Source organism: Echiichthys vipera (genome assembly GCF_963691815.1).
Source record: "Echiichthys vipera genome assembly, chromosome: 12".
Lineage (NCBI taxonomy): Eukaryota > Metazoa > Chordata > Actinopteri > Perciformes > Trachinidae > Echiichthys > Echiichthys vipera.
In genome coordinates this window covers 13,066,066-13,138,154 of record NC_139837.1, presented here as the reverse complement: position 1 = coordinate 13,138,154, position 72,089 = coordinate 13,066,066, and the positions used below count along the sequence as shown (strand labels likewise).

Genomic DNA, 72,089 nt, shown 5'->3' with positions numbered 1-72,089 from the left:
AGCAGCAGGCTTGGCTCAACAGCTCTGTTTACAGCAACCTCCACAAAGGAAAATATCTATCGGTATTGCAGTCTTAGCCTTTAGTTTGTATTATTGCAGAAAATGAATTGTAAGCTACTCACTGATACTCAGGATATTGTATGAAAAGTACTGCACAAAAATTTGTATGATATCTTATCAACGGCAGACCGGAAATGGCTCAGCAATGATCCTCAAGAAAACCACCATTTTACATCAGTAACACTTAGGGGTACAAATCTTAAGTAATTCATGACTCATGATGATGAATCAATGCAGGATGTATCATGAAGTGTTGCTTACCATAAACAAGTCACTATGGCTTTATGTGATTGGTTCACACTTAATTCACAGTTGATATGCATCCAAATTAAATTATATAATTTCAAACCCATGCATTTGCTCAGCCTGTATGCTGCTTCTTCTCACCAGTCTTTGCTCCATTTCTTTATATAGAAATACTTGGTTGGCAGCAGCTTCCTTCTCAGTAAATTTCTCCAAAAAAGGTGGTTAAAATATTTTGTCTTTAGTATGTACATCATGAAGTGAAGTGCTGTATTTTTTAGCAAAAGCCCTTGATTACCAGCCGCGACAGTGATTCTGGCATTTTTTTCACCTTGTGAGTCTGTGTGTAAGTGTCATCATGGCACAAGGTGGTCCTGGAGACACACACTGTAGTGAGAAGTACCACAGAGGTGGTTTTGAGTCTTTTGCCAGGTGTTTATCTGTCTGTGTGTGGCCAGATTTAGTCACTGCGATAACTTTGCAATCATGCAAGATACAGTCACAAAACTTTACAGGCGTGTAGTTTAGATCAAAATGAAGGTCAAGTTTAAAAATGTGTGTGGTTTGAACAAGGGCAACGGAAGTAGGGGGTAAGAACCCTCCCCATCTACTTAACGCCCCTGACCCTACTTGGTGGAGGAAAGTTTCCAGCTGTTAATGTGTTTGCTAGGAATGTGGGAGGTCATCCCTATGTTCCCCAGTCACATAAGCCTATGATTTTGCAGATTTAATTCGACCTTTTGTGAAGGTTAGGGGTTACGGTAAGGGTAAGAGTTAGGGCGTACGGTTAGAGTCTACACAGGCCTTTTTGCCTTGGAATTTGCTGCTGATTGTGGGAAAAATAACAGACTGAGGAACATCGGTCACATACAAAGCGGGAACATAGAATCTTTTTTGGGAAAATCTGGGAACATACAAAGAGGGGAACATAGGATCCCAGGAACATAGGTACGCTCCCTGAATGTGGTTTGTTAGAAGTGAGGTTTCTTTTTATTTGTGCTTAGAGCAGTGGGTGGAAAATGTATTCTTTTATGTGAAAAATTGTTGAAATTTTATTATACCGGAGCAATTTTGTACAATTTTGCAAAAATAGCGCGAGTTACACTACTGTTCAAATGTTTTATGCTTCTGAGGTGAGGTTGTGGAAGACAGTTTCATATCACAGGTCATACACCATGGCAAGACTGAGCACAGCAACAAGACACAAGGTAGTTATACTGCATAAGCAAAGGCTCTCCAAACACAGATTTCAAAGCAGACTGGGGTTTCAAGATGTGCTGCTCAGACTTTTTTGAAGAAGAACAAAAAAACGGGCATAGTTGAGTATCTTCATTGCAGTGATCGGCCAAGTAAACTTAGCTTACTTAAGCTTATTCCCCTTCAAAATGGGAAGATGTCCAGCAGTGCCATCTGCTCAGAACTGGCGGAAACCAGTCGGACCCAGGTACACCCATCTACTGTCCTGAGGAGTCCGGCCAGAAGTGGTCTTCATGGAAGGGTTTTGGCCAAAAAGCAAAACCTCTGACGTGGAACAAGGCCAAGAGACTCAACTATATACGAAACCATAGAAACTGGGGAACAGAAAAATGGCAGCAGGGTCTTTGGACTGATGAGTGAAATATTTGACTGTGGTAGGAGGCAGTTTTTTGCCGAAGGGCTGGAGAGTTGTATAATAATGAGTGTCTGCAGGAAACAGTGAAGCATGGTGGAGGTTCCTTGCACGTTTGGGGCTGCATTTCTGCTAATGGAGTTGGAGATTTGGTCAGAATTAATGGTGTCCTCAATGCTGAAAAATATATGCAGATACTTATCCATCATGCAATACCATCAGGGAGGCATGTGATTGGTCCCAAATTTATTCTGCTGCAGGATGACCCCCAACATACAGCCAATATCATTAAGAACTATCTTCAGCGTAAAGAAGAACAAGAAGTCCTGGACGTGATGGTATGGCCCCCACAGAGCATTGTTCTCAACATCATCCAGTCGGTCTGGGATTACATGAAAAGACGGAAGGATTTGAGGAAGCCTACATCCTCAGAAGATCTGTTGTTAGTGCTCCTAGATGCTTGGAACAATCACAAACCGAGTTCCTTCAAAAATTGTGTGCAAGTGTACCTAGAAGAATTGATGCTGTATGGAAGGCAAAGGGTGGTCACACCAAAATATTGATTTGATTTATTATAATCAAACTATTTACACTTCAATTCTTGAAAGCATTCTTAGTTTACAGCATTTTTTCATGCCTGCCTTAAACATTTGAACGGTAGTGTATGTCAAACTTTTAAACTCTCACAAATAGTGCACAGACTGCGTGATGCTGTGTGTCAACTCCTCTGATCCTGCACAAGATCATAAGTTTCAGAAGGGACTACTTAAAATATATTTTTTGTTAATGAATAGGGAGCACTAACAATGTTCTGATTGCAAGCTCTTTTATCATCACCCCAGATTTAAACCAGATTCTCATTTGTCCTGTCTGTTTCTCTTTCTTCTCCTAACACACATTACACATTTATACACAGCCGGCTCCGACAGATAATCTCTGCATCAGCTCACTCTCGATAAAGGGCCTCTCAGGTGTCCTAGATTTGCACTGGACCTGTTCCACTTTCTAAGAGGTCATGAACACACAGTGAGGAGTGTAGTACTGTGGAGTGGTTTAAAAAACAGTGGTGGGAAGGTTGTTTCTGCAGTAGGAGGCTTTGATGTGTTGCTAAAGTTTGTTATAGGCTATGTTCAAACTATCATACAGCTGTATAATCTGTTTATAAAATCGGGGCTTTCATTAACAGAAAAATCATAATTTTTATGCTAAGAGGCAAATTTGTAACCTGACCAGCCAGATGACTTTCATTCTGCCTTGCTTCCGTTTTGACTCCGCCTAGCTCCACTCAACCATCTGGATTCGCTCCATAGGAAAGTGATTTCAGAGTCCGCAAAAAATGGTTAGGCCAATCGGGGTTTTATAGATGTGACGTAGCGGAGAAACGACTGTTGCGGCTCGCATCTAGGAAGCAGACGTCAACATCGAACGGCTCTAAAGGCATTTGTTGGTGGAAACGATGTCAGCTGTTCTGTTTGGCTTTACCTGCGTCACTCTCATCAGCGTCACAGATTGGTTTCGATGTGAGTGGTTGAAGTAGCACGTCAATAGAGATGACGGACAAGTGGTGTATCCAATCATATGCAAGGATTATTGATAAGACCCAACCTCCTGAAATCACTTTCCTGTGGAGCGATCCCAGATGTATGAGTGAAGCAAGGCGAAACGAAATGCATCTGGCGAGAGTCAGGTTAGCAAATTTGTCCCATTTTCAACAATCTGTTCTAGTTCTGTCGGCTTACAGAAGAGATGAGATCATCCTTCCCAGCCTCTCTAATGAGTCTTTAGGTTTGTACCCAGAGGTTTGAGCAGGCTGTTGTTGCTGTATCACTTGAGCTCACTCACACCCCCTGCGCACTTCATTTGCCAGCACAGGAATCAGTCACTATAAATCAAAAATTGAACTTGTGAAGCCCCTTCAGTGTCCTTCAGTGCTAGTTCCTGTGAGGATTAATTGGGTGGTATTTCAGGTTTGTCTATGCGTAAACAATTTATGTGTGTGTAGGTGGATTGTTGGAGGCTAGTGCATATGGTGCATACATGTGATATTGTACATGTGCATGCTTGTGCACACGCACAGCCCACACAACTTGAGGAAAAACATCTCCTCTCCATGCTCCCAGGCATCTTCCAACGACAGAGATAAGATAAACTTTTGAGCCCTTGAGAAATAATGGGATTTCCTATCTGAACTGCAGCATGTTGAAATTCATACATGCCAGCCATTCATGAAATGTTTTTCTATTATTCTGCATAGTATAGATTTGATTTTATTGGTAGGTCTATTATTATTTTGATTGTATTCACTTTAACCTTTAGGCCCTACTTGAACAGATATCACTACTGATATCATGCTGACTCTTCCAACGTTCATACTAATCTGTTTTATCGTTTAATTTTCCCATACATGATGCAGCCCATCGATTTATAATTCAGTATCTGCATGGTGCTAAGCAAACTGCGTTGTAAAAGTGTGTTTCTGTTGCTAATTCAAACAACGGCAACAACATCCTGGACCGTATAATGATGGAAATGACGCCCTGGTTTGTAGCTGATCTAATTACAAAATGCTTCACAACAGAATTCTTTGTAAAGCTGCAATAGTGCTGCTGCCATGACTCCTTCCATCCAGGCATTCTCATTAACCCCATCGTCAATCCCCAACCTCCCTATCAAGTGATGTAAACTTCCACCCCCCAACAAACACACACATACACACACATACAGAGTACATCGCTGCTCACCTACCGTTTAGTGCACGCTTGAGTAAACACCAGACATTTGCTGACAGCGGAGGTAGCGGTGGTTCTACCTCTTCTGAGCTAAATCAATTATCTCCAGAGGGGCCATGCGGTGTTTGCAGGCCTGCGGGGTTCAGAGGGTATTACTGCTTCACCCAGACCAACAATCAGGCAGCCGCACATGCGACTCGGCCCAACCCTGAAAGGAATGAATTGGATTTGTTGTGAATGGGTGTGTGATGCATAGAAGCCAACTGGGTAAGGCGTCACTATTGAATACGGCGCCAGTTCTGCTCATGGTCAGATACACATGAACAAACTTGTAATGACTTGTGCTTGTCTTTGTTTTTTTAACTCTAATTTCCATGTTTTCCTTGTTTTAAAGATGATAAATGCGTGCCTCCCTGTAGATCTTCAATTTCAAAGCCAGATGTAGAAGCTAATGTATTTCACACAAACTGTATACAGCCCAATTTAGGCAAGGCCTGTTCTTGATTGAAAATGTTTTCCCTCTCATCCATTCATTATGAACCTCATTACCTTATTGTGCTGTAAACCAGACCCTAAGGAGATAAGCCTTGTCCTTGACTTGTTTGATGTGTAAACAGATAAGCTACGCAGCCATCTATCAAACATGCTACTGTACGTGTGTGTGTGTGTGTGTGTGTGTGTGTGGTTTGTGGTGTGTGTGTGTGTGTGTGTGTGTGTGTGTGCGTGTGTGTGTGTGTGTGTGTGTGTGTGTGTGCGTGTGTGTGTGTGTGTGCGTGTGTGTGCGTGTGTGCGTGTGTGCGTGTGTGTGTGTGTGTGTGTGTGTGTGTGTGTGTGTGTGTGTGTGTGTGTGTGTGTGTGTGTGTGTGTGTGTGTGTGTGTGTGTGTGTGCGTGTGCACCAGAAACACATTATAGAGACAACTGAATGGATAAGTCAATGCTTTTCACGACAATCTTCTTACTGAGCTCACTGTGTGCAGCGTTCAACAATGACAAGACTATATGACCATTATTTGCTCTCTGACGTTTATCAATCTCTGCTCCGCTGGTGCAATGAAGCGTGACTGTCAGGTTGTCATGCTGTGTAATGCTTCAGCCATCAGTAGTCACAGCTAATGACTGGTGCACTGAGGGGATACTCATGCACTGTATGACAGTATACTAGCCATTGCACTATATTGATAAAGAGCTATTACTGTTCTGCAGCATTTTTGACATTTAATCAATAAAAGATCAACAAATTTGTGTAGATGTTCAGCATGTGTTGAGTGGTTACCTTCAGTTCTCTGTGCCCTCTTCTTTGCTGTTAAACGTGTCTTTGATGGAGGGTAGCCAGTCACGGTGCTCGTCAAAGCAGAGGCACAAATATATGTATATGTGTGGAATGTGAGGCAGCTTTAGATGATGATGGTTTTTACAAAGAGCTGCTAGAATGGCTGCAGACTCTTGTCAAGAGCATCAGAGTAACTGTTTCACACATGCCGCACACAACAGGAGATCCTTTGTCAGATGCGTTCTCACTTGCTGGAAATACTCCATTTGGTTTAGGACAAGACCTTGATTACACCGCTGTGATGGAGCCAGTTCTTAATATTGTCAAAAACAGTCAAGTCTTTTGCCATTCTTTGAATTTGTCGGAAGATTTCAGCGTTAGTTGTTACCGACAGAGGTTCCCGAATCACTTTGTCGACATTTTAAGTGCCGTATTTATGTAAATAACCCTATTCTTCACTGTCTGAGGTTTGTTGTCTTCCAGTTCGGGCGAGGAACATCATCTCCACGCCCACTTGCTCGCCATGAATACTCAAGCCAATGAGCATCTCCATTCACACACATTACTCCAAGATTACACAGTCTTTTTTTACAAGAGAGCTTTGAAGGTAAACTCCATTTGATTCAGACATTCACATTCTCACATACAGCTCCACCAGATATGTAGTTAATTTCAGGTTTTCAGTCAAAGGGTCTTGTTTTTTTTAAATGTCAGCTTTTGACATTTAAAAACAAGTCATATCCCTGACTGTAGTCTGTATTTTATATTACTGAGGACACTCCTATATTTGCCCTAAACATATTTTTTTCACAAGTAATTCAAATCATTGCTTTCATTCTATTTTTCATGTTTGACACAGGAGGTTTTCCTTCAATGACTCCAAAATCGTCACCTACTGTATGAGAGCAAACACAGCACATAAAGAACACAGGCTCCAAACTGAGTTTGGTTTCTAAAAATGTTCTTGCTCACCTGAGAGTATGTAAATGACTGTGCTAAACAGACAAAGCTCTCTATTTTATAAGCATATTTATTGTCACAGCCGAAGCACTATAATCACTCAAGAGCTCAGCTGCCAATCAACACATAGTTAATGGAGGTGATTTGCAGTGTTGTATCAGGAAGAAACATGAACTCGGAAATCAGTCTTGACACTCGTCATGTGCTGGCAGAGGGATGTGTTGACTGTGAAAAAGCAAACCTTTGCAATTACTGTGGCAAAAACCGTTGCTTGTTTTTCACAGCAGCCTTTTTTCGTAATAATCACATCATTTCATAGCTTGCTGATGTGAGAAATACTAAATAGTTCTCAGAAAATAATTAACAACTCTACAAATGATACTCCAATAATCAAATCCTGATCATTTCTTGCACTAAGCCATTTCTATTGTAATTGTTCAAAATCCCCGTCTTACAAACACCTAAATACATTTAAGTAAAGCTTTTACCATTCCTCACAAAGTTCAATAAGATTGTCAAGTCTCCGCAGTATTTCCTCTGTGGGTTGTGACAGTGACAAGTGGTTTCAGCAGTCATTCATGAGTCCATTAAATATGTCACTTAATTTATGCTTTTTACTATTTCCTCTGAATTATAAGTGGTCAGTTATTATGCTGCCGGTCTTAAATAATACATCAAAGCAAACCTAACATATAGCTTGAGCGCTGGAGGGTTGGAATGCCTGCTGTGGTGATTAACAGTCCTCAACCCTACTGGGATATAATACCACATTTCAATTCTTACCTCATTCATTGTACTTGATAGTAAGTCAGCTTGCCATTCTGCGATTATTTTTCTGTTACCTGGAGGCAACATGGTCAGTGTCTCTTTCATTTTCTGAGCACCAATAGCCGTAAACATGAGGCAAGTCGAGTTTATATGTCACAAGTACAAAAGTCTATCTGAGTATGAGAGAAGCAAGAGAAAAACACAAGCTTGTGTGTGATTTAGACAAAATAATATAATAAAGTTATCTTTTTTTAGGTCTCTTCTAAAAATGTTCCTATTATGAAGTGTGTTAAAGTGAATATATTTACAGTAAATCCTGCTGGAATCCGAGATGAAAAGTTGTGAAGCAGTGTTTTTTGGGTGTGACAGATTTTGAGTGACAGAAGAGAAAGAAAATTATGAACCAGGGTTTTTACAATTATATGGTCAGCATCTCAAACCAAGAGGCAACTTTAGGACTCTCCATACATTAATTTAAAGAGACACTTTCCCATTTCAATCCAGGTCCTTGTCATGGCAATGTGTTCAGAAGAACGCTGTTTGGCCTGTCTCTATTGCAGAAGTCCCCTTAGAACGGAGGATTGGAGATCTGCCGAAATCATTGAGAGGAAACTATAGAAGTTACTATAGAAGAAAATATAAATTTATAGCATAATAATCTGAAATAAATTATTTGTAATAATTGCTTTTATGTACATTGGATACCATTGTAAAACACCGCTGTTGTGATTAGTGTGACTAGCAAAGCAAGCTGCTTATATGTTTTACCTCTGGAGATTTCAATTACAACAAATGTAATAAATCAACACAGCGGCTGCAGGTCTGTGGGAGTCAAGTCCATGTATCAAGTCATAATGCTCCATTTAAAGGTCCAGGATGAGTTGACGGAGTGTTCATGTGCATTCATTGCCCCTTAGGTGTGGGATTTTTCATGTAGGAGGTTTGTTTGTGTATGCACTTGCTCAGTATGGGGCAGGGGTGTGATGGTAAAGTTGAAAAAAACTAATCTTTCCGTTTTTTCCCTCTCATTTGTCTCACCTAGGATGAACATGCTGCAGAGGAATCTTCATGACACAACATTAGCTGTATGGACCCCACACCTTAAAGAGGACACGTATTTAACACTGGGAACCTGAAAAAAGCTTTGCTGATCGCTGCATTTCAGCAGACTTCTATACAGCTGCGAAAGCTATATGACGATCGAACAATAATCCACAGGGTGACTAGATTTCTTCCTCGTCTGCGTCATGTAACTGTAACCTTCTGGCTTTGCCATATCATCAAAGACACAAGGCACAGCCGAGTTACAGCACAAACCTCAATTTAGAAGGCTTCACGTGGACTGGATAAGAGAGAGACAACAAGCAAACCATTCGTATCTGTCGTCATCATCTTCCTACATGCAGTTCCCCGCTTAGCTTTATTGAAAAGGAGAAGCCCATTAGAGCATTTGATAGATAGGAAGGTTTGGTCTGAAGGTGCTGGTGTCGGCTGGCTGCTGGTTGGAGATGAGATAAGAGTGTTGAAAGAAAGAAAAGTAGTGTCTGTGAATACAAATTAGGATTCGTCTCTCCTGCAGCTAAACCAGTGAGACAAAACAATATCCGACGCGAAATGGACAAATTAGCCGACTTCAATTACAGGAGCATTAGTTGTGGGTGGAATTAGACGTTTGCTGAAGGTTGATGCAATACAAGGTATATTGCAATGTCAAAATAAGGAGGATAAAAGACAAGCTTCTTCACGTTCTGCAACTAAAACCAACAGTGCCATGCCACTGTACAGCCTTCTTCAGTGTCATGCCTGAACTCATGTGATGAGGCTGGTTTAAACCTGCAAAAGACGGATTAAAAGGAGCAGAGGCGAGATGGAGCTGGATAATAGCTCACTGGACTACTTTACCAGCAACTTCACAGAGACTCCTGACACAGCAACATCTCCACCCTGGAGCGAGACCACGCTGCTCGCCCTCCAGATCTCCCTATCTGCACTGTTAGCTATCGTCACCCTGGCTACCGTGCTCTCAAACGCCTTTGTCATCGCCACCATCTTTCTAACCAGGAAGCTCCACACGCCTGCCAACTTCCTGATCGGCTCCCTCGCTGTCACAGACCTGCTGGTGTCTATTTTAGTCATGCCGATCAGCATTGTATACACTGTCAGCAAGACATGGTCGCTGGGGCAGATTGTTTGCGACATCTGGCTGTCGTCTGATATCACCTTCTGCACGGCCTCCATCTTGCACCTGTGTGTGATCGCGCTGGACCGCTACTGGGCTATCACAGACGCGTTGGAGTACTCGAAACGCCGCACCATGCGCCGGGCAGCAATCATGGTCGGCGTCGTGTGGGTGATCTCCATATCGATTTCCATGCCTCCACTTTTCTGGCGGCAGGCCAAAGCCCACGAGGAGCTGACAGAGTGCATGGTCAATACAGATCAGATCTCTTATACCCTATACTCCACCTTCGGCGCCTTCTACGTCCCCACAGTTCTTCTTATCATCCTCTACGGACGGATCTATGTTGCCGCCCGCTCCCGCATCTTTAAGACACCATCGTCCTCTGGAAAACGTTTCACCACAGCACAGCTCATCCAGACCTCTGCAGGTTCCTCTCTCTGTTCTCTTAACTCGGCCTCCAACCAGGAAGCACACCTACATTCAGCCAATGCTGGAGGAGGAGGGGGAGGATCGCCTCTGTTCATGAATAGTGTGAAAGTGAAGCTGGCAGACAGCGTGCTGGAGAGGAAACGTCTGTGTGCGGCCCGGGAGAGGAAAGCGACTAAGACACTGGGCATCATCCTGGGCGCTTTTATTGTCTGTTGGCTCCCGTTCTTTGTGGGCACACTCGTTATGGCCATATGTAAAGAGTGCTGGTTTGATCCAGTACTTTTTGATATATTTACCTGGCTGGGATACCTAAACTCCCTCATCAATCCTGTTATCTACACCGTATTCAACGATGAGTTCAAACAGGCTTTCCAAAAACTTATCAAATTCAGACGGTGCTGCTGAGAAAACTGATTAAAACTGTTGGAAAGCAGAGAGTGAAAAAGACAAAAAGAAAACAAGATAATAATGACAATGGAAGTACAGCACACTTAAATGTCCCATCTTGTAAACACATGCGAACTGTGATATGTTTTTTTATATATCAAACTGCTCCGTGCCATAATTCTTTAAATAGATACCTACAGCATATCCTTCATATAAACTTATGCATGCTAAAAAAAGACAAAATCTTGATCCCGAGAATTGTGGAACTCATTTTAAAAAGAAGAACTAGTATTGAAATAATTTCATGTCACAGGGACACTGGAGATTAAAAAAGATCAAAGATTGGTGTAACTGTATGGAGATATCAACTCAGAGACACTGGATTTAATCCAGCGCAAATGAAAAGCCATGAAATGTATGTTGTCTTGATCATTCTGTATGCTGCTGCTCCCTTATAATGTTCCTGTGGTACAGTAAAGTACTAAGAAAGACTGCAAAACTGTAGAGATTCAGTTATAAATACATACAATCATATTCGAAAGTGGTGTGTGTGTGTGTGTGTGTGTGTGTGTGTGTGTGTGTGTGTGTGTGTGTGTGTGTGTGTGTGTGTGTGTGTGTGAGTGTGTGTGTGTGTGTGTGTGTGTGTGTGTGTGTGTGTGGGTGTGGGTGTGGGTAGGTGTAGATACTGTAGTTACTGTAATATATTCCTGTTTGAGGAAGGGAGGATTGTCAAGTGTTTGACATTTATACATGCTATTCTCCAGCGAGGCTCGTCGTCGTTACGGAGACAGAAATGGAAACAGCGTTTTCACTCTGCCTCGGAATTTTAAGCAACAGCCAATGCCATAGCAACAAATAAACCCTTTCAAAAATGTTATGAAATGATGTGCTCGAACAAAAAGGACAAGGTAAGAGCAAACGACCGGAGTCCAGGCTACTGAGGGCAAATTGAGGAAAATGATTAGTAATTTGATGTGTTTTATGCCTTTTCTCAATGTAAACGCTTGTTTACACAGTTATGTGAAAGAGTGTCATTCACAGATGCCACGTACTTGAAGAAAAACTGATTCACTGGTGTTAAAAATGACCATGACAGAGAATTTTTTGACATTTTCATTCACTTCAGTATCTTCATGAAGCTGCTGCCTTTTGAGTTTACATGAGAGATGGAAGTCAAAGTTCATAGTAAAATGAATCTGATAATTTTATGAAGAAGACGTGAAAGATTTAATTAAAAACAAGTTGATTTGATAAACATAACCATCCCACTGTACATCAGACACGCTTTTTTTTTTTTTTCACTTGCACGTCTCATGCAACAGATACGCCCTAGTTCGAATCTGTTCAGCTATCTGCACCATCAGCCACGTCCCACAGCTTTAAACATGACCTGAAGTGTAATTTCTGTTTCCAACAGTACGCACATAAATGCATAGGTTGATGCCCAATAAAAAAGACTGAATAAATATATTTATTTACATTTTTACAACCTGGGTGAAGCAGAGCATGCTGTGTCTGGAGCCGGAGCCACAGAGCAGCAAACACACATGCTCCTGTTTAATCACACAGGCCCTTGCCCCAGCAGCTGAGAAGCAAATCACAGGAATATCTTGGGTATTAAGGAGCTGGAGTGTTTATTCATGAGTAACCTATACTATACATTTATTGTCAAATAGACAATTCCACCATCGTTGTCTAACCTGCTGCAGGACGCTTACAAATTTGCAGACCAGATGGAACTAGTATAGCTTCAGTGTTTGGGGTTTCAGGGTTTGACCACATCTATAAATCCTCAGTGTGTTCTCCTTTTTCGGAAAACATTCTGCAATTAAGTTTCCGTTGCTATTAGGTATATTTGAATCAACTCATAATAACCATCATGTGTTAGTCCTCTTTAAAATGTATATTCCACTCATGAGAGACATATTCTTAATACATTGAAAATCCCAGTAAATTATGATATTTATTTTCTCAGGAGTCACCTTGAATCCACTTTTGTGTATGCAGCAGTAATAGTAACAGAATAATTTAACACCTTAACATGAAGTTCTGTATTGAATTCCACATCTTCTCCAGCAGATTTTATTGCAAGAGGCATTCAAATTAAAATTACCTTTTTTCACAGCCATCATTCTAATTGTCAGACTAAACATGTGGGATGCAAATTCAAAGCAATTTCTTCAGTCGATGCCAAACAAGATGAGACACTATGTGTACTGTGTCTGATTTATGGCAGGTCACAGGCACCATGTTTCCCTGAGGATGACTATGGTAACATGAAAGCCGTGGTTAACTTTTTATGTGTGTCAGGCAATACCATCAAATTAAGTACTACAAACAAGATGTTGGGGAAAAAAAGTGTTGGTGAATGTATTTTAAGGCAGAAACTTGAATTATATTTGAGTTCTGCTTGACAGAAAAAGTAACACAAAGAGACCTCTTTGGCAGAGAGTGGGAAATATGTGATCTGAATAGCTACTACATTTGCTGTAGGTCCATTTAGTCATCCATAATCAAAGTATCCTATTTATCTTTCATTCTATCTTAATTGCACAATGAGTAGGACTAAACTTAACTAAACTAGTACAAAACCAATCCCTCTCACTCATCATTTATGACCCATAGAAGGATGTGGCGGTGTCTATATCTGCAGAGAGTCCAACTGCATTTTCCCTTTTCTTTTTTCATTTTGCTTTGTTCGGGACATTTCTGGGCATCAGCCTCTGTTGAAAATATAGCGACCAGGTGCCAGTTCGTAAGCTACAAAAAAGGCAGATGATGCCATAAAAAAGGCAAATATAGTGAGGCGAAATAACAAGTGGACAAAGCTAATTCCAAAACGAGAGTCCACAGGTGGACTTTAAATTGCTAGCTAGCTACAAAAACCTCCTTGAGATGGGGAGAACAGGCTAATGTTGACATTCGCAACAGGAATGTTGTGTTTACAATTAACCAATCCTCATTCTGCCTTTAATATTGAGACTTTAAAATGTAATCCTTCCTGTGGGCATCAAAGAGGCTGGTGGCGGACAAGTTATATAAACAGTCAATGACTTTGAAAGGAATTTGAGGATTCTTTGTTTAATATAGTAGGATACACAAATTATGAAACCACTGAAAAGACAGAAAATAATTTACATTTTTGGATAAGAAATGCAGTGGAGTTTTGTTGTCTTTGCAAGCGACTCAGTCCACAGACGCACATCAGACCAGAGTCAACCATCATCGCCTCTGGAACGACAACACAGAGTGGCCTAATGGACCTACACTTGTTCCTGCCATCAATTCTTCATATCTGTCTCTCAGAGTGCCTGCTGTTTATTTATATACACTATATACGCCTCTGTGATACCATGACTTCCAGTGCTCTCACTCTCTCTGTCCACTGGTCTGAAATGACTGTCTGGATGAACCAGTGGAGTGGACAGTCAGTACTGGATCCGACTAAATTCAGTCCACAGGAAATAGAAATAAAGACCGGTTAAGCCACTTAAAATAAATGCATTATTAATGTGCAATTTATTTGTTTACATTTCCAGAGAGCTGCGGTTGAACCACTGGCCCACTATACTGAAGAATATGATTCTCAGAAGATGTTTTGATGTCAAAAGTATTGGTTGATCCACCAGCACTTTGTTTCAGACTGAAATACAAACAATTACTGGATATATTGTTATTGAATTTTAACATTCACAGTACCTGGACGAAGTCATCAACTGACTTTGGAGTTTTGTCAAAATGTTAAACATTATACCTACCTAATCAGCATGATTTTTTTTTAAAGATTTTTTTTTTTTTTGGGGGGGGGGGGGGCTTTTGTATGTCTTTATTAAATAGTACAGTGGAAGTAGGAAATGAGGGGGGTTGCATGCAGCAAAGGGCCATTAGCAGTTGGACCGTGAAGCCTCTGTATATGGGATGCCGGCTGTACCAGATGAGCACCTAGGCACCCCAATCAGCATGTTAACACTGTCTCTGTGATCGTGTTATGCCAACATTAGAATTAGCTGGTGTTCCAAATCTTTACTACAAACTGTTTCTAAGCAGCAACTGTTTCTAAGCACGCCATGAGTTCACACTAAAAGAGACAAAATACAAAATACAGTTCATTTCTGAGGGAACATCAACTTATAATGTATATCCGTATATTGCAATTCTTTAGGAAAAACTGGCACAACCAGGCTACTAAGTAGTCTTGAAAAAAGGGGGACAAAATGCATTCATACCTTTTCTTTAACATACCAGCTACATCTTTAAATAAACAATTCTATTTTCATGCAAGCTACTGGCAAATGTATCCAAATTAATTAGTGTGAATATACCAAGCTCTGTGAAAAGAGGTCACATTACCCCTGCGGTGTAATAAAATGAATGCTCTCTCCAAATTGAATGGTGGGTCACATTTAACAGTGTTAATATAACCTAATTATTCAGGATACAGCTTAAGATACAACAGTTAGCCCACCAGCTATTGATTTATGCCTTTGGGAATCACTGAGGAGAACAAATGTGTCTTAACTAATTAGCATGTTGAGATAAATTGATACAAATTACAATAATGGAATATCTGCAAAAGTCACAAGAAAAGACACAAAATTGTAACAGCTGAATTAGCTCAGCAAAGCAATTAATTTCGAGTTTAAATCAGGCTACATTGGTCTCTCTCATCTGTGAACTATCAAACATTGTCGGAAATGCCAAAATGTTGTACGAAAGAGAGCCAAAATTAGTTCTGTCCCAGCAGATCAGCGTGGACAGGAGATGGCTTCTGATAACGTTAGGCTGTCTTGAGCAGTGAAAACAAAAGGTCAGGGGGCACTTAACCTCATGGGATGGGGATGGGGACTGTCACTTCTCGACTCATTACCCACTAAACAAAATGAGCACAGGCACCAACAGGCACCGTTAACCAAGTCAGTCAAGGGTAATGAGGTGCCACTTCAACATAACCATCACATTACTTATAACCAGTCAAAAATATAAGGCCCAACAGATATATCAACTCAATATGGGATGCTTGAAAAAAAGATCCCATGAGATTTTTTCTGTGCTGCTGTTTATGAATTAATTGTGCACCTCAGTCACACCTCATCATATTTAGTGTAGTCTACACTTAGACTTCTCTTTATTGATCCTTTGGGATGACTCCCTCAAGGAAATTGACTTTCCAGCAGCTTACATAAACATAAGGGAGGTATAAAAAAAATACAGTATAGGATAACCAATAAACTCTTAGCTAAATAAATGCAGAAAGTATCAAAAAACAATAAACAGTAAACAATAAACTCTTAGCTAAATAAATACAGAAAGTATCAAAAAACAATAAACAGTCAAAAATAAACTCTTAGTCAAATATATATGAGGTAGATGTAAGAAAAGAGGTCGAATAAAATTCACAGAAAGTTAAGTCAGATGACTTAAATGTAGAGGAAATGTATGAGATAAAATATGTATGACTGTATATGACAGAAATAAGCCGTAAGATTAAATTATTGCACTTAAGTGGTGGATAAAGTTATTGCACAAAAAAAGAAGATAAGTGTCCAGGTATGTATGAGTAGATTATTTATTGCACAGTGAGTGGCTCCCACTCCTTCCCTTCTGTCCTCTTTATTTCCTCCTACCCCCGAGTGAGGAGTTGTAGAGTTTGATGGCTTGAGGGACAAAGGAGTTCTTGAGCCTGTTGGTCCTACACTTGGGCAGGAGCAGCCTTCCACTGAACAGGCTCCTCTGGGCGCTGATGACAGTGTGCAGGGGGTGGCCGGCATTGTCCATAATGTCCAGCTGTTTGTCCAGTGTCCTCCTCTCTGCCACCGTCACCAGCGAGTCCAGTTTCATGCCGATCACAGAGCCGACCCGCCCAATCAGTTTCTCCAGTCTGGAGGTGCTTCTTGGATATGCCCCCCCCCCCTCGTGACCACAGACAGGTAAATCATCCACAGCAGTTTGCTGCAGTTGTTGAAGGAACGCAGTCTCCTCAGGAAGTACAACCTGCTGTGTGTCTTCCTGTACAGGTGGTGTGTGTTGTCCAGTCCAGTTTATTGTCCAGCCACAGCCCGAGGTATTTGTATACCAAAGCCTCCACCTTTGCTCCCTCTGGCAGGACTGGTCGCAGTCTTGGTCTGGATCTCCCAAAATCCATGACCAGCCCCTTCATCTTGGAGGTGTTGAGCTGTGGTTAGTGTGGCACCAGAGAGCAAAGTCCCCCACCGGACTCCGATACTCCTCCTCTCTATCACCCCTGATACATCCCACAATGGCTGTGTCATCGGCGTACTTCGGTATGTAACACAGCTCCGTTTGTAGCATACGTCCGAGGTGTACAGGGGGAAGAGAAGAGGGGCCAGCACTGTGCCCTGAGTGGCTCCAGTGCTGCTGACAACAGTGTCAGACTTGGTGCCCTTCAGCCTGACGTACTGTGTCCTTTCAGTGAGGTAGTCTCTAACCCAGTCCACCAGATAGGAGTCCACTCCCATCCTGTTCAGTTTGTCCTGAAGTATAGGGGGCTGGATGGTGTTAAAGGCACTGGAGAAGTCCAAGAAGAGAATCTTCACTGTGCTGCTTCCCTAATCCAGATGGGAGTTGACTCGATGCAGCATGTAGAGGATGGCATCCTCCACACCAACATCTGGCTGGTACGCAAACCGCAGGCGGTCCTGGGCGTGTTGTACCTGGGGTCTGAGGAGGCTGAGGAAGAGCCGCTTCAACATTTTCATCAGGTGTGAAGTGAGTGCCACTGGTCGGAAGTCATTCAGCTCGCTGGGCCTGTTCTTCTTGGGAACCGGAACGATGCAGGATGTCTTCCAGAGCGTAGGCACTCTCCCTAGACGCCCTAAATTTGCGTTCTACACTTGATGAAGAGCAATACAAAGTGTGTTTGGCACATACTCTCTAGTGCCACACAGGGGACACGGGAAGCTCTGTTCGAGTTGTGAAAGAAAGCCTGCAGGCCCGCACCCTTCACGCAACATCCCGTGGTCGCTCAAAGGCACCGCTGTGCCCGCCCGGGTCCAGTCGGATCTCCTAAGGCGCGGTTGGTGCCTCTAATTATAATTATTACCAGTATTATGCTCTCGTCAATGCTGGTCTACAGTAATCCTCGAACGGTTAGTTAGTATATGTTTTCATGTGACTTTGGTGTTTTAAAGAGTTCAGAACTAACAAAACTAACAAACTAACTAACAGGTCGAGGCAGCTGTAGACCAGCAACTCTCTGGAGTATGGTGACTTTGAGAACATAGAACGGCTTTAACCTTGTGTAAATTTTAACTGCTATTGGCAATACACTGACAATAGATAAGTACCTCATATAACCACACAAAAAAGAGTATGCCAAAGTGGCAGTGTGGCTAACACCTTTTTTTTTAAGTTGACACAAATGAGAACTTATACATTATAGAGGTTCTAATAACTTATATCCTTGCTTCAAATCACTGCATTGAAAAAATATTTGGCTGTCTTTAACCTGACTATTTCCTTACCAAAACCACAATATAAAAACAACAACACCCTGTGAGAGACACACCATCAAATGCTCTTTCTTACTTTCTCTAATCTGAGAAAAAAGAGTTGCAGCAGGCTAGAAAGAGAGGAAAGTATATAAATTATGCAATCGTTCTCAACATGAGAAGGAGTGCTGTCCACAACGGGTTCACATTTTGATTAACAAGCACACATATGCAATCTGACAAGACTCTCTCCACCTACACGTAGCCACTTAGACTGCACTCTGCCCATGCATGAAAAACGCATCCATATTCAGGGCGGTCTATATGCTTCCCATGTATACATCCACACACACTCATAAAAACACCTTTGCTAACTCAACATACATGATCGCAAACGTGGAAGATAAATGATTTAAGAGCCACATGAATGTTTTACAACTCATGTCTTGTGCAAGACAGTCGTCTCAAATCCTTGTCTGGATGTCCCTTAATGTGTGGTAATGCAAAGGTAGAACATGCCGCCTCCATTTAAAAACTGGAATTAAATGAATTATACAATACTGCAAAAGAAACAATCTTTCATCCAGAAACAGTGGAATATTTTACTCCACGGAGACAAAGCATGAGACTTACTGAAGGATAAATAAAAACCACCCTCGCAACATAAACTGAAGTAATCAATCTAGTTAATTAAATTCATCTCTCAATTTCACAGGGAAGCTCCGATTCTTGAATCATAGCCAAGATGCAAAATACCAAGATCAATGTCATCTCTGTATACTTGTACCTTTTTTGCAGTATTCAAAATACAAATTAATAAGTTATGCTGTTAGATTGTTTCAAATATTCCTTTGTTCTTTTCTCTATCCAGTGTGTACATACACACCCAACCGCTTTTCAACACAAGCTGAGAATTTATATTTCATGAATGGAGCCAGAGCAGCAGGGGTCCATAAAAACATTTGTTTAAAACATGCATGAGCGTCAGACCTCTGTCATATGGCACAGGTTAGGTCAGGTTATTTCAGCATCTACAACATGAAGGTGTAATTGAAAGTATACTGCAAGTTTACCAGAAACCTTTATGCTGATTTTGCAACTTAGGACCTGGGTGAAGCTTGGATTTTGACAGGATGGTGCGGGAAAGCACTGAGCATTTGCTGATTCCACAAGAAGCGACAGATTGGACCTAAGGTTAACCAAGCAGAAAGAGCTTGGTTGGCAGGCTGAAGGACTAAAAACATGATAAATAGCTATAGGGGCAGAATTCAGAAATTATTAAACCTCTCTAGTTATCTTGAAGCAATGCAAAACTCACTCTTATCAGTTTTCACTGTAAAATATTATTGGTGGTTTGGATGTCAGAAAAACATCCACTGAGAATCATAAAATCAACCAATAAACCGAGAAGCAGGACACCGGAGTCACATATTGTAATTATGATGTGTTGTTTAGATAGTTGTGTTACCCAATAAATTAATTGAATTGAGCCCTGTATTTGAAAATAGTTAGAGATTGATTAAAACACCTGCATTGTAGATGACACCTACCAACAATGTCCAACAACAACAGCTATGTTTTGTTACATTATGCTACGTCACGTCACGTCACATCGCTTCACGTCCAGTCCCATCACGTCGCCTCACATCTTGTAATGTAATATGTTAACTTATGTTGCAACTTACGTCAAGTTATGTTAAGCTACATAAAGTGACATTACATTACATTAAGCTACGCTAAGTTACATTACGCTAAGTTAGGTTACGCTAAGTTACGTTACGCTAAGTTACGTTATGCCAAGTTATGTTACGTTAAATTACGTTAAGCTAAGTTACGTTACACTACACTACGTTACGTCACATTACGTTACGTAAGTCTGATTCCCCAAAGTCTGTGGACAGATTGTCATATATAGAAAAGCTATTAAGTTATACAGTACAGTTTTTCTAGTAATCTTTAACACTTTCAACACACCTTCAAGGCAAAACACTTGAGGCTCATTTGAAATCAATTTGGACCTGCTTTTCTTTGAAATGGGCTCCATAAAAGCCCCAAATCTTCAAGTAACTGTTCAGCAAGCACTCCCTTAGAGAGCTTTTTGTCCCCCATTTGCCTCTTTCTCCTCCTTCAAATAGATCTGTGATGCAGCAGTTTAGCCTTGTCTCATGCACTTTTCACAGTCAGGGAGATGTCTCATGATGATGTTTATACATCTTGAAAGCAAGAGGACAAATAACATGAGAATGAAAGCAGATACATAAAATAAGCATAGGGGTTAGAAAATAAGGATTTATTCTTAAGAATTTAAGAAATCCACAGTCAATCAATCAACAATTCTTCAGTTGGAACAAAACATACTCATGAAGGTAGTAACAGACACTATCTTAATGTTTTTTCATCTCTTTAAATATTATGGTAGTAATTATTGCAAATGTTTTCCAGAACTCCAACACAACTGAATTTCTCAAAACTAAACCTGCATTCAAGTTGTACTGTATAATGTCAGCCTTGCAGTTTTACAATGCCATGATACAATTAGCCTTTAATATTCTCTTCTTTGAGCGAATGTGAGGAGCTCGACAGGAGAAGGTCAGGATATTAAAGGGGACTAAAGATCCCTGTAACATTTTGGTCACTGAGGCTTCAACAATAAGCAAACACATGGCAGGTAAAGCCTTTCAGAAAGGAACTATGGAAGAACACATTAACCTTATAAACTGCTTTTGTATATACCCGCCTGTTTACTCAGTGAGGGCAGGTGAGGGATTGGTTAGGAGAGAGTGTAATGTCAGTTATGTCAGCTTTAACAACAGAGAGAGATCCTGTACCTTTCTTACATGAATGCACACGTTTCCATGCACGGACATGGGAAGACAAGCTCCATGTTCAGGTCACAGATACAAACACGCACAAAGACAGACTGATGCACAAACATAAGAAAATGGCTGCCATAACAACTCCTGCTGCTCACAACAATATTTTTCAAAAGGCAAGGTTTTAAAGTGAGGGAAGAATAGGAGGGAGGAGGGAGGGGGAAGGAAAGACAGACAGACAGACAGACACACACACACACACACACACACATACAGACAGAGCTCAGAGGCTGACTGTTGCAGTCAGTGATCTTGTACAGAGCAGATGAACCACAGCTGAATCCCAATGGAATGAGACATGGTGATCATCTTTATGTAATGAAGAAATCCAAACACCCAAAGTTTGGCAATGAAAAAAAAAGAATGTTATGTGTGTGTATTTGTCTGTCCACAGCTAATCTTGCATACCACTGTACTCATCAGTCCAATGTTTTTGGACACATGTATGATTGTATGTTCAAGGACAGCTTGTGGTTGTGGGGATTTTTGATTTCTGAAAAACATGTTTTATTGACTCTTCTGTTTTATACCATCATTCACTGCTGAATCCTCATTTCTCTGAGACGTCTTGTTTCCAAAAGGACAACATATGTTAATGTTTGAAGATTTTTGTGATGGCATTTTCACTTTAACATTGACATTTTACATCTGGGGTTGTTGGAATTATACCTAAGACAATTGTGGTTTGTATTAATTCAATTAAACATTACATCATTTAAAACGCTTAAAAATGTCGGCCAGCCGCTGAAATGCATTTGTCAGTATCACTTATTATGACAATACATTGAGCAACTTCTTGTCAAAATGATGGGGCAATGTGCTTGGCAACAGGAAATAATGTGCACTGAATAACAGATATAACTAGTCTGTTGTAGTCCACATTTTGGTCTACACGGTACTGACTGCACTTTTTGGGTTATGTCTGTCTCCATAGTCTTTATAGATGCTGGCAATAATTGCCTTTTTTCCAACTTGCATTAAGTTTTAGGTATTTTGCCATCAGTGGTGGGCTGCAACTGCACAGCTGAGCGGACACACGACCAAAGTGATCCTCCTACGCTGCCCAGTGAAGGCACCAACAAACACTTCATAGCTGCAGCTCCTCCAGGAATAAAAAATGTCTAGTTTTTCAGACACTGCAGCAGTTTTGTCAATCGAAACTCACAACAACAGGGGTTTGTTTCTTTATAGCCTTTTTCATGACATTCTCATCCGAACTTGGCATTGCTCTGGGCTTAATGACACTCACATACAGTAAAATGTATGACACTCCTGTTCGCCACAATGGGTAACCCTGTTTGTCAAAGGCATGATGCTCCCGGTCATTGTTTTAAACACGGGGAACACGTTCACATTGTGAACTCAAATAAAACTACATGTTTACCTTAAGGCAACAAAACCACTTGTTTAGGGTTAGGAAAAGATCATTTGTGGGGTTAAAAGAAGTGCATTTGTAATGTAACTACAGCACAATTCACGAAGGTCCTGATTTTTTGACCCATCCATTTCTACACTGGCATAAACACACAAGTTACATTACAGACATGAGCAATGTAGCTATATGTAGCAATACATACAGTTATAAGTACTGTTATAAGTTAAGCAAGTTTTTTTTCTTCCTTCCCACCCTCCGCAGTCAATCTTTAGGACTGAAATATTCTGAACGATCCTGAAATTCTGGTGTTCCCTTCTGGCCCAGTTGTGCACACGCACTCACAAAAATACGCACGGGCAGCCATCCCTTAAGGGAAGCAGAAATCCTCCTAGAACTTTCTCTCTGTCTAACTTTGCCAGAAAAATAATTTCATCCCAATTTCCTATCTTTGTAAAGTGCTGCCATACAGCCATGGGGCCAGATAAAAAACGGTTAAGTCATTTCCAAATTTGCTGTCATGTCTGCAAAGTAACAGTGGGACTAATTAGTGTAAATGGAAAAAAATGGTTTTCAGTGCATTTTGAAATACCCTATTAATGACTAATTATGTGAATCCATACCTGGCAGGAATCATATTTTTACATTTGTGAATCTGTGCCTTGAGCTGAGAAACAGAGCCCCTCAAAAAATGCCATTGCCGTGATGAAAGGTTTTAAGCATGAATTAACATAACCCAAATTAGCAATCTACAATGCCCACACATACAGTCCAGGCAATTATGTAATTATTCATTCAAAAACGATTTACAGACAGATGATTGATGTGAAAATGCTTTAAAGTGTTATTCCCCTGTCGACGGTTTCTATTTTCTATCTTTAAAACTGCCAGTACACATCACCCTCTTTTCCATCACACTGAGGTCCTGATGTCATATTCAAATTTCTCCTTCTGAAGGGACATTTTGAACTTCATGTCTGGCGATGGAGCCTCTCCAGTAATGAAGCTGCATTTATTTTTCTCTAGCGTTCGAGTACATTTATAGGTCAAGTTGGATGGTATCTGATTTGAGGCTCAAGTACAGCCTTTTATCGATGTGGAAAACCTGGCCTTTCCGTCAACCTCTGTCTCAGTCTCCAACCGCCTGAATTCCCCAGATTAGCTCGGGCAGCTGGCTCCTTTTCTGACCTGAGAAACTCACCAGCAGAGACGAACTAAGCTGAAGCTGAGAGAGAATGAAAAAGCCTAGAATGAGGAGGAGATAGGACGAAGAAATGTGAGTAGGACAGAGAGGGAGAAAAGATGAGAGGGGTCAGAATGACCACTGACTGACAGAGAGACAGAGCGTTATTCATTTCAGAAGCTTTTCCAGTAGGTCTTTATCTCTGATGAAATATGGTGTATGAAAGCAAAGTGAAAACGCCAGAGAGCATCCATTTCTAAAAGCTACCGTCATTATCTACTAGTCTACCCACTCATAGGAGATACTTCTTAACAAGAGGAACGAAAAAAGAATAGGATTTCTTTCCTTCTGTGGCAGCTCAACCCTCAACGAAGTCTTACATTTCACCACCAGCAGACACAGCTGTACCATCACAAGCTAGTGACTGGGCAGAGGTCTGTTTTGTTAATGTGTGCACCGTTAAAGCGCTGGTAGGTTTCAACCACAGTGCTTGTCAGATGGTCAAAAATGATCACGTCTGCCTCCCTCTCCAGGACAGCAGCCTTTTGATCACGCTTTTGACCGTGACCATCCAGATGTCTCTTGAGCCAACACTGGTTCTGCAGACAAGTTTAAAAATGAAAGAAATTCTAGGGTGGCGGAGTTAAAAAGCAGTGAGCATACCAGACCTAATCTCTGCTTAATGCTAGCAGCTTGGGGCTATTTAAAAGAAGTGGAAAATAGTTTTCCAAATATGTTCATGGCCAATATGCCAAATTCAAGGCTTCAAATTGGTGGTACACAAACCAATAGGTGATGTCATGATGGCTAAGTCCACTTCTGTTATAAAGTCTAAGCCACATTAGCCGCTACTGTACTAGCATAACACACCTGAATCTCCAGCTGAGCTGTGGACGTGTTGTAAATGCAGACGCCAGGTTTTGAGAAGAAAAAGAATGAGTTTAATAAATAAAGACAGCGTATCTGGTACTGCAGCCTGTTTTTCAACTGTGAGTCTGACAATGTTAATTGAGTGCAATGCTAAATTGGTGGGGCTCTCATTAAAAAACATGGATTTGTCTTCACATCTGAAGAGACAGAAAAGTCCTGCCCTGAGGTTTAATTAAATGTCTCCCAGATAAAGCAGAACAAAAACTTAAATTACCTGTTGTCTTCTGAGAACTTACATAAGATTAGCCTGTTTACTCCCATTCATGTAAGACAACATTTCAGTCAGTAAACAAGCTACAGCAAATATGCGTGGGGGTGAAAGACTTAACTGCCTATTGGGTGTCAACCAATCAGTCACAGCAACTGCAAAGAAGCTTTTGCACACCATTGCTTTTCTTTAGTTTATATACTGTTGTATTAAAACTCTATCGCTAAAAAGAATCAACAGAAATGCATCTTTGCAATGTTTTAATATGATTGTTGATTCTCTCTTAACCCCTTACCATCCCACCCCCTTTTTCTAGAGGGGTAGGGGAGGGGGGCACGGGATGTTCAGGGGGAGATAGCAGGTCAACAGATGCCACATAGAAGTGGGATAAAGCAACCAAAAGCTGGGAACCTTAGGATTAATTTGAGATGCAGCTTATTTAATTAAAATAAATTGTGAAAGTGTATAATGGCTTATGTCTCAGCTTTCCAGTCACACCCAATTTATGCAACTCCTAGACCCTTATATGCAGAAATATTCAAATACTCCATTTTAAATGTGCGGAAATAACACATTCATACTGCATGGGGAAAAACTGTATGGGATTGTCATAAAGTGGGTATGTCTGGAAAGAGAAGACTCGTTAGTGTCCAGAGAGCACATCTTCATTTAGATATCTTGATGTCCCTGTGAAAATAGCCATGCCAGTTTTTCCCTTTCCAAAACAATGGGGGAGGCTGCTGGACAGAGTTTGTAATCCGGGAATGCCTGGCTGAGGCCCCTGTACGTCAGATCTTCATCTCCCACCTCCAGAAGAATTTACCGTGCAGGTCGGGAGCATGTGGGGAGCTCAGCGGTCCGGGAAAGAAGTTCCGATCAGAGCCACGGCCGAAAGGGGCCAGTTGAGAAAGAAAGAAAGAAAAAAAGAAAGAAAGACAGAAAAAGCAAATTCAGTGGGAAAGTATAAATAGAGGTATTAATACAAAGGACAATATATTAAGAAGCTCATTAAAATAGAAATACTATATCACATATTATCAATTCATATTTTTCATATCAAGTCATTTAATTATGTTTGGTTTTTTTGGCAGGTTCAGCCCTCTGTGTACATCAGCCTGTCTCCTTCATTGCAAACCAAGACTGACAACCCAGTGTTAGAACAAATGTTATACTGAGATGACAGCTGTAGCTGCAAACGAGCAGAAAGAGCCAGTCAACAGATGACAGCTCAGTATGAGGTAAGTTGCAGAGCACAGAGTTTACCCTGGCACTGTACAGTAATTGGGGTTTGTCAAAGGGATTATGTTGGGTTATGTTTGAGAGGATGTTTGTGGGTGCATGTGCTGGTCTGTGTCGGTCCGTGCAGGCATGTGTGGGTGTGCAGATGCTATTATAAAAGCAAAGTATATTTCATCTATCTTGTGGCGCATATTCTTCAAGGTTATGTTCAGAGGTCAACATTTAAATTCCTCTCAAAAAATCTGTTTAAAAAAAGCTTTTACAATACCAAGAGCACGGGTCATACTATCTAACACAACATTAAGTTTGGTTTTATTTTATTTTTTTCACATATTTTACAACTTTGACCTCTTTTGTAAACATAGGCTTGAGGTGAGATCCACCTTAATTGTGTGTGCATGTATGCAAGACCTGTGTCTGTCCATGCAGGCATGCGTGTGTGTGCAAACGCTATCATGAAAGTAAAACATATTTTAGTCTAGTGGTGTATGCTCTTCAAGGTTATATTCAGAGGTTAACATTTACATACTGCTCACGCTATCTTACACAAAAGTGAGGTTGGTTTTATTTTTTCTTTGAACTCATTTGTCAACATGAGTTAGAGGGGAAAATCCGCTGAAATGATGAGGCCAACGTGCCTGACATAAAGCTGTTAAATTCACGGTTTAAAAAAATAGTTCAACATTTTGGAAAACATACGTATTTGCTTTTTTGGGAGGTTGATGTAGATGAGAACATGGATCAATCTCACGATCCATGCAAGTAACTAGTTAGCTTAGCGTAGAGACTGGAAGTAATACAGCCGGCCAGAAACAAGAACAAAAAAAAACTGCCAACTAGCAACTCCAAAGCTCACCAATTAACACATCATATTAGGTAAGTTGAGAGTGGGCGCAGCTTCCAGTACAACGAACAGTAACAGTTACAGTAAATCATGTGTAAGTCAACGCTGCAGTAACATTTCTTTACGGCTTCATGTTCACCAGGTCCTGGGAAACCGGACAGGTTTTGCAGGTCAGTGATGGATAGTTTAATTTCCGTCCGTAAATGCTTTGGATTCAACAACGTCACCCATGAAAGCTATGACATACAGTTAACAGGGCCCATCTGTGAGCAGCACCAAAATAATGTTTCACAATGATCACTATTTAAAAACTAATTTCTGGACAAACAGGACAGGATTTGGGACAACTGGTCATTATTTGGGATCATCCTTAATTTTTCTGATCTATTAAAAAACTGGGATCTTAAAACGTCTGTGTGGTTGTGACATCACAACCTTAAAGAACTCCTGGTGGCTCATTTTAAGGTACAGTTTCTGAATACAGGCAGTTTGCTTTTCTCTATGGACTGAGCATCTTGATTCTTTCACAGTATTTATATAGCACTTCAACCTGCTTGTTGGGTTACACTATACAATATGCATTATATACAAACAATATAACTGCAAAGCCTTTTCAGTTGTAACACAACTGCTACGACGTTGCCACAATTTAAATGTGTAGTTATGTGCCTTTTTCACCTTCCAGCACATTTAATATTTAAAGCCTATGTATGGTAAGGAATACACATTTGAGATGACAGTTCTTTTTAATGTTTTATAACCACCTGACAGATCAGAACTACAGGCTCTTTCTTCATCCCTGTAATCTCTGACAGGCCTTCAACTCGAGCCCTGACAGACAAAAGGTGAGAAATATCAGCAGGAGCTCAGGGCTCAGGGGTAAATCTGAAATCTCAGGTTTCATCACATAGACTCAGCTGGGCAACATTGATTCAGCCAGAGTATACTATTTCATTCAACATCGATTCGGTATAGGCCTGTTTCACAACTTGATTTGCAATAACTAACGTGCACTTCAAGCAAAAATGCATTACTTCAAATATACAAATCCCAAACCGTACCACACTACCGTACACTATGCAGTATGAGCGTGAAATCTGCTAGCCGTATTCACATTTGTATGCGTGTATGTGCTTTCTGAGAAAGAGATGAAAACCTGAGGGCTTTTCTTAAAAGCCATACCAGGACCTTTGACCTAACACAATCCAGACCAGACTGAATGATGCTGTTTGTGCTCCCAGGGTGATGAGAGAATTCAAGTTGAAAGCTGAACATCTGGACATTTGGGGCTCTCACAGAAACCTTTTCATGAACTGAAATGGTTTCTTATTCTCTACCTACATTTGACTTTTATTTAATAATTATTATCTAGAAAATGTTGTGGCAAAGGTCTAATACTGTAGCTTGATTGCCTTTAACCTTAAAATACTTAATACGTTCATTGCAATGCTTTAAATTAAACCACAAATGCAGTTTTGAATAAATGATTTATTTACAGACGTAGATGGGTTTTTGAAAGGTAAGGCTCTCTGTTGAAATGTTCTCTTTTCAGTTATTCTGAGAATGCCAAATAAATCAATACGAAGTCCAATTTCCCAGCCTTTACCAGACTTTCAAAACACATTTAAGACCAACTTACCCACTTTGGTAAGGAGAGGATGGTGGTTTGAGTCTACTGAAACAAAGTGAACCAAGTAAGCCAATCAACGTTCTTTATATCCGTGTCAGAGCTAAATGGATTGCTTAATTGTTCTTAATGAAGTTCTGGATTAGAGATGACTTGTTTGGCATCAACCATAATGACTTCGAATGGATGGAAAATAAAAAACAAACTTCAACTCTGAGGATATTGCCTTCATATTTATTCTGTTAACGTATTGCTGTATAATAAACTAAAATGAAGAGCAGTATGAATACCAGTGAAATGTTGTGATATGACATTTTGAGTCCTTTAAACATCTTAACATGTAACCTACATTTAGTACAATAAAGGTTTAATTTCCCATATTGAGGTTTTTTCACTATAATAATGCAAATACCTTCACCATGGCAGTGTTGTTATGTATTTCCTAATGAGAGAGTTAAAAGTGCGGAGATGTGCAATCAAACTAAAACTTTTTCAGGTTGAACGATAAAAAAAAAAAAGATCTGCAAAAGGGCAGCAATCAGGCTGCAATGTAGAGCCCAGGGTAGAGCTATCAGGGGAGCACGCCAACACCCCAGGGAAGGGAAACGAGGTTGAAGCTGGTGCAGCATGAGCAGCTGTACAGTAGGTTGCAGAGCATGAGATGAGATCCAGTGGAGTTGGAAAGAAACACCAAGGTGACTGCAGAAAGTAGCTACAGGCAAAAAAGACTATGAGGTCACCTTGGAGGAAGTGGAAAGTTGAATCCCAGAGGATGATGTTCCTGAGGCAGCTGGCACATAATGTTCTTCCAAGTCCATCAAACAAGTCATCTGCTGGAACAAGGTGAGGGCACTTGGATGTTACCGCTGTACGTACAGTGAGAGCACTTCATCATGTTAAACATAAGCGTGTCAACATCCCTCTAATAATCTAATATGTAGATCATGGCTATGTGCTTTCTATACAGTATGTCTACCTGTTGTTCTGGGGATATGTGGGAAGAGGGTCTATCTGTTATTCGTGGGGAGAGGGTGGGTTGTCTGTATATGATGTCTATGTGTTGTGCCTTTTTTTTAATATATGCTGCCATGGAAAAGAGAACTGACTTGTATGAAAACGATTATCCTCTTGGGGACAATAACGAACCAAACTTAACCTAATGGAATTTCATTACATGTTGAAATTTGACTAATTTCAACATGTATTAATTATGAAATAGTTTCTGTTTGATGAAGATTGCGGGATACAATAGAAATCTCCAAAATAGTAAAAAAAATATTCTTTGAGGCCAGATTATTCTTTTTCAACTGCCGTTCCAAAGGTGAAAATAACTTTGACACGATTTTTAAGGCAACATGTATGAGAGGTTTTTAAATTTGGACAACCGCTTCAAATTCACCCTCTTCGAAAACATGAATTACCCTTTAAATGAATCTGCCAAGCCATGACAGTTCCCTTTGACAATGAAAGCAGGTAAACAGACAGGCATTTAAGTGTGAGCTTGTGTGTCAGAATCAATACACATTTAAGTGTTATCACTGTGGGCCGTGCACCTGTGATACAACATAGTGATTACAGTCAACCAAGCCATCTTTGCCCCGTTACCTTCTGGTTCTCTATTGTCCTCTCCACAGATCTTCTTCCATTACAGCAAGCTGTCCATCTCTCTCTCTCTCTCTCTCTCTCTCTCTCTCTCTCTCTCTCTCTCTCTCTCTCTCTCTCTCTCTCTCTCTCTCTCTCTCTCTCTCTCTCTCTCTCTCTCTCTCTCTCTCTCTCTCTCTCTCTCTCTCTGTCCTTTCTCTGTCTCTCTCCTGAAAAAATAAACAAGCCTCACTCATTAGCCCAATTGGCTGGACAGCTTTTCTATGAAACAAGCTGGTGTTATGGCAACTCACATTCCACTGACTGCACAGCACAGCTCTGCTTCAAAATAGGTTCAATTTCGGTAGCAAAGGTTAAAGAATTGAATTATCAAAGAAATGTAAAAATAAAATCCTTGAGAGAGAAATGTGTTGAAGTCAGCCTAAAGTCAATGATTAAGAAAAGGCTATTGGGCAGATTTATGTGGGGGGAAAAAAGCTTGATTTATTGAAGGTTGGAAATCAAAATCTCCCCTCACATCGCTGATGTTCTTCATTACACGATCTGCCTGTGAAATATTACTTCATTTATTGCATTTCTTTGTGAAGAGAGCACATATTGTGCCGTCTCACGCACAGTCATCCAGCCACCCAACCATAAACGCATGCATGTACACACACAAAAAATATCTCCCCTCCCTACAGTATGTTGCTGCATTCACTGCTGTTGTTGAGACAGGAAATGAAGGGAGCCGTATCGCCCAGTAATAACACCATGTTGATGATGAAGCGCTAACCGTGGATAGAGGGAAAGATGGAAACACAATGATTCAGAGAACAGAACAACCTGATCAATACACTCCAGTGTGCTGCATCAAAAACCAGAATAGAAAACAATCCTACTCTGTTTGTAGCCCACACATGCATTCATTTCTCATGTCAATCTGCACTTTCTTTTCCAATCAGTCATTATAAACACATGTGCTCTCTGTAGATATGAAAGTATGTGTGAAAAGGACAGGTGAGCTATAGTTTTAACACTCTGGATTGAGTGGGAGTTTAATCATCTGTCAACCTACAGACAGAGGTGATGGTATTCAAGAAGGATAATCTTGTTGCGGTTGCTTTAATGCAAGTTAATATTAAGGATCATGTGGGTGTTTTCAGTTTTTGACCAATTTTACTGAAAAGACAATCTGATTTTGGGTTGTCATAGCCACATTTTCATTGCATTATATTGCGTATATTACAGAATTTCCTTGAAAACTCCCTGGGCCAAAGTTTATCAATTTCCTCATGTACACCTGCCTTTAGGTAAATGAAAACTGCTAGGAATCAATCTAAACAAAGTTCAAAAGCATGCAACATTGCCACCACATGGACTTAGTTACATACTGCAACAAAGATAGCAAAGATACAAGGGGAAGAGTAATAAAACGATCATATCATATTGCTGTGTTTTCCATGGAATAGATGAAGGCAGCTTAATGGGGCTAAATACTGTTAATGAGATCACAATTGAATGAATCAAATATGGATTTGTTTCCATGGGGTTTCATCTTTACAACACTACTGCATGACTTGTGTGGTGTTTCTATTCAGTGTAGTTGTGTTTCTGATGAGAGCATCATGAAAATTACATCAGGGTAGACATGTTTCTGCATTTGCATTCTTTCATGTTGCCCCATTTAAGTCTTGCTTCTAGTGTTGGTAAAACTGTTTTGCCGGGGCAACTGTGGTTCAGAAGTAGAAGGTAGAAGTGTCCTTGGGCAGGACAGTGAACCCCACAACCCCTGATGTGTCAGAAAACGTTAATTATCAGGGGGAAATTATTTTCATTGCAAACTCCAGCTATACAAACAACATATTTAACAACAACAATATTAAACAGATAACATACCGTATCTTTGGAAAAAAAGAAATAAATGAATGATTAGATTAGACGATGGGCAGGTTGACTCTGCCATTAAAGTGTAATTTCGGCCTATTTGCATCCCATGGTCTTTTTCTACAAATTACATCAAATCAGCCATCGAGACAGTTTTTTTATTGTTGATCACCTATTAACAGAGAAATCCTGGACAGGTGCTAACAGCCAGACATGGCTAACACTGGTTAGCTTGGGCGGAGCGCTGAACCATCCAATATGTTTTTTTTTTAACCACTAATGTTGCTCAAAATAGCACCAGACCTCTGCAGTAGCACAATTATAACCCCTACACGTAAAATGAAGCACAAGCAACGTAGTTAGTGATTATTAAAAAAAAATAGTTTTTCCAACGCTACAAGCCAGAAGGCTCTGTTCATATTGAGAGGCCGACCATGCAAGTCAAATACTGGGTGCACTAGAGTTCAATTCTATACTTTAATCCTTGAACTGAACTTGCCAAAATTACACTTTAATGTATGAATGTCTGTGTGAATGGGTGAATTTAAGACGGAGGCAGACAACCATTCACACTCAGATTCACACCTAGGGGCAATTTAGAGTCATCAATCCCCAAAGCAATTTCAGTCAAAAGCAAGTGGACTTGGTTATTTGTCTAGGAGGACGTTTCACCTCTCATCCAAGAGGCTTCATCAGTTCGTCTACGCATCTGACCGGGCTTTTGACTGTAATGGCTTTGGGGATAACGATAACCTGGACACATGAGAATATTCACAGGAACGATTAACCTAACACGTGCATGTCTTTGGACTGTGGGAGGAAGACAAAGGGGAGAACCCGGGGAGAACCCACACAGACACGGGGAGAACATGCAAACTCCACACAGAAGGGCCCCAACCCGGGTTCAAACCACAACCCTCTTGCTGTAAGGCGACAGTGCAAACCACCACACACCCCAACCCCCCAACCCCCAGTCAGGGCCGGAGTGGTACTCATTTTCAGCCCTGGAGTTTCATACCTCAGACCGGCCCACTTTAGATCACGACCTATTATATTAAAATAATGTAATTATAACTTTACATGTTAAGCAAACAATAGCGCACTGTTCTCTAAAGCCTTGTAATTCCTACTGTAATTCTTACTATTACTAATGATCAAAAGTATAACGGGCCACTACTATCAGTGGGGCAAAGAAAGTGGTTTTATTGGAACTGATGCTTGCTTGTTCACACACTAGCTCACCTGTTTCTTCCTCACCACTGGCTCCTGGCTCTGCCTCTGACTCTAAATCATAAAAATGTTCATAAATCTCGTCACAAATCTCCCCTTTTTCAAGTCAAAAATTCAAGTCAGTTTCATTATTGTAGTGCTGAATCCTCTATCATCATCAATTGCAATCTGGGTCCACTCAGCTCTCGTTTACATCTTCATGCAGTGTTTGTTTACAGCCTGCGCGCAACGTGATTCCCGGCCAAACGTTAGCGATTGGTTATGGCAGATCCAGGGTGGCACTGGGCAGATCCAATAGTTTTAAATTTCAACAGACACCTGCCTGCCAAGTTAGTTAAAGTCTATCAATTGAGTAGGTCCAGACTCTCTGTGCAAATGAAATGAAGTACGAGTCTGGTAGGACCAGGCTAGGTCTACACCATACTCTTCATTATCTCATCTCATCTCATCTCATCTTCATCCGCTTATCCTGGATAAGGTCTCAGGGGCAGCAGCTTTAGCAGGGGACCCCAAACTTCCCTTTCCCGGGCCACATAAACCAGCTCTAACTGGGGGATCCTGAGGTGTTCCCAGGCCAGTGTGGAGATCTAATCTCTCCACCTGGTCCTGGGTCTTCCCAGAGGCCTCCTCCCAGCTGGACGTGCCTGGAACACCTCCCTAGGGAGGCGCCCAGGGTTCATCCTTACCAGATGATCCTGAACCACCTCAATATTCACTTAATGAGCAATCCTACCTGCACACTCTGGACCTTTGGGCTGATGGCTGGTGCTTGGTGATGCATCTTGTATCTGAAGGGCTACAAATCCCCTAAAGTTTGTGGCCAGTTATGTGGCGTTGCATCATAATATTATTTAAATTATGTAACGTTAGGTTAGACAGGCTATAAGAAATTATTATGCCAATTATTAGTAACATTCAGGGTTGCCGCGGTATGCGGTATTACCAGTGGTTGAGGCCAACACCGAGTTATTTTGTATTATTTTTTTCCAGTAATAAAAAAAAATCCGGTCTTGTGTGGAACGCGGAAGACCGGTTCCACACAGCAACGCCGGTAAACAAACCCCGGGAAGCCCAATCCCTACGAGAGCTCCTCGTGCTACGGCCATCCGGAGGCGCACAGAGCTTTTGGCCGTGATATTATATATAAAATTATATTATACTATTATATGATCGTTATAAGACGCTGTCACCGAGAATTTGCGCGCTGCCAGGCGCTGTCACCGAGTGTGAGAGGAGAGTTGCCGGTTTTTGCACATTTGGCTGCATCTGTCTCCAGGGCTTTTCTCTTTTTAATCCTCGCTTTTTCTGCGCCACCCTTGCTCTTTTTATTTTCCATTTTGGTTTATTATTTTCCTTGTACATCTGTGGTTGGAGCTAGGCAAACACCACTGAAGTGTGCGGACTAGTGCACGACACGTACGTTACATCAGGCTGCGTCTGCGTCTGTGTCTTGTCGGTGGGCATGCCCTTAACCTGCGTCCGCGTCCCAGTTTCATTGGCATGATAACAGACCGCCAGCTCCCTGATATGACCAGCGACAGCGGTAACAGCATACACGTGATACCCACTCCACTCAGTGCCATGACTGAACACCGGCACAAAATAAATAAAAATAATAATTGAACACCGGCCCTCGCGGCCCAAAAGTCAGACCGGCCCACCGGGAATTGTCCCGGTCCTCCCGATTAGCCACTCCGGGCCTGCCCCCAGTGCAGCCCCAAGTCCATTTGTCATTTGCCATTTAGGTCCCGTTTAATAGGCTGAAACGCGTTAGGCCCCTGCCATGGACTGTAGAAAAACAACCCAGCAACCCTGTAAGTCTGCCTCATCTTTTTCACATACAACACTGCCCTCCTGTGGCAGTTACCAAAGATTACAACCGGCTGAGGACACACATATCTCGGGTCCAGCTAAAGACACAGCGGGTACTTCCAGAAAGTGCCTCCACCGGCTGCAGAGTTGGACGCTGTCAGCGATATTACGGTAATTTCTTTGGTTATGAACTCTGTCTTTTTAACAACGCATGAGCTGTGGTATGCAGCCAACGCGGAAATAAGATGACATCTTGATGTGGCTCGGACTAAGTCACATGGTGTTTGGATGGGTCAGTGGTGTTGTGTGTGTGTGTGTGTGTGTGTGTGTGTGTGTGTGTGTGTGTGTGTGTGTGTGTGTGTGTGTGTGTGTGTGTGTGTGTGTGTGTGTGTGTGTGTAGAATAACAGACCAGACCCGTTAACCAGCAGTCTGCTGTCAGTGTGTGACAGCGGGGACTCCCATCTCAGCATGCCTCACAAGAGCAAAAAAGAAAAGGTAAAGTGGAGAAACTGATGCAAATGTACTTTATAACAGTTACGCGTAATATAATGTGCTTTTGGTTCCTCTTTAGGAAACTAAATCTGGAAGATCTAAAAAATCTGGAAGTAAAAATGGGCCTGCAGACGACATAGATGTAAGATTTTTTTTTTTTTACTTTTCACTGTCCAGTGAGAACTTGCATTTGCTACTTTATGAAAAATGTACAGTACATGTAAGTAATGCATTACTAGCATGTAGAAAAATATAGACTGAGCCAATTCTTACTTGTAAAGTGTCAACTTAATATTGTGTTTTAGTTGCTCTTTTTTTTGTTAAGCTAGTAGAAATGTGTGTTGATGCACAAGATCATTTTCACTTTTTTGTTTATTGCAACTTGCTGCTGCTCATGGAGTAATTGTTTGGTTTCTGTAAATCCTAAATAAGTCAGAGTGTGGTGTTTACCTACTCTATATGTAAAGTGTCTTGAGATAACTTTTGTTATGATTTGGCACTATAATAAAATTGAATTGATTTGAAAATCCACTGTTGTGTATTTTAGAAAGTACATGCATTTATTGAATTACTCTTTTCATTTATTTTGTTGTTAATTTGTTTCGTAATGAGAAAACAGCCTTAATAGCCTGAGGTGGTTCAGTGGGAGCTGGCCTTTAGGTAGTCTATGTTTAGATTCTACTCAACAACACATACACACAGTAAACACATCACATGCAAAGATATTACACAAATCTTTAAACACTTGCTTTTATGCATGTTTTGTATGACATATTGTGGAAAAGTTACCCAGAAACTTGTTATTCGTCCATTTGTGTTTATGTTTATTGACCTTTTGATTTCTCATAATCCTCATGAAATGAACGCAAAGCTGCTCATGTGACATCTTGGAAGGATCTCATGATTTTATTTTCTCTGAAAACACTTGCATTTAACCCCTAGCCCTCCCCATCATGGCCTCTGAGGATAATATGAGCCATTGTAGTGGCTATTTTTGTCCTTATTGTTTCTGGCGAGCATCAGTGATGTTGAGTACAGTGCTTTGAGATTGGAAGGGACCTGATTGATTGACTGCTGGGCCTGCTGTTTGTTCCCAGTGACAGCTTTATCAACTCTATCTGTGCTCAATTATTCTGTCCAATGAGGTCCATCACAAACTCTGTCAACAGATGCAGTGCAGTACACCGCCGACTGTGATCAGGTTGCTTCACTGAGAACCACCTGATCTGATTCGGAAAGGAACTTGACCCTTAACCACAACACCCTCACTCCTTCTCCTCCCCTTTCATCCCCTCTCCCTCTCCTCCTTTGAACTCCACGGTGATACTTGAGTAAATTTCTGTGTCGTTTCCTTTCGGGCACAGGAACTACCTTGCCCTACCTCGCTCCAGTAACGGGAACTCTTCCTTTGCGCCTCTTGTTTCTGCAGGGCTCCAATAAGAAAGTGCCTCCCACAACTCAGGTGATGAGGGTGAAGCAGCCACACTCGGCCGCGAAGAGGGAGAAGAGATTCAGCACTTCCTCTTTCCCCCTCAGTGCTAACAGAGAGCTACAGAAACTACCTGCACTGGCAGGTATGGCTCCCTCAGTGTCTCTATTACAAACTATCTCTTTTCTTTAAATGCAACTCCACTGCATTCGTCTCCTCTGTAATAATAAACATGGATAAGCTGTTACTCGTCTCCTGGAAAATGCTAGATGACCTTTATCTAAGATTGCATGTTTGGCCCATTTGGATGAAGGGAATAATATTAACAATTCATAGCCTTGGTGGATCCTCATAACCCTCTTTTTAACCTTGAGGTCTTTGCTCGCTACATAATTTATAGCTAAGCAGACTGCTCATCAGCTTTATCTGTAATGCAAATGATGTGCAATCAGCTGCCTCTCCAGCCGTACCTGGAGGAAAACAGATATTACCTCCGGAGAGCTCGCTCATGTCCAGACTGTCCAGTAATAACTCAAAATGTGAGCCCAAATCAAACATGAACTGAAAACTCTGACATGTCGAGGAGCATCAGGCATCCTTGAGTCCTGCAAACACTTCAATACTGCACATTAGTATTTGAGCTTATTTTGTAACACAGCCTGACCAAACAGTATAATTAACTGTGACGGGTTGGTTTAGTTAGGCGAACTAACTGGAGTAACTATAGAAAGTCACCTGGTCTGCCTGTCAGTGTCTAAATTTACCGTATTGATTGACTTCATTAGTAATCGTACGGATTCTTAGACGAGACAGCGAGGTTGAGGTTTGAAAATTGACATCAATCTTTCATGGCTTCTTTGTTTACACAGCATTACAGGCAGGATCTGGCCTAAGTGGTTTCCTGTAAACTATACCCAGCTGAGCTTTGTTCTCATACCTGGATGAGCTGGGTGACACTACGAAGAAACAATAGAGATGTATAGAGATATTTTTTTCTAAACAATAAAAAATAACAGTATTTCACAATAAATCAAGAATTTTTACTTTGTTCTCTAATTTTGATCTCCACTGTATATATACGTATATAGTTAGCATTTAAAGGTCTCATTTTGTAAAAAGAGTTCTACAGCCAGTGCAGAGATGCAGAGAGCACAGGTACGTTCTGGAAACGCTGACCATTCAGAGCCGACTGGGCTTTTTCAAGAGGGCACCTTACAGAGACAGGCAGTAAAACGGAGCGTTTAAGCCATATTCAGACAGACAGTATGATAAAAAAGAATGTGTTATTGGAAGATTAAAGAATGTCAACATGTTTTAGTAAAACCCACAATACAAGTATGAACCTGAAAATGAGCATAATATGTCACCTCTAAGAATGTTTCTCTGCGTTTTGAGAAGGAATTAAGTGGGAAAAGTGTGATTTATAAAATAACCTCCCTGACCTTTCAATTGACCTCAGTGACCTGAAGATACATGCATCAACAGGCAGGGCTCTACAGGTCACATGCCATCAAGATAACTACTTGCTCAGTCCTGCTTACTATGGGTGATGGCACACTGTATATACTATGTCTTAGTATCTTGCTAATCCATCCTTTTAATTCGAAATTACTAGACACTAATATCAGAAGTCTGAATTATTTTGATGATCAATTATTTGGCTAAAGCAGCCAACTCAGACGAATAGATGGCTGTTATCACTACCACAGAGGGCCCTACTCTACAACCTAGTTGGCTCAGTCGCTTATTAACGATTCAATTGGAAAACTGGATCACCCATCTGCTTTGCTGGTTAGGGAAAAATAGGGAATAGTTTTAAATGCCGCAACTTCAAACGCACACAGGGCTTTCACCTGGGAGAGCAGAGTTCCACGTCCCATGTAAGCCCAAAAGTGAACAATGACTGTTTAAGTTAACTTTCTCTGATAAAGTGACTAAACCTAACCAATTACAGTTTGTATTAAATTTACAACGGGTCTCCCAGAGCGTTAAAAAGTGATGACATAGGGTTCTAATAGTGCCCAAAACCGCGTGGATAGATGATAATCACCTTCTGAAACTCCTGGTAGGTGTAGCAGGCCCCTTCTAACCTTTATCTATGAGACTGATAACCGAGATGAGGATGTTCTGCTATTTTCTGTTTGATATAATTGCATTTTTGGTTACTTTTGAAGATGTCACATTGGAATTTTTCATATCTGCATATTTTATCAGCCAAACCATGAATCGATCCATTGAAAAATGAGCAGATTCATTAAAAATAATCCTTACTTTCAGTACTAACTTGTATGATACCAGAAACATAGTTAGTACAGACACTGTGCATCCCTGTACTAGTGAAATATTTATTCTGTATGATTAATTTAACACGTTTCAGTGCAATATTTGTGACACAGATTGCTCTTCATGGAAAAGAAAAGATGTTCTCTGGATGTATGGGTGCAAACCTAAATCACAAGCATCATAAATATAAACAAACAACTCTAGTGTAGAGTTTAGTGTAGAATTCACAGTTACATTCTGTATAAGTACGTTACAGTACTTATAGATATATAGACACATAGATGTATCAGTCTTACTGGAAAGTTACCACTGTGTGGTAATTGTCTCCTTATGTGCTGAGTTAATCCCTTATACTTTTTGTTCATTGTTAAAAAAAGACTTGTGTTGTGTTTTGTGGCACATTTTTATTCATAGGGTTTGGGAGAGGAGAGAAAATATTTTATATTTAATGTAATTTTATATTTTATCTTGTTTTTTTAGTTGCTTCAGCCCTTCTCCGCAGTATATTTAGTGTATTTTAAGTCAACTTGTGTGTGTGTGACACAAATAAACAATTACATATTTTGCAGTTCATCAAAATATGAAATGAGAAAACTACTAAAAATATCATCACACTTCAATGAGTCATACTGTGTGTATGTGTGTGTGTGTGTGTGTGTGCGTGTGCGTGCGTGTGCGTGCGTGTGTGTGTGTGTGTGTGTGTGTGTGTGTGCGCGCCGCGCGTGCGCGCGCGTGTGTGCGTGTGTGTGTGTGTGTGTGTGTGTGTGTGTGTGTGTGTGTCTGTGTGTGTGTGTGTAAGTAAGAGAGAGAGAGGGATCTATAAATCTGCCTGACAGCATCAAATTAAATGTCACAAACATCGCAATTGTGGATCAAACATGAGACATTTTATCTCAGTTTTTTGTCTTTAATATCAGTCGACAGTCATACTTGCTGACGGTGTGGGGACAGTGTCTTCAGTAGGGCAACAATGAATGTTTGATGAAGAAGAGTAAACAGTATGTTGTTCCAAGTGTCAGTAAAACATTTAGTGATGGGTTTGTGTTACAGAGACTCTTGCACAAATGGCCCAGCCTGCGCTGCCATCCTCTGGCTGAAAATGAGAATATCATTGGCTGAACTTTTTACAGTAAAATGTTTTTTTTTATAGTATATTATTATATCATCTAGCCTTTTCATTTGAATCAAGTTGTTGCCACGTAGGAAATTATAAGGCTGTATACTGTCAATACCAAAAATGTGTTAGTCTCAATTCTTTAAGACTTGCCTGCTCACCGTTTGATTGACATGCAGAATTCACCTATGAGCCATTCTTACACCCTGCTAGACCATGTGTTCCTAATGAAGACATGAATCTTATGTTACATACATATTGTTACAATCAGTTATTTCCTAAACCAGCAACCCCCAAATATTGCATTTGTTCGGGACTATTTCCCTGCAGATTAATGGGCCACACAATTGGTGCATCAGTATTCACGTCCTCGGGATGATGTGCGTTGCCCTGACTCAAAATAAACAGCAAGACGTGTGTTGCTCATTTAAAAACATTTTTTTGACAACAATGGAGGTGTATGGCCCAGAGGAATAACATATAGACCTGTCACGCTGCACTAGATACTACTTGCTAAGAACTTCATGTTGGGTTTTGGTCTTCTTTGTGAGATTTGTTGACAATATGAAAAATATAGAACTGGGGTATTTCTGAACCTGTCCGCACTGGGAAATAAGTGGCAGCTTTAAAAAAAAAATACCGGTGACCGTTGTCATGGCTGTGGAATGCAATGGCACTTCTTGGAGAGGCTTTGGCCCCTTAGTGAGAAAATGCCAAGTGAAGACTTTTACACTTGGACTTCCTCTCCTCTCCTCTCCTCTCCTTTCCTCTCCTCTCCTCTTCTCTTTTCTCCTCTCCTCTCCTCTCGTCACGCTCGTCTCGTCTCGTCTCGTCTCCTCTCCTTCCTCTCCTCTCCTCTCATCTCCTTGCCAAAATAATCCAGACGTATACGTTTGGGTCATATATCCATATGCTATTTTGTGCATTCATTTGATAGGGATTTACTGTAAACAAGGATTTGGTGCTTACTCTACAGTAGGTGGTAGAACAGCTGTTACATGACATACTTTAAATCATTCTCTCCTCAATGCTGGAAAACTGCAGTCTCTTTGTTATTAAATGGCTTTGAAATTATTGTGCAAACAGCATTGGACCCCACTGTTATGAAAACTCTGGTTGGCCTTGTGATGGGAATGTGGTTTCACTTTGATGAATCACATGCAACAAGGGACAGCTACTTCATTATGTAAAGATGAAATGTAGATGATATGCATCTGTCGCCTTGGAGCCTGACTTATTTTTGTGCCTCAGATTCTTTAGGGTTAGTCTAAATATACATAACCTATATAATTAAAAGTGTGATATTGATTTTTTTAAACAGATTGTTAAGTCACTAGATAAACTTTCAGACAGGCTGCAAAATGCTGCTGAGCTGCAGCAGTTTCCTGCGTCATGTACCTGTGTGTTGCATTTATTTTTCTGCCCTTTAGGTTTCATTTCCTGTTTACAGCTAATTATATTAAGCACATGTATGCCACAAAGAATAACATAATGCAGTACATTCTGCCATTGCCTTGGATATTGTGAGTCATACAACTCTCACACCAATGAAAATGGTAGATTGAAGCTTTATTTTATTGTGACTGGAGACTACAAAGTCTATTTTAGAATTATTTTTGCTGCTGCCTCGAGGACCTTCAGCCTCTTTACAAGGGGCGCCTGCTCTAACCACTGTTCCACCAGCCCCCCCCCCATTTTATTTATTTGAAAACTGTATCTAATCATCTATTTAAAACTTCATATTATTGCTCTATGTTCAGGACGACACTACGCCACACATTTTCAGTCTTTCATCTTCTGTAGTGATTTCTCCTTAAATTTCTTTGTTTTTTCATGAGCTGTGGAGTTTGAGTCCCTGATCATCCTGTCCTCAGCCCCTCATGTGGTTTCTTCTCATCTCCTTCTGTTCCTCATTGAATCCAAAAATTTGAGCCCCTCCGACCATCTCCTCCACCTCTCTTTGATAAAGAACCAAACAGAGATGACAGGAGGACACAATGAAAGACTTTGAAGACACAGCCAAGGCTCTGTCTCTCCAAGCACACCCAGAGTAAGTTATTTCCATCTGCTTATCCTAAACCAGATTATGCTGAAAACCCTGCTAATGGTTAAAACTGTGCAAAAAGGACTTTAAGTCAATCTGATCTCAGATCTGAAGCTGGGCCCGAGGGCGTCACCAGAGACCAGTGATTGGGGAGGAGGACCAAAAAATTCCAACGCATGTCCCGCCCCTCTGTGCGTCCTCTCAACCAATCACGCTCCCTCTTTCCCAGCGGCCTTTGCCTCCATTGCTCCAGATTAGCCCGACCACAGCCAATCAGGTGGCGCCTTCACTTGCTTACATCACTAACTAGCCAGTTCCCTCCAGCGGCAGAAGAGCTTCATTTTCTGATCTGCTTTTGTGCTAAAATGGAGGCTGGCCTCTCGCCTTGAGTGGATCGCCTTCCTGGTTGAGGTTTAGATGTTGACATGCAATAAATCTGGAGACAGGATGGTTGTGGATGCACCTAACTCCAATGGGCCCTTTCAGCCGGTGGCTCTTATGCACTTCAGAGGTACGTAAGGACACATTATTCCTCCTGTATTGTCCAAGGGAATTAAAGACGAGAGAGAGAGAGAGGGAGCTGTGTGTTGCTGTGCTCCTGTTCCCCTCCACTGGTTACCGCTGGGTTAGTCAGCATTCAAGACGTTTCAGATAACACCATTGTATCTGCGGGTTGGAAAGCGGCTCTATTGCATTTGAAACGGGAACGGAGGGGTCGTTTTTGTGTTTGGTTCGCGTGCGTTACTGTCTGTGAGATAGGGGAGCTACATATGTATTAAAAAAATCTGGTTTTACTAGCTAGCTGCTCTCTGTGCCCATCCCCCCGCCGAGCTAATGATGTCAAAGGAAGTGAGGTCATAGCCTAGGGAAGGGTCTTCTTCGCCTTTTACTTTTATTTATTTTTATCATGTGTCCGAATGATAATGTGCGTTTCCGTATTTATGCGTGCAATTATTAATTGTACGAGTCAAATAGTGCCCTTCCTCTCTCCACCTCCTTCTTCATGGCTCTACCCGGCCCAGCGTTTCTGTCACACACCAGTTCATCTAGGCAAAGTGTGTGTGTGTGTGTGTGTGTGTGTGTGTGTGTGTGTGTGTGTGTGTGTGTGTGTGTGTGTGTGTGTGTGTGTGTGTGTGTGTGTGTGTGTGTGTGTGTGTGTGTGTGTGTGTGTGTGTGTGTGTGTGTGTGTGTGTGTGTGTGTGTGTTGTAGTCAGCAGTCAGCCACTGCTCTGCAGCAAGCCCCTTACTCCCATCTCCCCACCCTTTTCCCTTGTGAGAGACATGTTTAGACACCTTTTGCAGCTCTTTTCTCCCAACTACACCTGAATGAGTCATTTTTCTAAGTGTATCTCTACTGCTGTCAACTTGACTCAGCCGTAGCAGTAATGCTTAAGGATTACAACATAGAGCTCTTAATGTGTGTACAATGTACTCAGTCATGTTTGAAAGAGTCCAGCCTGTTACTCACTGTACTCTCTGGTGCAGCCCCAGTGTTAGATGAAGCCTCAGGCAATTATTGATCACACTCGATTGAGCCACACAGGCCTCTGCCTTGAATGACAACTCAGTGTTGGGGGGAACAATCAGCCTCTCTCTGCTTCTTTTTCCTCTCTTTTGTGTGTCTCTCTCATTCTGACCCTGTTCAGACCGAATGCCTTGTATCCAGATCTTTCCAGATTGTGCCCGCATTCAATTGAGATAACGGTTTGCACCCGGCGACTGAATGTGTCTCGGTTCAATGTTTGAGTGACCACTTTTATGAGCGATTTTTACTTCTCACATTCGATTTTGTATGTGGGGAACTGAAACTACTACTAAACCAAACAAATGTGTAGATGGATATGTAGTACAGGATCACCTTAGGTAAAGATTTGAAAACAAGCATCCCTGTTTCTTTAGTTTAGCCTAGGGTTGCACCGATCCAACTTTTTGAGTTCCAATACTGATTCCATGGGTATCAACCAATACCAAATACTGATCCGTTCCCAGTGTCTGATTAATCCGCTGTATGCCTCACTGTGTGGTAGTCTGACTCAACAGTTTGTATAGACAGCATCGTATATATAGAGTTTTTGGCTGCATCCAGTGCTCAGCATCATCACCCCTCAGAGTTTTAGTTTTGTCCGACTGTTTTTAATATTTTCATCTGATCATATCTGCAGTAAACACTTCACCTTCGCATCAGACCACCGCAAACAATTCGACTGCATCTTTTTTAAATGTCTGTCAGAGAAAAGACGCATATAAATAGACATCAGGACCGCCGTCAATGCTCTGGCTCATGCTCATACACGTGTGTCCGTGCTTTTCAAAAGCCACCTCTCTCAACCAGGCGGTGACGGCAAGTGTGCCAGTGTGGGTACTCAAACTGGTCGAACGAACTAGACTTTAGTCCTTAAGCGTGCTTGGACACGGTACAAATGGACAGTGTGAGTCGCCCTTAAACGCTACGTAATGCAAAGAGACATAAGCGCAACCTGAAGGCTGAATAAATGTATTTATTTAAATTTTGCAACCTGGAACCCAGAATTGCTTAGACTCTCTTTACCTTTGCCAAACAGCTAAGAGGCAGTGTTTATTCATCAGGAAACTGTAACCTAGGCTACACCATACGTTAATTTCACAGTCTTTTTATTGTCTGCCCTGCTGCTGGACGCATTGAAATTTGCGTACCAGCCATTACCGGTATAGACACTCGCTTCGGTGTCAAATAAGCACTGTCGGCCTGTGAGCGTGACATCAACATGACGTCAATGGTCAAAACACTCCTTGGCATAAGGCAACATCGGGCTTGACTTTAAAAAATTGACCTTGTAAAACAAAATATAATAACAAATAAATACATAGAAGGAACATGTCTGAATTGTTATTACTTCTTAAAATGTGAATGTTATTACTTCTTAAAATGTGTCAATAGTGGGATTTGGGGGGGGGGTGTGGTTCTGGGCCTGTGAGTCTCTTTAGCTCTCGGTCTGTTTCTTTGAGATGGAAGAAATCATTTTAATAACAAGCACTGCAAAGCACTTTTCACATTTGTCAGCCACAAGGGAGCCTCGAAATTGCAACCATGAATGTGTCTCGAGTGTGGCAATGATGCATAGTTTTTAGCCGTTTCCAAACAGCAACGCATGGGTGATGATCCGTGAGCCGTACTTGACCGGATGCATTCTCAGGTGTTGCTCACAATGCAGCCAACATTTCTTTAATGAATGAATGAATGAATGTGGCCAACCTAGTTGCTCTTATGCCTTGAGAACGGCAACACACTGTCCCTCTACATAGCTATAAATAGCAATCAGTCAATGTTTACATTGATCATAACATGCTGTCGATAAAGCAGACTGCCAAACCGGTCCTAACTCCAGACTCTACTAGCAGCTGTTCATTTGACCCATTCACAAAGAAAAAGTAGAGACTGTGTGTCCAATGTGACTCCAGTTATTTGTTATCTTTGTTTTGAACAAGGGGGCATTAAGATAATGTCTCCTTCTTCTCTACACACGTGCGTGCGCGTGTGTGTTTTCTTTCCTAAGGCTTCTGTTAGCTACATTAATAGGCATCACATTGTGGTTAACATCAATTTTGGGATCACAACACTGGGCCTTTATCTGTTACACAACAACTTACTGGATATTTTAACAGTGTACAGAAACTTTATAACACAGGCAGACAAACTTATGTAACAGGAGCAACTCAAGTCTGACACGGTCAGGGGTGAAAGGCATGGCAACACATTCCAGTGCAGCTTCAGGTCCCAGTGCAGCCAGTACAAATGACAAAATATGTTACAACACAAACCCGATGCCAAGGAGTGAGAAGGTTCACCAACAGAGTTTAGTGCAGGAAATAAACACTTTTAAGTAAATGGTAATCTAATCCTCCTCCTTCCTGTTGCTGTTCCAGTTGCCTCGACCAGTCGTCTGGGTTGAAACTGGTGCACCTCGGTTGACCTAACTCGCCTCATTCTGGAACATGCACTCACTTCGGAGAATAATAACTAGAGAACTCAGAGAGCGCAGACCTCCACACAGACATGTCCTATCTTGCAATGTTAATGCAGTGTGAATTTTCCTAGTTGGGTATTCATTTAAAGTATTATTCCAACACCACATGAATGCAGCACAAATGCCCTATATTGCAATTTTCAAAAGGGTTAAAAAAAAAAAAAGTAAAATAATTTGTGTATCCGATGCATGATTTGGATTCTTTCCAAAATGAATTGTCTTCTTCCTTGGCCCATGATACAGACTTCAGTTTCATAAGTTTCATAAAAATCAGTCCAGTAGTTTTTATGTAGTCCTGCTGACAGACAAACAAACCAACAGACAAACTAAGCTAAAACCATTACCTCCTTGGAGGTAATGATGATGAATGTTTTTCAATGGACCGCTCTCTCATGTGTCATCCTGGCACTCGTAGTGTTTGTCCTGTTGTGACAGCAACGTTGCTTTTGGCCGTCAAATCTTTATGGAAATGGCTGTTAATGGCAGCTCCTCACACATTTACCCTCTCTCCTCTGGAATTCCCAACTCCTCACTGTCATCAAGATTAATTGGCCGATTTGAAACTGACACTGCAAGTGTGTGCGTGTGTTTGTGTGTGTATCCAATCCAAGTCTCCATTATGTCTGAATAGGGTCTGTCTCTTCTTACCTAGATTCTGCCTATTTGCAAGATTGTCAAGCACTTGCGTGTTTGTGTGTGTGTTCATGCCCTTCTTTTGGCCTTCTGTCACTCTATGTGCATTCATTGAAATACGGGCATGAACACATAGGTTTAGCTGCCTATTATTTCCCTCTAAGTGTCTGCATTAAGTTTTCCAGATGCGTTTTCCTTGGTACTACACAACTAAATGTAGGAATTGGCAGGAGGATTTAACGCTAGTTTGTTTAATTGTTTGGTTTTATACATTTCTGAATTCATATAGCATGTTTGCAGCGATCTTCTTACCCCCATAAATTGGTTATTTACCCATTTTCCTTGTTTGAACCCTGTGCCAATTAAATCATAAATCATAATTTGTCTTGCAACCTATTTTTTCTTATTTCATTAATTGGAAGTGCTCTGCCTACAGGTTACAGTGCAGTCATGGAAGACGAATGAGATTAATCTATTTTGTATCCCTTTGACGTATATGCCGTGCACATACCTGATCTATTTCTGTTTATCCATGGTGCCAACATCCTCATTCATGTGCAGGCTCCAAGCCTCAGTGTCAGCCGATTGTTAATGCCACACCCTTTACGGATTAGTAATTATATTGGTTGTTATTGTTGTTTGAACAAGTCTGCATGTCTGTCAGCTGGATGTTTCGCCAAGTTGGACATGTTGGTCATCTATCGATTTGACGCATCGATTACAGACGGGCCTTGTGGTGTCCCCGGACTTGCCCTTACTGTCGGTCACGTAATATTTCGCTCCATGCGTCTGCTAATAAACAAGCCTAGGACGGTCGGCAGGAGAACTCATGCAACTTTCTGCCATGTCTGTCTCGCTCTGTGACTGTCTGTCACTATGAAAGCAAGCCCACTCTGGCTGCAGGCAGTGAAGAAGCAGAGAGAAGCCGCACACACGTACATGCTGCCCCGCTGTCGCACAAAGTTCATAAAGTACAGATGCTAATTAAACGTGATATAGTATTGTTTTTAACGACAGGCTACCGCGCTACCGTTCTAATATCGGTTTACTGTGCAACACTATGGATTTGACATCATAGAGAGTGAATAGGCTGTAGGGTAAATGTTCGCCATGAAAGGAGTGAGCTTTATGAATTAGCTCAGTGCACTACCTTACATCAAGTAGAATGTAATTTAATCAGAGGCTTATCAGGTTGTAGAAATTCCATCATAAAAAAGTGAGATTCCCATGTCATTTTATGCATCAGTAACAGCCGGAGGCATATGTTTTTGGGTTGTTCCTCTGTCCCATCCCTTAAACTGATTTAGGGTTTGAAGGTCAAAGGTCAAGGTCACTGTGACCTCACAAAAGCATTTTTCGCCATAACTCAAGAATTCCTATGGTAATTATGATGACCTTTCACATACATGTCTAATAAAATAAAAAAATGAAGTAAAGTGATGACATTTTCATCCAAAAGGTCACCTTCACTGCGACATCATGTTTCAATCCATAACTCAGGAACTGAGTTATAGACAAATAGTTCTCTGGTAATTCGCTGTCGAATGGCTGGTTTTCTGTCACTCTTTTGTTTTTTCAAAGTAGAAAGAAACATTCTGGTGATGATCTTACCAGACTGAAACGATTGCAAGAGCAACAACAGGCGTGGACAGGAGTATTGAAGAAGCACACAGTCCATATAGCGGGAACACGCAGAGCGTTGTGGCTGCACGCCTTTTATTTGACACGCTGAGACAGTTGCGCAGAGATGCAGGAGAACGTGAGTGCGCATGTGCGAAAGTTGGATGCTGCCTGTTACTGCTCCAGTCTTTGAGTTGGCTTTTTTTAAACTTTCTAAAATAATTTCCCCCTGGGATTATTAAAGTATTTCTGATTCTGAAAAGAAAACAGTCCACTTCAGCCACTACAGCCAGGATTTACTTTTTCCACATTGGCTTCTACTCATAGGGCCAGTAAATTTTCCCTCGCGGGCCAGATCTGCACGCATTGTGTGTGTTCTGCCGGTTACACGGTAGAGTCAAAATCAATACCGTAGCCAATCTCCTACTGTCCTACCGTTTATACCGTACAACCCTACTGACCAATCGGAACAGACCGGACTTTTACAGGAGACATGCTTAAAGACGGAGCGTTTCAGACAGAAGATGAATACAGTTACACAGTATGAGAAAAATACTGTTGTTTTTTTTTACATTAAAACATGTAAGCACATTCTGGCAGATACTTAACTACAAGTATAAAGTTGAACCTGAGCATAATATAATATGCCAAAGTATGTAAAGCAACTATAGGTGCATGTGCTATGTGTAGGCAGTGATGGCTTTAACCACTATTAGATGCAAAACCAGCAGAGACACTAATGAAAGCACAAATGTGAGTGTAGCAAACTAATCGTGATTAAGGCGCTTTTTCTTGACGCATTATAAATCACTAGAAACTTCTGTGATTTGACAGATCTGTTATCTACATTGCATGCAGCCGCCTCTGTCACTTAAATTAACCCACAACCACAACTGAGTTTAGTAAAGGAGTATGTTGACATTATGAATTTAATAACAGCTGTGGCCGGGTTTATTCATAATCAGATTTAAATCAGTCAGTCTGTTTTTATATTGAGAACTATCTTATCTATAAAGGGAATTAAAGGTTATTATGAAATGTAATTTAAACTACAATAAGTGCATGTTTTTGTATCTTACAAATACAACACCAGGAAGTCGATGGTGTTTGCAGAAAGAACACAGTGACACAGGTGGCACTGGATCCAGAGTTTGCACTGCTACTCTTTTCATAGGAAAACAGTAGTGGAGAAAATGTAAATCAATTTTAGGTGCTTATTTTTGAAGATGGATACCACTCACTCTAAGTGGTGTCCATTTTCTCATCATTTCCCAAAATGCTTGACCCTCTCTTTTCTTTTTTAAACAGCGTATAGTAAATAGAAATCAACCATGTGTATTTTGGATGTAATTTGAATTGTTCATTCGAGCAATTGTGCCGTAATAGTAAAATAATGTGGGTAGCTGAAGGACATGCATAGATTTTCCTCCAACACGACAAACCAAAGATAAAAAAAAACAGACATAGAGAGAACTACAAATTAGCTGCATCAAAGTGGTGTCACGGCTACACAGCAGGTAGGAATTTAGAGTAACTGAAATGGATATTTCCCCTTTGTGTTGTCATGTGTGAAGTGTTGGCTCCTGCAGAGAGTGATTGTTGACAAATCTGTGCTCTTGAGTGCTCAGGTGGAAATGAAACAGAAAAGTCCTTAAACCACCATGAACATACAATGACTGACTGAAATAGCTAGGTTTTCCTTTTTTATTCTCAACGTTTCTGTCAAATGGCTAGACTGTGACCATTCACCTAGTTCCCAATCCTTCTTCCTCCTCTCCTTCTCCATCCTTTCTTCTCTCCTCCACTCTGCTCTGTCCCTATCCTCCCTCTGGGCTCTAACCATCTCAGCCTCTCACTCGATGCACTTTAGTCTTCATGACTCATTTGCCAGTCTTCATCACTCTCTTGCTGCCTCATATTTCTTTTTTTCTATTCATTGGTTATTCAGCTGTCATCCTTGACAGTTAAACAACCCCCTCCTTTCTCTTGTGACCCTCAGTCTTTAAACATGGCTCCATTTATCCTATATTCCCAACCGCCTCGTTTCACCACTGTGGTGTAGCATCGTTAGGCTTTCATCCTTGGACCCTTTTTTTTTTTTCTCTCTCTCTCTCTTTTGGTGTCTTTCTATTACAAATCTCCCTTTTCCCTCTTTGTCTCCTCAGATGTGGCCCCCGCAGAGCAGGAGAAGCTCTTCATCCAGAAGCTAAGGCAGTGCTGCGTTCTTTTTGACTTTCTGTCCGACCCGCTGAGCGACCTGAAATGGAAGGAAGTAAAGCGGGCAGCGCTGAGCGAAATGGTGGAGTACATCACCCACAACAGGAATGTCATCACAGAGCCCATCTACCCGGAGGTGGTGCACATGGTCAGTAAAACGGGGGTGGTTGCTAAGTTTGCAGTTAAAGCGAAAGATGAGGGTGAAACTTAGGGGAAATAGGGGCATGCTGTAGCTTCGAGACAGAGCCGTTGTCCCAGCTCCTGTTTGTGATAAGGTTATGATGTTAAAGAAGCTCGCTTTCTTGAAGTGTCACCTTTTTTGAAATTATTTTATCAGTAAGTATACATGTTGTTGCCTTGACAATTATTTTTCAAGAATAACGTCTGTTCAAGCCAAAGAGGAGAGGGAAAGATGGATTTTCATCCCATCAACTCTTGCTGTAATAATCTCTAAGATTTAATGTATGCAAATGTTAGATTTTACCACTGAACTAGGATTTTCATCAAGAGTCATTTTCAGATCAAAAGTCAATTTATCTAATGCTATGGTTATTACTAAATATCTCTAAAACTTCTAACTGGTAAGCTACCCTACTGTTAGAGAAGTTCCCAAATCTTGTTGTCTCTTCAGTTAGACGTTTTCGTTGGCTGCTTTTCGTAAATGCCCCTTTTTCCTCACCCTCGCATGTTTTTCCTTCCGGTTTCACATCGGCCAAATGATAGAAACGTCATAAACACGCTCACTCTGAATTCTCATACATGGGATAACACTAACTTTGTACTAGTGATCCAACGGATTCGGACATTTGCATCGTCCCAGAAAGCTCCACCAGGTAATGTTTAGATCATTTTAGATCTATGGTAAATGTGCAAGAGCACGGTAGACGTGAAGATGGCCTTTATCTCAGTACAGTCGCAGAGCTTACCATTATTCAGCTTTTAGACTGCAATGCAATTTAGTTTCAAATTTACAACATCCAGCATTCACACCGCAATTTCCTCATAAATAGCCTTCTCTATTATAAGTAAGTCTGTCCCAGGAAAGTCTGTCCACTAGTACAAGGGGGTACGATGAATGTTTCGTTTTCAGCTGTAGCAATAGTGATTTGTTTGGAACTAGTGAAGAGGGCAGAGAATCCAAGCAAACCAAAATAATAATGATGGTAGAGAGAATGAACAGTTTCTTAACATGGCAAAAACAAACCCAACGCAGCGAAATGTGGCAGCCACCTCAGGCTCAGCAAGCAGCAAAGTGCGTCCAAACTAAAAGTTGGGGGTAGTTTAACTTTTAGCGGCGAAGTACAGCCAGATAATACCCACAGCCAATCATTAACAGAGTGTGATATGTTGTACTCTGTGTACATCATGCTTGCTTATACATGAACGCGCCTCCCTGCCGCAACAAAAAGTGGCAAGCGGTATGGTGTGTTTTCAGCGTTCTTACTAGGCTACAAACTATTATCTTTTAATCAACAAAGCCAAAAGCAGAACTGCTATAATTATAGTTATGACATTTACCGATTTCATTGTGAAGTGAATGCACAGTCATCTTCACCCCTGGGTTGGAGTCAAGATAGTCGATCTACCTTGTAGCCTATCTTTTCAAACAAGGCTCCCAGTGTTTTAGTAGGCCACCTGCACTGTCCCATGATCTGCCTGGTAGGGAACAGCAGCCCACAGGGGAGTCAGTTGACACTGTGAGAGACCAGAAACACAACACACTTGGATTATTGTGGGCCAAACCCTTGGAGGCCAGTTGCAAGGACAAAGTTTAACATTAGCCTAAAAAGAAAAATAATTTTAGAATACCGAAGATAGGACACTTACATAGACATGTACACATTAAAGTTTGAGTAAAATGTATTATAGACCAAGAACAGTTATGCCTTTTCAATTTCCTTACGGATTCTTTTAAGCAGTGAGAAATCAAGATTTGACAAGTTTTTGGAAAATGATTCATGAAAAGTGGCACATGGTTGTAATCCTTTAACACAAGGGCTCAGAACTGAATAAATGGACTGTACTCCATATGATACCAGCATTTATAATTGACCTGCAAACTTTGTGCTTCATACCATCCCAAAGGAGGCTGTGCTGTCACAGAATAAGTTTTTGTTTATCACATTTCTGATAAGAAGTTTTTGTGTCACGCACTCAGGATATACCTCTACATAGTGCAGTGAAATGCTTGAAAATCAGTTGTGTTGAAAAGGATGCAGCTGATGTGGTTTCACAGTTGGTTTAAACCTTATGTCATGAGGGGAAACATTTATTCAAGAGTGGGAAACTTAAACGTAAAAAATATCTTTGAATGTATTCTGAGTAAATCTATTGGTGTGATCTCAACATGAACTATGACTTTGTGATATCAAAACAACAAAAGGAAGCCGACTTCAATATTGTCAAGGGTAATAAACATTCACGGTATCCTTTTCCTTCTCCAGTTTGCGGTGAACATGTTCAGAACATTGCCTCCATCGTCCAACCCCACTGGAGCAGAGTTTGATCCAGAGGAAGATGAGCCAACACTTGAAGCTGCATGGCCACACCTCCAGGTTAACGTTTAAATAATTTAGTAATTGGCAAAACAGTGGTTGTATAAACAGTTATACTTAACCAAGAAGAGCCTCCCAGCATGGCTGAAGTGTGCAATTCTTTAGTTTGTGAACTTTACAATACAGCATGTCTGCATCAGATAAAAAAACATGTGTTTTTGGTGTTGGAGCATTTGTGAAATCCCTCAACATTATGCACACTTCACCCCCATTGTGCTTAAATTCCTTCCCAGCGTTCATTCCTTTTTTCTTCTTCCTTGTTTCTGTTACAGCTCGTCTATGAATTTTTCCTTAGGTTTTTAGAATCGCCCGACTTTCAGCCTAACATAGCAAAGAAATACATTGACCAGAAATTTGTTATGCAGGTAAGAAAATAACAAACTCTGAGACTGTACAGCAGAAAAAACAGCAACTACAAGACACACATTGCCCGTTATATATTCTATCATGGTAACATTTCACTTCTCTTGCATCGCAGCTCCTAGAACTATTTGACAGTGAGGATCCCAGAGAGAGAGACTTCCTCAAAACTACCCTCCACAGGATTTATGGAAAGTTCCTGGGGCTGAGAGCGTACATCAGAAAACAGATAAATAACATTTTCTATAGGTCAGTGCACATCTCTCACTGCTCTTCTCATTTTTAAAAACATGTATACCAGGAGAGATGGTCAGCGCATGAATCTTTTGTTTTGTTGGTTAATACGGAGTGTGTTTTCTTCTTACAGGTTTATCTATGAGACAGAGCACCATAATGGAATAGCTGAACTACTGGAAATACTTGGAAGGTACAGCCTTTAGTTAAATCTTTAAGCTTTGGTGAATGCAGCTTTTGTGGCTTTCATACAACTTTTACATGACATTAAATGCTTCTTTCAGAATAGCAAACCTTGAGACTTAAATGGATAGTTAGGATCTTTTGAACTAGGGTTGTATGAGGGTAGTGATAGAACAATACATGGGCAGGCCGATATTTTTTTGGTGTCTTGAAATAGGCGGTGCAGGCTTCTGTGTTTGCCGATATTTTTTCCCCCGCATTATTTACAGAGATGCTTCCACAGGCAGCTCAGTGTTGCTGAAGACGTCTTTTTTAAATTCAATTAACGTTCCTTTTTTTAAAAATTGAGACTTGTCACACTTGTTATCATCATTGTGTAATTTTTATGACGTAAATTGAGGGAGCAAAAGTATCGGCTCTGAATATTGGCACAAGAAAATCGGCAGTCCGTATCAGTCATCAGCTAAAGCTGATAAGTATATACTATATTCAGAATATTCTTAGAGCCCTACCTTGCTGTCAGAAAAAGTCCAGTTTAAGTTGACGCAGGGGGAACCAAAGCTGTTCTAAAACCACCATCGTCAAAAACAGTAATTTTACCTCACAGAATACAACAAGAGTTGTTTGTCTACTGCGGAGACAAGAGGTAAAAAGGAGTCTATAGAGTCTGGAGGCTTTGACGAGAACGGCTTCCGTTCCCCGCGTTACAGTACTTAGACTGGACTGCTATATCACGATATAGCACATTTTCTGTAAAAAATAACAATATGCTATCACTAAAGGCTTACTGGATAATACGTATTTCTACACATTCTCATTTACATTCTTGGGCTATTTATTATTTCTAATTGCACTGTGAATGTGTGGAAATAATAAACCCGCTCATTCTGGCCTGTGAGTGCCTGACAGACAGCAGCGGATGCACAAGTCCGAGTGCACGTGAGTCCAGTGCTGCGCGGTCACGCAGCCGATTACTGAGTGATATGATTTCTGATACAGGGATCTTGACGACACAGCTGTAATTAGCTTGATAATTTAATAATTCCACTAAAACACTGCAACCTGTGTCAGTGTCACACAGGAGCGTCTGTGTCGTGCGCCTAGTGTGTGTAGACTGGTCTGTGTATGTGTGTTACAATTGTTTTACTGCTACTCCTTCGACTCACTTCATCTTCACACACCCCTCAGCCTGAAAAGTCCATGATTTGATAAACAATAAAGCGAAATATGAAATGATAGACATTTTTAGTCATACGGTACATATTGTCATATCACACAGCCCTAGCCGGTACTACCCCTTTAATCACATTTCCTTTTGTCCTGAATGTAAAAGCTTTCTTATTAATTAACTTATTCAATAAAAGCTTTTTAACCATGCCAGACTGCTTTTCAGATAGTCTAAAAGTACTATTGTTTATTTCACAGCATAATCAATGGATTTGCCTTACCACTAAAAGAAGAGCACAAGATTTTCCTGTTGAAGGTTTTATTGCCTCTGCACAAAGTCAAATCACTCAGTGTCTACCATCCACAGGTGAGTTGAACAAAAATAACATGAGAACATTAGAAAAAAGATCACAAGGAGCTTGATTTGTCTTTGTGAAGCTTTATGGAAAGATAGACTTGGCACTTACGTAGATTATTTACAGGTTTGAAAATGTATTTAAATATTCTTGTATGAACCTGCTGGGTACATGTCACCAGTGGAGCATGTCCTTCTGCAGGCTTTGTCAAACACTGGTGTTACATGTCCCTCAGGCATCATGTGTCCCCTGTCATGTTACTTTTAGTTTGCTTGTGCGTAAATTCATATGCTTTGACAGTTTAATGATTATTTGTTATATTTGCAATATGTGTTTTGCAGCTGGCCTACTGCGTGGTGCAGTTTTTGGAAAAGGACAGCACTCTAACAGAGCCGGTATGTCAAATAAAAGCATGGTTGATTTGTTTTCATGTCTTTGCATAATGCTGGTTGGCCAAACTCCTTATTTTATCCTCAAATTGATTTTAAAATTTGAAGTTTGCATTGTGCCCCTTTTCGGTTTTCCAGATTATGAATATCTTTTAATAGTTCATTGGCTTTTACCCTCAAAGCTGCCCCTTCTCCTCCCTCATTGGTCATTCAACACGATCGTTCTCTTTCTTCTTCATCCTGACAGGTGGTAATGGCTCTCCTAAAGTACTGGCCAAAGACTCACAGTCCCAAGGAAGTGATGTTTCTCAACGAGCTGGAGGAGATCCTGGACGTTATCGAGCCCTCCGAGTTCGTTAAAGTGCAGGAGCCTCTCTTCAGACAGCTGGCCAAGTGTGTCTCCAGCCCGCACTTCCAGGTAACTGATGGGTGATCACAATCTCACCTTTTTATAACCCGGGGAACAAGTTTTTTAGGCAGAGTGGTGGCGGCTGTCAGTATATGCCTGACTGAGGTGTTTTCTGTAGGTGGCCGAAAGAGCTCTGTACTACTGGAACAACGAGTACATCATGAGTCTCATCAGCGACAACGCAGCAAAGATTCTGCCGATTATGTTCCCCGCTCTGTACCGCAACTCCAAGACCCACTGGAACAAGTAAGATTCTCAAATGTAGTTCCTCCACACAGACTGTGCCGATGTCCTTCCAAAAGCTTTGTACTTGACACTGCATGTAACACCAGCCTGACACAACAGCTCACATAGTGATACCTCTCGTGTGTGTGTGTAGATATTTGAGGTTGGTCATAGAACGTACTCTACTGCACATCAGTTAAACACTTCACTAGAAGTACTGTGTTTATCATGAAGCATCTCGAAAAGGCTGTTTTATCAAAACCTTTGAATGCATTTTGTATTGTGTATATATCACTGCAGATCAGATTTTTACACATGAATTAGGTTTGCTGCTTTTAGTGCACAATACATGACTTTCAATTACTTGAATATCTTTAATACAGTGGAAACCGCTTATAGTGATCAGTGACATTGATCAGCATTGTTAGGCTCAAATGGGCTGGGGATATACTAATGACACTTGTGCTCCTAAAGATTTGACTCTTGACCTACTTTTGTGCGTGTGTGTGTGTTCACAGGACCATCCACGGCCTCATCTACAACGCTCTGAAGCTTTTCATGGAGATGAATCAGAAGCTCTTTGATGATTGCACACAGCAGTTCAGGGCTGAGAAAAACAAGTAGGGACCAAAGACTCTTCTTCCACTTAGTTAATCTTTTTTTTTTTTACACAATGATGTCTAAGTGACACAATTAGGCATTACATTGCCGCTATATGAGCGATGAGCAGAGTGGAACAGATTACTGACACATGGTATCGGTTGTTCAACAGAGAGAAGGCAAAGTCAAAAGAACGCGAAGAGGCTTGGATCAAGATCGAGAACCTCGCCAAGTCAAATCCACAGGTGAGTTCTTCTCTCTCTTGCTCTCTCTCTCTCTCTGTGTGTGTGATGAAATAAGTGTCCTGTGTTTTCAGCCAGTTTTGTTGTTGAATTGTAGTTCCGTTTCCATCTTATCCCATTAAGGACTCCATTTGTTCATACTGTGACTTGGTAGTTAATGTTCTCCAAATTGCACTGCTGGTAAAGATGGAAAGAGCTTGATGCGTGGTTGTGGTGAATGCTTGAATCAAACAGCTCTAAAAGGCTCTATAGAGCTCATTAAACAAGCAGCTATAAACAGAAATTTCTGCCCTCTCCCCAAAACTGACTTTAGCATTCCACTAAAATATTAAGTATAACATTTTGGGAAACATGCTTATTCACTTTCTTGCCGAGAGTCAGCTGAAAAGATTGATATATATATTAGGGATGGGTATTGTTAAGATTTTAACGATACTCCTACTTTTACCAGTACTGCTTATTGCTACAGTACTTTAACAGTACTAGTTATCTGTTCTTTTTTAGAGATTTTTTTTAAAAGAGAAAAAATTAAACAAATTGAGAACTGAATGAACAGCTTTTGTTCTTGTATCTTATAATGTACTAAACAAACTGTACTGTAATAAACATTTTTGAATGCCATATCAGCAGCACATTTTAGAAGAAATAACAGTATAATGTCATAAAGGTATCATGGGCATCATGTTATTACTCCAGTGTTTTTAGACTTGAATTAACTCTGTGTGGAGTTGATTAAATTCTGCTAGCATAGCCTAACATACCTGAGGTGGATGGTGAAACGGGAGAGTTGCTGGAAACAGAGGGAAACCGCAACCCTGGATCTGTCCAGAAAAATCACAATGAATCCTAATTCTTGGCTGGGTGCAGTAACTACTCCAGGGGGTCACTTCACCTAGCCAAGAAAGAGTCTGTCACAAAAAAAATGTTGTTTTTACACTTTGGTTTTTGTACAGATTAAACGGACATGATATGTATTTTAATGACAGAGCTATGCTAGCTGTTTTCTCCCGTTTCCAGTCTTTGTGCTAAGCTAAGCTAACTGCCTGCTTGCCCCAGCCACATACAGTATTTACAGTACAGGCACAAAAGTGGTAACTCTCAGCAAGGACGCAAATAAACCCAAAATGTGTAATTATTCCTTTAAATGTGCCACAGAAATAAAATATTTCAATGAAACAATGTTAATCTGCCATAAAAGATGTAGTTTGCAGTTCATTTTGGATTCAATTTAGTACCCCCAGCAACTGATGCACATTGTTTGACGCGGTTCCTTTCTCATAATCAGCATTTGTTGTAAATCCCAATAAATCAGTCGAAGAAATTATCTTGACGTTACACATCAACCAAAGCAAATGAAACCGCTAACTGCATTCGATCAGAGCCTCTTGATTCATTCTTCTTTGCATGCGACTGAAAGTCTTTTCTCCATCCTTCTGTGTTTTTGTTTTTGTTTCTCTTTCTTTTCAACATAGTTCATTATGTATGTTGATTCCTCTGACCTCAATAGTCCTGTAGCAATGGAGACGGATGTCCCTTTGATAGAAGATGTTCAGAGGTTAAAAAAGACAGTTGAGGAGGGCGCGACTCAGGTAAACCTGACTTTCTCTCTGTCTCTATGCATCTTTCTTCTTATAATTACTCCATACATTAACAGGCTTGTGTGTTCCCAAAGCTTGCAAAGTCTTCTAATTGAAGCTACTTGCAATATAGTCAGATTATCGTATTCTTTCTGTATAAATTATAGTCCTTGTTTGAGGTTTTTTTTATTTCTACATTGTAAGAAAAACGTGGAAAAATAAATCTGGCCATGGACTAAACACTGGAATCGAGAGCTTTTTTTTTGTGTGCCTGCTTCTTCTTGCATGTTGTCTAAGTAATATGAAGCCCCAAAGTGTTCCGTAATATCATAATAAATAAGTAATTGGGAAATAAATAACCACTATAATAGATTTGTTTTAATCCTACATGGATATTCATCAGGTCAGTATGTTAGAAAAATGGAAACCACACCCATATTTATGCCTATACACATCAATAGGCTGACAGGCTCTATGATGGCAGGTGTGGTTCATCCAGAAAGGAGTCATAAAAATATCCACAAACATTAAAAAAAGAGCATATTTTTGATATTATGAAGTGTGGCTAATGTATTACAGTTTTCCCCTCGATGTACTTTATTGATTTGTTAAATATCAAATGTTTCTAGTTGTCTTTTTTTCACTTTTTTTATTTTTTATTTTTTAAATGAACCACACCTGCCACCGCAGCGCTGGGCAGTAATTCTTTAACTCATGATATCTTATTTATTTCATACTGAACACTTTGGGGCTCCATAAATGCCTGGTGTTGTCTATTTAATTTAAAAATTGTTATATTTTTGTTACGTATGGCTGGCTCAGTTCGCAATGTTTAAACTCAGTTAGTCCGGGTTTTCTTCTGTAATTCGATTTTGCCTTATATAACTGAATTGTAGTCAAGCTGTCATGCTTCATCACAAAGATATGATCAGAACAGGGACTGTTTGACATGCTGACAGGAGATGACAACGTAAAATGTTGTAATTGAGCCTTACTTTCTCCTCTTGTCTCCGCTCAATCTGACAGTTGCAGCATGACCAGCGGAAAGAGCGGCCCATGGTGCGACGCAAATCTGAGTTGCCTCAGGATATCTACACCACAAAAGCCTTGGAGTCCCACCGCAGAGCTGATGACATGTTGACCACCCATGATGGACTCTAGGTCCCGCCACCTGTCGGCTCTTTGTTCAACTGCCCCTTTTTCCCTCTCGACAGCCATGGACATCCTCTTCGCCCAGGCGCCAGTATTACACTGGCGACCCACGTTGGGCTCTCCATCCCTCCTCCTACCATCAGTTTACCCAAAATCCTCAGTTCTCCTTCATTCCTGCTGCCCCAGTGCAGAAGCCCTGTTTCCTCCCCCCTCAGATTTCTGCTTTCTCAGGTTTTTCTCTTTATTTGGAGAGGAGTGGGAGTGTGTTTGTGTGTCTTTTAGCCCTTGCTACATTAATTTTGTTATCCAATAATTTTCCGTATCTATTCATCGTACCCCCCCCCCCCCCCCCCCCCGTGCACTCACTGTAAACGTGGAACCTGGGAGTTTGGATGCCACAACGCTGGTTCCTACATTCCTTCTTGCAAACACAGTGGATTGGACGAGGAAACCTAGAAACTGACTGACTCGCTGTCTAAGAGTCGTCTTTTGGTCTCTGCTTGGTTTTCTTTTCTGTTTAAGGGAACAAAAACAGAACCTGTTGGTCAGATGAAAGATGAGACTGTCCTGTCATCCATTGTGTGTTTTTTTTTTCTTCTTTTTTTTTTTGCTCAATCTAACGGACATCTTGTCAGTGCCAAGACTGTTGTGTTCTTTGTTTGTTTCATGTTTTTATTTGTGACTTTAACATGGACACTTGCCTTTAATTTTGGTCACTGGTGTTTGAAAGATTTTTTTTTTTTTTTTTTTTTTAGTTTAGCACACCAGACCAAACTGAGGCTCGTCCTTAGCCTTGCAATGTCCAGGAAAGGTGGCGAGGAAAGAGGAAGTTGTCCTGTGGACATCTGACTCTTTCTATTTTATTGTTTTGTGCCATATGCCGCTCTTTTATATGCTTGCTTCCTTATGTTCATTGGCAATATTTGAAAACCAAGACCATAGTGATGACTAGACAGTTCAAACAATGGTACTTACTGTTTTTGAGTTCAGTGGATGAGAATGAACCAGAAATGAAAGCTACATGCGTTGCAGCAGCAATATCCAGGGCTTGGATGTAGCAGGAGAGCCCTCAGTTGCATATAACGGCTGCATACTGAATAAAAAAGAGGAGAGCTCGGCTGTGAGGTGTTTGAGGTGCGTGGTGGGTTCTATGTACTGTAAAATGAATAGGGATGATTATCTTTTTAAAGGAATTATAATTAGAGATTAGTTTTTTGTTGAACGGGAGAGGATGCACAGGTCTGTACTGTCTCAACACCTAAAAACTCCACTCACTGATGTTTTTTAACAGCCGTTACTAAGTTAGGACCGCTGCTCATTATGTTTCTATATAAAGAGCATGGAGGTGTATTGGTACTGTATGCTTTAAAGATTATAATGTCATTTACTTAAAAACAGAAATTAATTTATTTTTAAACTTAATAGCTGGTAACCCCAGTTAACAGACTAACAAATGATTAATACACTGATTACTTGAGCTTCCCCCAAAAAATGACTTCCTTGACATTTAAAGGTGTGACATGTTTGTGTTGCTACCTAATTTCATTTGTCTGGTTTGCAGGTATATTGTATCCTCCTCAGTGAGGAAGCTGTTTAAGGTTGGAAACTATCTTCCAGTCAGTACCATTGTTTAAACTAAGGAGGTCTGCTAGATTTCTTCATATTTGATGTGTTGTATTTCTTTGTCTTGTCTCTGGAGGTTAAGTAGCGTGGATGTCAGGTTTTGGATTTTTGTTTTTATTCTGGCCATTCAGGATGCCCAACGCTGAAACAGACTGGTATCAAATGGCCACAAAAATGCCAGATGCTGAAAATAAACTGACATTGTGACTTGGCTTGTTAACTGTATTAATACTGTATTTGCTTGAATGCAAAAAGATGTAAATTAAAACTACCATGTTAAACATGTACCTTTTACCCTGGAGGAATGCCATTCACCAGACTGATTTCTGTTGTCGAGGTCATTGCATTTATGAAACAGTCCTGCTTGCTGGGAGAGATGTTTTATGGATTTTATGAGTTTGAGTCAAGAGATGTTTGAGGTTTATTTTAGTGCTGAAAAACAAGTCGTCCGCGATAATAAGAGATGATTTAAAAATGATTTGGTGGCTTGTTCTTTCTGCAGGATCTTTGCAGATCTTTTAATTTTAACATATTTCCAAAACATAACTTAAAGTGTCCTTTTGTATGTGACCTGTACTATATGATTCATTTAATATTGTATATATGATTTACCTTGTTTCATGTAGTGTTATATATATATATCTAGATTAATTTTGTACAAATTGTCCCTCTGTACAGAATAAAACAACAATAGCAAGTGAAAGAAGTCAATCTGGCACATACCGTCTTATTTCTCCTGGTTCCGGATGTACTTTCATCACCAAGGATTTAGAAAGTTATTTTTATTAATATCTGCAAAGTTTCCTCCCTCCTCTATATAACTGACAAATGTTCATGGCCGTTGTGTGCTCCTATCACTGTCTTTAGTGGTGTACAACTCTATAGGATGAATAAAGAGATTATTTGAATATATATTTTCAACCATGCATCCATTTGGCTTTACTTGACTGAAGGGCACATTTTAAATGACTATTTTAGTAACTGACATGTATCCTACCGCATATGCACTATAGTTAATGTGCTGTAACAAGTAGAATGAGGCTTGTATTAGCAATGAGGGTATTCTTAATTTGGTCTAATGCATTAAACAGCAGTAATGTCAGAGCAAGTAGCCACTTTGGCAGTGGGCAGCTTTGAACACAGGGGGGAGCCAGATACCTGAAAAAGGACGTTTACTTACATCGATATGCAGAGAATAACATCTGCAGCGCCACTTGCAGCATTCATCCTGCAGGTCTCAATTATCTCATCTATGTTTGCATTCAGCAACACAAATCTTTCAAACAAAGCTAAAAATATATACAACAATCAGTCCGTCACATACACTGCAATGAACATGTCAGTCTAACTGGCTTCCAGCAGAACCCTGACATGAAAAATGATTTTGCACCACAACCTAAACATACTGTGAGTTTCATTTTAATTTGGTCCTGTACCGTGTGCATGTGCTGTGGTTTAGGACAGATGTTTGCCATTAGTGTGAACAATTGTTTCTCAGTGCTAGGAACTACAGAAACACGTCTCCAATGTCACAAAGCTTTAGTACCTGGATCTGTTCTACCGACAAAGAAAGTATAAACAATAAACTTACCATTTTACTACAAGGTTCAATGTTAACTGTTTCTCAAACCAACTTTTTTCCACCTATTTCAGATGATTCATCATAAAGTGCAATAGTATCAAATACTACTCATCCACATTCTGGGATATTAAGGTTTTTCAGAGTATGAATCATTGTACATTGTACATCCATCATCTGATACTGGGGTCAGGGTCGTGGCGGGCTGGAGCCAATCCTATCTGACATTGAGCCAGTGGACTGTAAGATTCTCTAAGATTCTTTAGTTGTGTTTTTAATACGTAAGAAAAAGCATTGAAGTAGAGCTGAAATGAAATGACAAAATTATTCTCCAAGCAAAAATTGCAAACATTCTCTGATTTGAGCTTCATTAATATGACAGATTTACGCTTTACTCGGTCATATATGATAGTAAACTGAATGTCATTTGGTTTAACAATAACAACAAACAATGTATTTAAAAGTGCTACCTTGGTCTCTGCGCAAGTATAATGGCATGTTCCCCTTATTTCATATACAAATCAATGAATCAGTCAATCAAGAAAATAATCAGCAGGTTACTCAATAATGACAATAATCGGTTCAAGCATATTCCAGACAATGGCCTTAAATCAATTTTTATTTAACATAAATGACCAGTGAAAGTAAACTCCTATAAACACTTGCAGACATAGGGAGAGAGCTCTCCAAGTTCATGGATCCATCAAGTTCCAAACTATTAAAATAGATGCTCTATCTGTATTTTGCTTCATAGTAGAGATAGAGATGAAAAATGACTGATTTTTTTCAGAAGTAGCGGGGGAAAAAGGATCATTCGCCCTCTTTTTTATTGCAACACGTGCTTTATGGATTACTTCCTGTTTCAGTAATGAGAGTGATTTTCTGTCGACGTCGTTGGCTTTGTATTTCTGTAACAGTTGGCTGTAGTAGCTTATCTCCCGGTGCGGAGAGCGTATTAAATCTTGATGGTACACAAGGTGAAGCCATGTGAGCCACAAAGGATTGGTGAGCGGAAGGCCAATTGTAAACAAATGTTTGTTTTTGGAAGTGTGTGATTTCAGGGAACACAGACATTTGTTGTTTCCCAGAGACATTCCAGCAAGATTTGTTACCCCGTCCTGAGCTGACACTGCTGATGGAAATAGCCCTGCAATACACAGTTGGCCTGAAGTACCAATGTTGTAAACTCACTCCTTCTTCACTACATTAAAGGAAGGTGAGTGAGGATGATATATGATGGAATTTCGACCATTTGTAGTCCTAGTTAGATGTTTAGACATGCAGCTTAACAAATGACAGCATCAAATGCCAATAAATCAGTACCCACTCAGGTCATAAGAAGACTGTGAAATGAGGGGCTCTCCTGCATGAATTAAAACGCACTTTATGTCTGCACTTGTCTGTGCACTTTGCATCTGCATATGCATTATGTGGAAGGCTTTATGTCCAAGACAAATAAAGTAGTCTTGAATAATTATTATCCTTTTCACTGTCTAATTGAGGCATATATACATTTTATGAAGAAAACACATTTATTCATAACATTTTATAAAAACGAGTAGTCCATTGTACCTAAGCATGCGACAATCAAAATGTTACAACAACCCAGCAAAACTAGGCAACATAAGTTATTATCTGGGCGCCATTTTGGCTTTGGGGTAAAGACACGTAATGTTGTTTATCCAATAAAAAGGCATAGAGGTTATTATCAACATTTACCAAATCATGAACTCTATTGTTTTAGCCATCCTCTATAAGTACAAATTTCATTTACGTTGCTCCTGACTCTGGTTATGGCAATTTCTTTGTTATTTATCACTGGGAAAGTTGGAATGGTGAATGCACAATCCTGTGCACATAACCTCAGTCTCAGTGTGTCTTTCTGCACCTCCACCAGTCATCTGATTGTGACGACCAGCCTGTATCAAATCCTCCCCATCCTATCCAGTTACACGTTCACAAGAGATCCCTTAACCTTGTTAAATAATAAACTCACATAAAAAAGATAATAATAATAATAATAATAATAATAATAATAATAATAATAATAATAATAATAATACTTAAAGACGGCTGAAAGAAGGCTCAGAGCATACACAATATATAAGCATTTATGTACACCATAATACCAAAGCTTTAAAAGCTAATGTGTTGCTGAATGTTCTGCAGTCTGGCGGGGACGAAGGCGTAGCAATACAGCTGCCAATTTGCTCTCAGTAGAATGCTTTAATGTGCTGCGACCTCAGTGATAATGAAAGATTATCAAAGCCATGTGCGCCTCTCTATCTTTCCACACATTAACCATGACCCAAAGTGAACCTGGCAGAGTGTACTTTCTTATCTACATGTTTCCGTTTAGGACTTTTGAAGCATCATCACTGACAGACTGCTTAAAGAGAGACTGTATCAACATGACCTGAAAGCCCCTATGCTCTGTGGTTCTTGTGATGTGGGTTTGACAGCTATAATGCCAACATGTCTATCCGATATGTGTTGTACTTGGACATCCACCAGTGTGACTGCTGGTGGTCTGGCGTGATGCCAAAAGGTGTCACTTCTAAGGTTGGTAGGTAGGAGGTGAGAATTAAAAAGTGACAGAATGCCTTCCTATTTTTCATACATTAAAAGGTTAAAAAGATACAGGCTGACAAACGAAACAATACATAAAACATGACCTTTTATCTTCATTACATTAATTAACTTTTGGTGATTTTTGTTGTATGTGTGATGTGTTGAGAAATGCAGACGATACAGCTATTCATTCTTACTGATCCAGGTCAGAGCTGCTCTCTCAAATCCCACAGCCTTTCTTAGGCTTGTGTATTGCAGTGTATTGTTGCCAAGCTATCCTCACTTGCCCTACCTGACTCACAGGTGGCTCCGAGCCAAGACTGACAGACTGCTGGAAGGGAAACCTACCACCATCTGGAACATCACAGGCTGCCAGTAACAGTCTGCTCATAGACAAACTGTTACATCTATGACCTGCCTGTTGATCCTCTAGCTATAGATCAATCTATGTATCCTCTAGCAACTGCGTGGTTGGGGCCTCCATAGCACTAAATTATATCTGAGGAAAAAAAATCGAAACAAGCATATAATAATCAACCAATACTTTGATTAAAATTGATCATCACAAACCACAGAATATGGATTCTGTCAGATGAGTATCTGTACAACTGGGACCTTGCACGTAAAAACAGTACTGAACACATTCAATGCAGTTTATTCAGGGATAAGTAACATTAGTCAGATTAAGTTTACAGTATAACATGGTGGGCCAGACAGCCTGCCGAGACACTGTAAAATAATACATAGAGTGTGCGTGTGTAGCTTCAAAGATGTGAAAAAATGTTTTGTTTACCAGCGATCATATCTACTATACACTTTCATATGCTGCTCCTCTTTATTCACAGCGTGTTGCCTCTCTGCTTTCTCCAGTCTACGCTATCACACTTGTGTCTCTTCCATCTTTGGATGGGTAATCTTTTTAGAAACATAACAAAAGACGCCGGGCAATAAGATATGTATATATGCAAGGTCTCTTACATTCTGTCCAGTGTCTTTTGTATATATATATATATATATATATATATATATATATATGTGTGTGTGTGTGTGTGGATGTGTAGATATGTTTAGTTGTCTTTAGTTGACTTAAATAATGCAGGCTGAAGAAGGAGGAGATGTTCCTCACGGTGCAGCTAATTATCTATCCTCTATCTTTAGATATATCCTCTATAGATCCATCCATCCATATATCCATCTATATTTTGCTTAGAACACTTATTTATTGTCTAATGACATGATCTTCATTGTTTGATAGCCTCGTTTCAACTGCACACCTATGTTGTGTGTTGTTTTTTTGCCCACATTAACCTCCACCATCTTAAGCCTTGCCCTAGGTGACATTTTCTCTACTGCACACATTTGAGAGGATTGTGCAAATAAAAGGAGGAGGTACAGTAGTGTATGAGTTTGATTCACCTGGATATATAGGTCATAAATAAGGTCCATCACTCTGACCAACATTACAGGTGTGTAATGTAAAAGTTTGTGGTGGAGAAAAAAAAAAATCAGTATAGTTTTTTATGGATTTGCCAACATTTTGTCTTTATTTCAAAGGCCAAAGCGGAACATGAAAGATATTAAAAAGGCAACCAACATTCCTGGATCTGACCCTGAGACAACAAGATCATATGCAACGTGCCTCAGATCGCTCATGCCCCCAAATCTGTCTCTCATTGTGATCATATATACTTAGAATCCCACTCTAAGATTACAAAAGTCAATTCAAGCAGAAGCTATATTGTTTCTGTTGTGCTCTTTAATTGAAATGTCTGTAGACCATCAACTAAATGCATGACAGCGCCAGCAAAGCTTGGAAACATGCTCGGGAACAATAATGATGGAGGATGGTTTGGGGCTGACAAAGATCTTTAACATTTGAATTGTAGCTTTGGCCTTATTTATTTTTGGAAGAACCAGTGATGCTTACTCACATCTTATCCCTTAGAATCCTGTGCTGAAAAAAAGTGGGATTTAAAGAAAAATGGTCTTAAAGACTTATTCACAAGCTACATTTACGTCTTCATCGGTGATTAATGAATAAACTACTGATCATCTCTGGACTCTACTTTAAGTAGGATATGAGTCTCAAAGACATTAATTGGCAGCAACTCTAATAAAACCTGACACGTTTTTGTGCACCTCACTTTTATGTACCCTCTGGTATTAGATGGCCTTTCCACATACCTACTGATCGTTGTTTAGGGTCATTACGCAGTGTAGTGCAGGACACCTTCATTTCTCAGAATGTAATTTCCTTTGCTGACCTGGGACAAAGAAATCTTCAAGTTTAAAGGAGTATTAACCTGCCCCAAAGGTACAAAATTGCAATAAAGAAACAGTCAAATACTTCAACTGACATGTTCATGAGGAGTTTAGACATGCTCTTTCTCTACTTTTAATATTAGCTTAGTTCTCTTAGCTCTCCACTCTAATCAAACATGCAGGATTTTGAAAAATTGTGTTTACTTATTCTGTCTATCTAAAACTTGCAAATGTTGGCATCAGTGTTTTAATGTTACAAATAACCTTTTACTGGGAGAAGCTGTAACATTAGAGGTATAAAACATGTGCCATCTGTCTCCTGAGTAGTTCTTTCACCCACTGCAGAAATCATGATTTCTTCCCACGTAAAATAAAAAAATAATCCACTCATAACACGTGCCATGGCGGTTTACTCACCTCAGAAGCCTTCATGAGAAGTAGCCCAGTATTTGAGGTTTCTAGGTTGAAGTCCTGCCTTGATCCTACAGGGGGAGGTGTTACTCTGCAGGGACTACACCACGAGCCTGGGATGCAGGGGAGGAGGAGAGATGGAGGAAAGGGCAGCTGAGGTGAGTGGCGGGGTGGCAGCCGCAGCCTAAAACCTCACCACAGCCACAGCAGGGTAATCTAATCGGCTATTTCAGCTCTGCATCTCTTTCTCACTTTCTGTGGATGGAGAGCTGTGATGTGCCTCATCTTATTATCTTCAACCAGGTATGTAGAGGTTTGAAAACAACTGACAACACAAGCGTTTTTTCCCTGCAGAAAGACATGGTTTAGTGTATTTTGTTTGTGGGTCGATTTTAATCTTGCTTGTGCTGTGGATGAAATTGTCCTTCATAAGAGGGACTCTTACTTCAGATGATGTTATTATATTGTTTTAAAACATTTCCCCTAGCTTATAATGGCTTTAGTGTAAAGTAAATGCTATAAGCGTACTGTATTCTGTATAGGGTACATTTCTTTTTGGTGCATATTATTATATCTCTGTAAAGCTTTAATCATGGGGTTGGGGGGTGGGGGGATACTAAGAAGATCCCCATGATGATGTCAGGTAATACAGTTGATAAGTGACGTTTTTTTTTATAGTCTTTCAATCACAATGCACAGCGGAGGAATTTAGTAAGAATGGAAGGACACATGTGAATGTTGAAGCTACAGTAGCTGCATTAAATTCAAGTTTCAGCAAACCTTTAGACCAGGATGGATAAGGGCACTTTGTCTGAACATCTAACTAGGCCCTGTCCCTGACCAAGAGACTGCATTGACTGGGAAACGGTCAAATGTCATACCCCAGGAGACAGTGGAAGAAAGAAGCAATCTTTGAACAGAGACAAAGATGACCCCAACCACCATGATGTACAACCGTCTAATATCAGGTCACTGAACTACTACATTTACGCTGAAAAACCAATCTCCATCTGCTGAGGAAGACCATAGTTATCAGCATGGACAGAGACAGTGACCTAATGACACAGTTCATCCACCGGAGAGCACTGACAAGTTTATTTTTCAACTAACCCAAAATTTGGTCGCAACTTTTTGTTTATGACAGAGATGCTTAAGATTTATTATTCTTTTGTGTTTAAAAAAACAACAAATCTTAAATGTTAATATTGGTATAAGCCTTAAAATATCCGTATTATCCTCAGTATTAATCCAGATAGAATTAAAAGCTCCAGAATGGACCTTGAGTCAAGATGTGAGCCAGCCAAAGTGGCAGACTAGCCTATGAGACGCATTGTAAGGAATCTTCGACATAGACCTGGGATTGACATCAATTTGTAGGTATTATTATAGGCCTTTGTCACAGTAGACTTTTGACTTCATGGTATGAAAATGTGAAATGTAAGTGTTGGTCCTACCAATCTATTTCTGATTAACCTATATAATATAGGCTATCTAATAGATCAGGAGTATGAGGACCATGGGGGCTGTAACCTTTATGAATGTTATGAAGTTACATTTTTGATGAAAATGCTTTAGAGAGGTTTGTAGGAAGGTGTTGATTCAACTTTATGGTATTTTTTTCTACCCTATTTATAAGGGTAGGGCTATGGTAACAGAAACACCACAAACTACATCCTCCAAATGACTGTCTTTATAGAGGTTGTGATTGCAGGACTCTTAAACTAAGGTGTGCCTAGTGAGCTGAGTGTATCTCCAACCACACTTTTCAACATGGCGGGATATTTAAAATAGGCTACCTGACATTACGCTTCTGCGGTTGCTAGGTTAATACTGCTGCACTGCTAATGTAGCATGTCATAATCAAGCGCTCATGACAACAATCAGAGCATGTCGCTTCAGAGCAGGTTTGTGGGCATAAATACAACTTGCTGACATTATTCTGTAGCTCAATTCCTCGGTACTTAATTTCAACTTCTTAACGCTACTTATAGTCTTTCCTTTCCCGGCTGTGGTCAGCTTGAGACCACGGAGCAGACCCATGGTAGCTTCACTTCAACAAGCTAAGTCGTCTGCTTACCTGTGTGTTCCTGCTGTCTTGGTTCTGGTCAGAGTTCTGTGTGCTTTACTGGCAATTGGCTGTGGGTTGTTTTGTTTGTTTGTTTGTTTGTTTGTTTGTTTGTTTGTTTGTGGGTTTGATTGACTTGGCTAAATTCCTGTTGTGGCTGAGCTTATTTTTCAGTTGGTTGTTGTTGTTGTTTGGCACACATTATAATGCTTTGATGCTGCTGATTAGTGGTGACATTTGAATAGACTGTTATGGTCTGAATTGTTCTTGGACACATTTCCCCCCGGGGTTGTTCCTGTTGATTTAGGGCAGGGGTCTTCAACGTTTTTTCGTTAGAGATAAAGCATGGACCTCCCACTACACATATTTGATTAAATCGAGTTGCATATTGAATTGGGCCGTACAGCTAGGGTATCCAAAGACTGTGCACACAGATTTTTATGGTTCATACAATACTAGACAAGATATTACAAGGATCATGATTAACATATGCATATCTTTATACATCATATGTTAATGTTAAATATACATTGGAAGGTGCATTTAATCCTTCAGCTCAATTGTATCTGTGCATGGCTACCTTGCCTATAAGGCAGTAAGCCTGTCATCAAGGTCTTATGGATGTATTTTTTATGTATTTATTTTTTTCACAAATTTATCTTTGCTAATATCACGCTGCATTCATGTTAGTGTGCATTTTCAGACATATTTTTGAAAAAGAAAACCTAGGAGAGATTATGAGAGTTCACGCTGGGGGTCCTTTGCCCCCTGTTGTCCTAGGAGAGGTTAATGTTGCAACATTGGTTTAAAGTAACTGTTGCATGGGGAACTCAACATGTATCTTGTATAGGACAGTTAGGCATGTTTACATTTTTAAACTTTTCAACTAAGAGAACACTGGTTCACTTAAAACAGTACTTGGTTTATGGTTAGCTTGCTTGACATGTGTTCACATCAAAGTGTCGATAAGCCCTGTTCTTTGGATTATGCTGCTGCACTTAGCTGCATTCATACCAATTCCAATCTTATAATCAAGGACAGGGGTCGCAACATAGCCTTGGCTAAAAATCCTAACTACATCTTATTTGTATCATGTTGTTGTAACTGATTACAATGTTTTTTCTGCATTGTCCCTGACAATTAAACAGATATATCACTTCCAGATGTTTGCTGCTCTGAAGTGGATTGTGGAGTGTTGGGGTTGGAAGAAGATGATAGAAGATTTTGGCCATATTGCCCGGCTCTACCTGAAAGTTATCTGAACTGTCATAGATGTTTCCAAGGATGCTTCTCTCTGTCATATGGAGGCAGTGTACATAGACAGTTTTAGGTTTTATGGCCTATTAGGTGAAGACGTTTGACAAGCTGTCTTTTCTTTAAACAATTCTGAATGCAACTTGAACCCACCTTAGCTCTGGCC

At 40.5% G+C, this 72,089-nt stretch overlaps 2 protein-coding genes across 4 annotated transcripts; both read left to right on the top strand.

The window, feature by feature from the left end:
- Positions 1-9,507: 9,507 nt before the first annotated feature.
- htr1d (5-hydroxytryptamine (serotonin) receptor 1D, G protein-coupled) lies at positions 9,508-10,656 on the top strand (the record flags this gene model as incomplete). The annotated part of the gene is made up of 1 exon (XM_083923864.1): positions 9,508-10,656. The coding sequence occupies one exon, from the start codon at positions 9,508-9,510 to the stop codon at positions 10,654-10,656; it is 1,149 nt and encodes a 382-aa protein (XP_083779990.1).
- Positions 10,657-42,567: 31,911 nt separating this feature from the next.
- ppp2r5ca (protein phosphatase 2, regulatory subunit B', gamma a) lies at positions 42,568-62,702 on the top strand. 3 transcript variants are annotated; one of them, XM_083924398.1, is made up of 14 exons: positions 42,568-42,746; positions 50,658-50,857; positions 53,154-53,264; positions 53,537-53,629; positions 53,743-53,873; positions 53,992-54,051; positions 55,467-55,575; positions 55,906-55,959; positions 56,201-56,371; positions 56,481-56,608; positions 57,106-57,207; positions 57,360-57,432; positions 58,902-59,018; positions 60,033-62,702. In XM_083924398.1, the coding sequence occupies exons 1-14, from the start codon at positions 42,653-42,655 to the stop codon at positions 60,165-60,167; spliced, it is 1,578 nt and encodes a 525-aa protein (XP_083780524.1). In that variant the 5' UTR covers positions 42,568-42,652; the 3' UTR covers positions 60,168-62,702. The 3 variants fall into 3 exon arrangements, with proteins under 3 accessions (XP_083780524.1, XP_083780526.1, XP_083780525.1); XM_083924400.1 differs by having other exon boundaries at positions 58,937-59,018; positions 60,033-60,162; XM_083924399.1 differs by lacking the exon at positions 58,902-59,018.
- Positions 62,703-72,089: the final 9,387 nt, after the last annotated feature.

Bases quoted from the DNA above. Each gene is read 5' to 3' on its own strand.
- ppp2r5ca (XM_083924398.1), top strand. From the start codon at position 42,653: ATGTTGACATGCAATAAATCTGGAGACAGGATGGTTGTGGATGCACCT. The intron at 57,208-57,359 runs GTAGGGACCAAA...GTTGTTCAACAG, and splicing joins TTCAGGGCTGAGAAAAACAA to AGAGAAGGCAAAGTCAAAAG. The intron at 59,019-60,032 runs GTAAACCTGACT...TCAATCTGACAG, and splicing joins TTGAGGAGGGCGCGACTCAG to TTGCAGCATGACCAGCGGAA.